General features: G+C 43.1%; 2 protein-coding genes across 8 annotated transcripts in view; both read left to right on the forward strand.

Annotated features, from left to right (window-relative positions):
• The first annotated feature begins 2866 nt into the window (after positions 1-2866).
• On the forward strand, positions 2867-36426 carry LOC140464424 (lipopolysaccharide-induced tumor necrosis factor-alpha factor homolog). 4 transcript variants are annotated; one of them, XR_011954924.1, is made up of 5 exons: positions 2867-3099; positions 30977-31166; positions 31811-31961; positions 33990-34366; positions 36157-36426. XR_011954924.1 is itself a non-coding variant. In XM_072559459.1 (4 exons), the coding sequence occupies exons 2-4, from the start codon at positions 30998-31000 to the stop codon at positions 34096-34098; spliced, it is 429 nt and encodes a 142-aa protein (XP_072415560.1). In that variant the 5' UTR covers positions 2867-3099; positions 30977-30997; the 3' UTR covers positions 34099-36426. The 4 variants fall into 4 exon arrangements, 3 of the variants coding, with proteins under 3 accessions (XP_072415560.1, XP_072415563.1, XP_072415562.1); XM_072559459.1 differs by having other exon boundaries at positions 33990-36426; XM_072559462.1 differs by lacking the exon at positions 2867-3099 and adding an exon at positions 3307-3370 and having other exon boundaries at positions 33990-36426.
• A 34565-nt stretch (positions 36427-70991) lies between these two features.
• LOC140464425 (uncharacterized) overlaps positions 70992-72089 on the forward strand; it is a 409548-nt gene continuing 408450 nt past the window's right edge. For all 4 annotated transcript variants that reach the window (XM_072559463.1, XM_072559465.1, XM_072559466.1 and 1 more), the window contains exons 1-2: positions 70992-71140; positions 71983-72033. In XM_072559463.1, coding sequence (XP_072415564.1) covers positions 71089-71140; positions 71983-72033 — 103 coding nt within the window. In that variant the 5' untranslated portion in view covers positions 70992-71088. The remainder of the gene's footprint in view (positions 71141-71982; positions 72034-72089) is intronic.

Below are 72089 nucleotides of genomic sequence, written 5' to 3' on the forward strand. Positions count from 1 at the left end.
CCAATGGAGCTGCACAGAAGGAGAAGCTCTTGATTGAAGATGTGGTCGCTGGGACAAATTAGATTTGGACCAATAGATTTTTAAAAAAAGTTTGGACAATAGATATCTGATTTTATTGTCATGTGTATTTTACGCCAGGAATAGAGCAAATTACAGTGAAAACCTTTCATTTATCACCAGGATCTGTTTTGAACAGTTATTTTGAATAATTTAAGAATAAGTGAAACAAAAGGATATAGCTTGAAGAGCCAGTCCTGAACCCCTCGTCACTGCTTCACAACCATCTACACCGGACCCAATCAACGTCAACGTCACCAATCCTCAGGCGCCATCTTTAGCCGCTGAGCTAGTTCTCCTCTGCCACAGCCTCGCCACTGGGCCCACCTCATCGATGTTGCCATAACTCCCTTCCATCACCATTTTGCCGCATCAGCACCGCACCCAACCAACAAAGAAGTTGCTGATCCTCAGGCACCGTTTTTTGCAGACATATGACACAGGCGGCTCACCCACTTGGACGCCTTGTCTACTGTAATAGTTTGCGCAATGGCCATCAGGCCAATTTGAGGGGTGGGGGTGGAGAGCAGAGGGTGAATGCAGTTTGTTCTGTCTGAGGATTACAGTGGATCATACTTATTTTGGCACAAACCTAAAGAAAACCCCATACTGAGATTAGGGTTGAACAAGTGGCATTTGCTTAAGATGCCAAAGGCTTGGCCAAGGAGATGTATAAAAAAATCACCTTCAGCAACGTTGATCATACTATGGTTCTGGCTGCAGGCCTAATCCCAGGCCAACACACAGGAGAGTTCATAACCACCTGGCAATAACCTCTTTTACATGGGAACCTCCTGTTGCTGTGAGTATATATTGTTGTTTAGTGTGTAAGTGTAATTTGCATTGACAGTTGAGGGAAAATAAAGTCACCATAGTCCCAGAGGACCATACGTTGCTCTCTCCTTCGAGAGAAAAAGCTGATGGGTGGTGGTTTAACCTGAGGGTCACCCCCACATCTCAGACTCTTAGCAATTTTTATAGATGCACCATAGAAATGCATCACTGTATGGCTTGGCAACTCCTCTTCCCAAAACCGCAGAAACTACAGAGAGTCATGAACACAGCCCCCCCCCGTTCACCAGACAATCCAGCCTCCCATCCATTCACTCAGTCCATACTTCCCACTGCCTCGCAAAAGCAGCCAACGCCAAAGATCCCTCCCTCCCTCCTTCCCCGGCTATGCTCTCTGCCACCCTCTTCCATTGGGCGGAAGATATAAAAGTTTGAATACACATACAAAAAGATTCAAGAAATGTTTCTTCCCCGCTGTCATCAGACTTTTGTATGGACCTCTCCAATGATAATGCCAATGTCTCTCTCTGCACCTTCTCTGCGCTGTAACACTGTATTCTGCACTCTGTTCTGCTACCCTGATGCACTATGTACGCTGCAATCTGCATGTAGAGCACACAAAACAACACTTTTCACTGTACCTCAATATATGCGACAACAATAATTCAAATTCTAACAGAGAGGTTACTAAATAGGTCCTTCACAGTGAGTAAACCTGTGCTATTGATGTTACTCTGCATCATAAACAGCTGTCCATCCAACTGAACTAACCAGCCCCCATGTATATTGTAGTGCGTTCTGAAATAGATAGCATGAGATGAAAAAGTAGAGAAACCCCGCCCCCTTTAATTTACTTCACTCAGCTTTTCCTAGTTTACAACTGGGAGAAAGTGAGGACTGCAGATGCTGGAGATCAGAGCTGAAAATGTGTTGCTGGAAAAGCGCAGCAGGTCAGGCAGCATCCAACGAACAGGAGAATCGACGTTTCGGGCATAAGCCCTTACACCCGAAACGTCGATTCTCCTTCTCCTTTGATGCTGCCTGACCTGCTGCGCTTTTCCAGCAACACATTTTTAAGCTCTAGTTTACATTTAGCTGATTAATATTTCACATTGAAACATACTTATCCTATTCATCTTTCCTTGTCCTCCTCCATATGTTGACTCGGTGGTCTTTAGCATATTCCTGATGTTAGTTTGGAATTTTTTAAATTAGCATGTTTAATCAGGGCATTTTTACAGCTTTCTAAGTACCACGCAATCAACTTCATTTGCCTCCCAAGTGTCACTGACATATCATCTATTTGGCATTTTAAAAGTGTCTGTACCTTGAGGTTATCCTCACTTTTACTCGTTGGAGTCGTACCTTGTACAAATGAAATGGTTGTGGCTGTTGAGGGCAATCATGTCAACTCTAGGTCATCTCCGCAGGAGACTCTCAGGGTAGTGCCCTCAGTCAAAACATCTTCTGCGCTTCCTCAATGACCTTCCTCCAGAATTAGGTCAGAATTAGGGATGAGAGACTTAACAAACAATCCAGGTCTTTTTCAATATATAATTCAGTAACTTCACACTGTAAACTTTTGCAATAAATTCTGTCCCTTAACATCTTATATTCCACAACCCCCTGATGAAGGAGCAGCACTCTGAAAGCTAGTGCTTCCAAATAAACCTGTTGGACTATAACCTGGTGTTGTGTGATTTTTAACTTTGTACACCCCAGTCCAACTCTGGCATACCTGAATCATAACTTTCACAACACATTTCCCATAGCAGGGAGACCAGAACTGAAGGCAGTATTCCAAAAGTGGCTGAAGTCAATATCCTATCCAATCAAGTTGCTGTGAGCACCTTCTTGTCCAATTGACAGCTCATTGGACACAAGTTGGCTAAAAATACTCGACTTTCTAATCAACCTGTGCAGAGACATTGTTACATGCTTTGGGGGGAGTGGGCTTAAATTCAGGCCTCCCGGATAAGTGGCAGGGACATCACCACTGTCTCAAGAACCCTCCAAGACCGGGCTTTTCCAGAGGGAGGCAGAAATGCTCATTAGTGTTGGTGAGGGAAGGAAATGGAGCTGACAACGAGCAAATAATGATCGATCCGCTCTGCAGTGCGACGTCATGTGTTAAAGCCAGTCAAATGATATTAGTTAAGACTAAGAGGCAGAGCTCGTGGTTGGTGTCTTCTTATAGCGATATATACACAGAGCTTTCTGTACAGCGCTCACGGACGGCGTATACTTGAGGTAACAGGGTACCTTGGTATCTCTACAATTCTCTCGTTACTTTATTGGGCTTGCCGAAGTGTGTTAATCGGTTTTTACTTTAAACTGAAAGTGTTAGGTGATAACTGTGTGTTAGAATCTGTTGCTCGATAATAGCTGATGTAGATCTCGTAAACATTCTGGGCTTTCCCTCCTGGTTCTCAAAATTAGGCAGTGTTGTATATGTTTAATACTGGTGGGGGTCGATTTTTGTTTTTGGGGGGGGGGTCGTCTGTATTTTAAGAGTCTTCTGGTAAGTAACTGATTCTTAGCTGATTGTTCACTACGTCGTATTTACTGGGCACCAGGATTTTAAAACTAGTTATTTTAAAGGGATAAAGTAAGTACATCTTTTTTTTTTACATAAGAAATGTTAGGTCACCACCTCTTACTATTTTTAAGGCTAACCACTACAATGATCTGGGAAAATCTAACTTAAGCGATATGACCCTTTTTCGGGAAGAATGTACAGATCTCTCCATTTACAGTTTCCTGTGGCATTGCTAAATAACCGCAGTAACTAACGTTTGAATTTTAAAATTAGCTTAATGAGTAATTTTAGCAAAGTATATTTGAACGAGTTGAAGTAAACATCGGTGTTCAAGTAGCAGGCAGTTTGTTGTGATTGGCGCGTAAACTGTGGGTGGGATTGTAAATAGGATTTTTTTTTAAGACTACAAGTGTAGCTGTTTAGCACTGAAATAGCCAGTGTTTAATTCAAACACTGAACGGGGGGGTCCGGAGTGATTTTGGATCTACAGGAAACTTGCAAGAAAATGGCGTTTTCTTTTTTTAAAAAAAAATCTGAAAAGTCTCGATTCAAAATACTAATTCTGCTTTCATGTCACAGCTGCTGCCAGATCTGCTGAGTTTTTCTAGTATTGGTTTGTTTTAGTACAATTTTTTTTTGCTACTTAACCCCTTTAATGGGTTAACAAGCTTATGTCTGTAGGGATCACTGGAATGGACATGGCCACTTAAGCAAATGGCTTTCATCAATTCTAGTGTCTAGCTGTGAATATGGGTCAATATTTGGAAAACAGTGCTACTTCTCCAGAGCATGGAGGCTTGTGGCTCTTATTGAAGGTAGTATCTGTGGACACTTGATGCATCTATCCACTGGGTAAGCCTTCAGAGCTGTGCATGTGGTATGGTTGGTGCGTGTGAGTGAAATTGTTTCACTTTGAAGTGTATGAAAAGATTGTGAACTGCAACTGTGTAAACTAGGCTCTTACTCAGGAGTTTAAAAATATATTGCTGGAAAAGCGCAGCAGGTCAGGCAGCATCAAAGGAGAATTGACGTTTCGGGCAGAAGCGGCTTCTGAAGAAGGGCTTATGCCCGAAATGTCGATTCTCCTTTTCCTTTGCTGCCTGACCTGCTGCACTTTTCCAGCAACACATCATTTTTTTTAAGCTCTAATCCCCCAGCATCTGCAGTCCTCACTTTTTCTCAGTTTTTCTTACTCAGGAAGTTGACTACTCTCTTCAGGAAACTAGATCTACCTTGACCAGTGTGATGGAGAAAAGTCACTACTTCTGACCAGATTCTGTTGTGAACTTTCTGGTTCATTGTATCTGGCCCTGAAGAGGGGTTACACCTGAAATGTCGACTTGTGCACCTCCTGATGCTGCCTGGCTTACTCTGTTCTTCCAGCCTCCTGACTGACTACTTTAGATTCCAGAATCTACAGTGTTTTTGTCTTTTCATTGTGTAACATAGGGTGAGAGGGGAAAGGTATAAAAGAGACATAAGGGGCAACTTTTTTTACACAGGGTGGTACGTGTATGGAATGAGCTGCTAGGGGAGGTGGTGGAGGCTGGTAAAATTCCAACATGTTAAAGGCCTCTGGATGGGTATATGAATAGGGAGGGTTTAGAAGGATATGGGCCGGGTGCTGGCAGGTGGGACTAGATTGGGTTGGGATATCTGGTCAGCATGGACGGGTTGGACCGAAGGGTCTGTTTCTGTGCTATACGTCTGAATCTAAATTACAGGTTACACCGAGAGGCTTTGGTTCTTTAGTTTCTCAAACAGATGTTGAGTCTTGTACCTTGAGATACTAAACTATTCTGTCCACAACTCTACTTTCTGTGGTTTCTGTTTACATGATCTGTAGTAGGTTTTTATACTGAACTAGTTTGTAGGACTGTAATCTTCAGATAAAGCCTGTCTAGAATGCTAAGTCAGACTTCGTTAACAGATAACAACATTTGGGTGTTTTTGTTCATGTATTGTTTGTGACCGCAGCACTTAGTGGATGATGTTTATGGCACACTCCAGTGTTAACCCTTCCAGACCCAAGAGATGAGAAACAGTGTACTTCAGTTATAGCTCCTGTATTGACCTTGATCACAAGATCAACATAACAAAGTTGAATTGAATAATTCAAGATGTCAAACTCCAGCAACCACTCAACTGTTTGTGCAAGTCTGAGTGCTGCACCTGACACCATGTGACCCATTATAGTGGCAGTCGTGCATGTTGTGTTAGTATCGCAAATTGCCCCAAGGTACTTTTCCAGCTGTGTTCCTCTTAACACTTGACCCTGAGCTAGAGCAGCTGACTAAGCTTGGTTAGAAAGGCAGGTTTTAAGGAGCTGAAGTCATAGTCACCAGTTGTGGAGTTTTTAACACTGGATGTTCTGAATGCCAGGATTGAAGCAGATTAGGGGTGGGGAGGAGAAAGTTGATTTAAGGATGAAATAATTAAAATGAAGATAATGTTCAGTCTGACAAGTAAGTTAGTGAGCACAGATAGTGTTTGACCAGCACTTGGTGTGAGCTCTTATGTGGGCAATAGTATGAAAAATGGTCAGTGCTGTGGTGATTTTAAGGATTTTGCAAATTTGAAACTTTAGAATTGTGCAATCACTTGATCGATGCTAGAAATCTGAATAGTGTGCTGGAGAAAATCTGCATGTCTGGTAGCATTTGTGGAGAAAGCAGAATTAATGTTTGAGTCCAGTGACCTGTCCTATTGGAATTGCATAACTTGCCTAGTTCAATAAATTGGATGAATGTGATTTTAATTGAACTGTGAAACAACAGGCTTAATGACAAATGGCCTAATCCTGATTGTCGGGTTCTGATTTGTTCATTAGTGACCGCAACATGGAAACAGGCCATTTGGCCCAACCAGTCCACACTAACCCTCCAAGTAATCCACCCAGACCCATTCCCTTACCCTATTATCCTATATTTACCCCCTGACTAATGCATCTAACCTACACATCCCTGAACACTGGGCAATTTAGCATGGCCAATTCAGCTACAATTCCTCTTTGGATTGTGGAGGAAACCAAATCATGGTATTTCATGTCCGTCGATACATCAAATGCTTTTAAGAAAGCTGCTACCATTAATTTTATGAATGCAATAAATTTCAGTCAAGTTTTGAGGCAAGGCTGATTTCCAGTTAAAACATGGCTATTCTGCAAATCGATTTCACGCTGCTTAACAAAAAACCTTTAAACTAAAACAATCTATGTGGGGTAGAAAACCATGGTTTTGGGGATGAATTTTCAGGCTGCCCAACTGAATTAAACGGAGGGGATCATAATTACAAAATGCCTCTTTTTTTATTATTGGGAAATCCTGCACTTCTTTTGAAGTGAAGACACTGCTTTGGCACTTGATGGCTCGGTGCCTTTTTTACACACTGAAACAGATCAATACTGTGACCGGTGCATGAAGAGTTGCTACATCACTTGATACAATTATGGCTGATCTCATCTCTGCCTCAGTCTGTTTCTCTAACTCTTCGACCCACTTACTAATTTTAAAAGTCTGTTGATTGCAAGTTTTGTTCAGTGCCCCAGCATCCAGCACGCTCTAGGGTAATGAACTCCATAGATTAATTTTTTTTTTGAGAACTAATTTTTCCTTTGCTTTGAATCTGCCGCCCCTTAGACTAACACTGATATCTTGTTCTGGATTACCCCAGAAGGGGAAAGATATCTGCCCCAAATCTATTGTCATTCCTACTAGCATCTTGCACGTGTGTCTTCACGTTAATCTAATTAACTTTTTTATCTGAACTGCCTTCAATGCAAATGCTCCTCTCCTTTTCTCGTAAGGGGACAAACTGCGCATGTACTCCAGAGAAAAGAAACCAGAGAGCTGGTCATCTCTGGAACTGCATTCAGTGTAATAACTCTTCAGACTTTTTTTTTCCCTGAAGTGCTTGGGGACTCTAGATTATAAAGTAGTTCAGGTTCCCTAGTTCTCTTGAATTGTGATCATTATTTTCAGGCAGGCTTTTTTCTTGAACCTGTTGGGAGCTTTCATCCAATATTAATAGTGCTTGAGGGAAATGTTTGTTTGGTGCTATTACTTCCAATGGGTTGGAGTGGATTCGCATTATTAATACCTCCAGATGGGAAGTCTCTTTTCTGTAGTCTTTACTACAGAGCAAACTATAAATTCAGCTTCAGAAATGTATATCAGTTGTCTGTAATTCCTAGCTCATTGGATAAAATCTGTTGTGCAATATGCCACTGCACAAATTGCAATTGGTTCACTTCAATAGATGGTTAACAGTGGATTAAATTACACTTTTTTTAAAAAAAAAAAAAAATTCCCTTGCTGCAAATATTCAAGTTACCAGCTCATTTAGTTGAACTCTGTATTGCACTCTACCAATGGTCTTTATTAGAATTGATATCTGTATAGAGTCAGATGTACAGCACGGAAACAAATCCTTCGGTCCAACTTGTCCATGCTGACCAGATATCCCAACCCAATCTCGTCCCATTTGCTAGCACTTGGTCTATATCCTTACAAACCCTTCTAAATTGTATACTCCTCATGCCTTTTTAAATGTTGCAATTGTACTCTCCTCCATCACTTCCTGTGGCAGCTCATTCCATACACATACCATCCTCCTGTGGAAAAGGTTGTCCCTTAGGTTTAGGGTGAGAAAAATTTATGCCCTCTAGTTCTGGTGTCATTGTCCTCACTTTGTTTATTTATTCTATTCATGCCCCTCATAAACTTGTAAGCCTCTAGGAGGTCACCCCCTCCAGGGAAAACAGCCCCAGCCTATTCAGCCTCTCCCTATCGCTCAAACCCTCCAACCCTAACAACATCCTTCTAAATCTGTTCTGAACCCTTTCAAATTTCACTACATCCTTCCAATAGGAAGGAGACCAGAATTGCATGCAATGTTCCAATAGTGGCCTAACCAATGTCCTATAACAGCTGACACATGACCTCCCAACTTCTGTACTCCATACTCTGACCAATAAAGGAAAGCATACCAAACACCTTCACTATCCTATCTACCTGTGACTTTACTTTTAAGAAACTATGAACCTGTACTCCAAGGTCTTTATTCAGCAACACTCACTAGAACCTTACCATTAAGTGTAGAAGTCCCTCTAAGATTTGATTTCCCAAAATGCAGCACCCCTCGCTTATCTGAATTAAACTCCATCTGCCACTCCTCAGCCCATTGGCCCATCTGATCAAGATCTTGTAATCGGAGGTAACCTTCTTCACTGTCCACTACACCTTTTTTAATTTTGGTGTCATCTGCAAACTTCCTAACTATACCTCTTAAGCTCACATCCAAATCACTTATTTAAATGAGAAGTAGTGGACCCAACACCGATCCTTGTGGCACTCCACTGGTCACAGGCCTCCAGTCTGAAAAGCTTCTGATTCGGATCCAATTTCACACTAAATCGGTCACTTGGCAGAAAACGAGCTTGGTTTTTTTATCTGCAGGATATCCGTCTCATGGTGGTTTGGGAAATGTTGACCAATACTGTTAGTTTCAAACTTCAGGACCCTTCCAATTATGGAGTGAAAGAAGAGTACATGTATTTGTGCACGGACTTTCATGACCAAGTCGTACCAAAGCTATTCCAGTCAGTGAGCTACTTTTTTTGAGATGCAGTCAGTGTTGTAGGTAATAGTCCATCTTTGCAGCATGAAATGGCCTCTGATGCAGAGGTCCTCTGAGCTCACCCATTTTTTTTAACTTCAATGTAAGGGCAAGTGAAGCTTGCCATGTCATTTTTTTGTATGGGTCAAAGATGTTTTGAGGTTTCTGCTCCCTCTGGAGTAGTTGTTGACATTTTAAACCCCTAAGCAGAAAGTGAGGACTGCAGATACTGGATTAGATTCTAGTGTTGCTGGAAAAGCCGAGCAGGAGAATTGATCTTTTGGGCAAGAGCCTTTCCTCAGGAATGAGGGACAGAATATTGAACCCATCATCTCCCCTTGAAGTGGAGGTGTTGCCACTCCAGCCTGGCAGTGGCTCTGATCACCTTTTTTCAATACCTGCTGATCACCACCTCACTGTCCCCTGCAGGCTATCGGGCATCTGGATTAGTAGCAGCCTTCAATAGCTTACTTAATATTTTCAATTAATTCGAGCAACTTTCTTCCTCTTAGTGTCTCATTTTGTAAATTGAAAGTTCTGAACCTGCTGGAAATGGTGGGGACACTTTTTTTTTGTATTGACTCCAGGGAGTAGGATATTAGGTTTATATTAGTGTGGAAACAGGCCCTTTGGCTCAATAAGTCCACACCAACCTGCCAAAGTGCAACCCACCCAGAACCATTCCCCTACATAGACCCCTTCACATAACATATGGGCAATTTAGCATGGCCAATTCACCTAACCTGCACACTTTTTTTTTTGTTTTGGATTGTGGGAGGAGGAAACCCATGCAGACACAGGGAGAATGTGTGCAAATGCCACACAGTTGCCTGAGGTGGGAATTGAACCCAGGTCTCTGGTGCTGTGAGGCAGCATTGCTAACCACTGCCACTGTGCTGCCCACATGATCCATTGAAAAGAATGGGAAGTATTGTAGTGCATTATACCCAATTATTTGTTATACCTTTGCCTCAGCTCAAACACAAGGGTTCCCTTTCTTAAAATCTCCTCATCTCCAGCTACTTCTGCATATTACTTCTGCCCTTTTGGTTGGTACTGATGCTCTCATCCTGAGCATGATGGACATTTTATCCGTAACACTCTAGTTTTTGTATGTTTGCATACTTTTAATGGTGTAATGCTGTATTGGTGCTACTAGGCAGGCTAATGTTCTGGGACATTGGATTCAAAATATCTCAAACAGGTGGTAAAATTTGAATTAATTGATCTTCTTGAAGTTGAGCTATGTTCCTGGAATGGGCTCTTCTGCCCACAATACTGTACTGAACATGAAACAAAGTTAAACTAATCTCTCTTCTGCTGAGCTATGGTCCATATCCCTACATTCCTTGTTTTGTCATGCGCTTCTCTAAAAGCCCCTTGAATATCCCATCATATCTGCATAATACCATGAGATTTCGATTTTAAAAAAGCTCAGGTTTTTTTTAAGGGAAGGAAATCTTTTTGCTTTGCCTGCCTGATCTGTCCACATGACTCCAGACAGAGCATTCAGGCTTTTGAATGCTCTCAAGCCTAGCAAACTATTCTAGCTGTATCAAACTATGAAGCCTTGGGGGGTGGGGGAGAGCTGAGCATTGACCAAGATACTGGAAACAATAGAAAATCAGTTCTACAAAGTCAACCGTCCCAATGAAAATTCTGCTGTCAGAATATGACCATTCCTGGGCATCTCCTCATCCTATACCTTGGAGAGACCCATGGCAGTGGTGGCTGCACAACATTGACCGGACCCCACTAACTCAGATGTTTGATCAAACATAAATGTGGACATATCTTGCCTGCCTATCAATGCAGTCTCTCAATGACCATATTGGATGGAATGACTACTGCACAATCCTTGAAGATGCAACCCCATCATCACACTTTGAGGATGACAACTTGTGGTACTACCAAGTGCTCGATGTAACTGAACAGATTTCTCAACCTGCTTGGTATCTGTGAGCTATTGTGGGTTGCCACCCCCAATAGCAACATTGTATTCAACCTTCTAACCTGGCACACTCGGCCAATAGGTCAAGCTGAGTGACCAATCTTCATTCAAAGAACACCATAAGTGGGCTTACCAGGAGCAGTGCCAGGCATACTAAGTTGAGTTTTGAATTTTCAGTACAGCATTAAATATGCTAAGCAGCATGTGATAGCGCTCAACAATTCCTGCAGCCAACAGACCTCTGCAGTATGCCACGCACTACATTGTGGTGGTGAGCAGTTCGATAACTGGCTGCATGTAGCTCCTCAAATCCCATGTAGTCCAGCACGGTGTGAACTTTACAACTAAAACTTCTCACCCAGAAGTATTGACTAGATGCTGTCAGGAGGTTCCTGGTATCATGCAAGACCTACAATGGTTCAGGGAGGCAGCAAATGCTTAGCTGCTGATCTTTCTCTTTTTCGGGCCTATTGGCAAACCCAGTTTAAACATAAATCTGGATAGTGCATGCTTGACTTTTGATTACTGATTTGTCGTAAGTCTTTAAAATCTTGGTTTTGTAATCCTAACTGGGTGATATTGCAAAACTCCAAACTACTTGGTTTGTCCCTGCACCCCTGTTTCATTTGAATATGTAGCTGTCGAATGGTGAGCAAACATTAGCCATTGTTTTTCGTTATGAGATTCATGACTGGCCTTGGCAACATGTTAATGTGTTAGAAATTGACATAATGTCTTCTGAGCATGAACAATGGCTTTTTGGCTCTGTTCCAAAGTGCTGGAGAAACTGAGCAGGCCTGGCAGGAAGTTAATATGGAGTCCAGTGACCTTTTTACAGAACTAAAAGCTACTGTGAAAGTAGACAGATTGAACAACCCATTCCAAACAGGAGGGTAATGAGAATTGGAATGAGTTGAGGTAAAACCACTTTACTGCTGCAGAATGTTTCTGCAGACTTGATCATTTGATCAGTGAAAAATGGCAATTCGTGATGGAGGCAAGTTGAGCAAAGACTGAGGTTTTGATTTTCATGTAAATGAGAAACTTGTGATTTGAAGAGAAATTAAGTAAACAAAGGGGAAGGAAGCCTAGTGACTGCTAGGCAACTTTTGAGTGAAAATGAAGGTTTCAGTAAGTAGCTGAAAAAGTGTTAAAAGTGGAGTGTCTGCTCTAAGTAAATCGTTACGACTGTTCTAATCTAGCAAATTATATAATTTGCCATTTGTAATCTTTTTTAAACAAATTTAAAGACCCACCAAGTGTCCCTATCGGACACTACTTCTGGGTGGGGGCCGTACTACTAAAATAGTCTTCTCTACCCTATCTAACCAGAAAGTAAGGTTTCCTTTAATCAAAACAAAAGTAACTCTTTATTTTAAAAATGGCTCCTTTGACTCCACCCCCACTAACACTTTTTTTTGGTGTAGGGACAAAAGGGTTGAATTTAAAAATAAACTTTACTCCAGCTCATTCAAAAGTTTTTAAAAAACTTTTTTTGGGGGAAAAATCAAATCCCCTTTTCTCTGTCCCCATTGAAGGCTCCTGGGAGAGACAGCAAGGGTTTCAAAATCAACAGAAGTTTCTCTACTCTTAGAAATAAAATCTCCCTCCCTTCAACCCCATCAGGTGCACTGGGATGGTATAGGCTTTAAATAAAAAGCTCCCTTTTGGCTCTTACAAAGACTTCACACTCCATTTAAAAGAGAATTTAAAGCGGCCCTATTTCTGAACACAGAACCGAATAAACAAACTTTAAGTCAAACTTAAACAACACAATAAAATTGCCATCTTCCTGATGACCTTTTCCTTACCATTTCCAGAATGGAGTATTCAAAACCTGCATTGAGTGCTGTGGTTTAGTCACTTAATGTTCTTCCTGTTTTCATGACCTCTCATTCAAAAGTCTGAGGATTTGAAAACAGGTTTTTGTTTTTTTGCTTTAGAACTAATAAAGACATTTTTAATTTGTTAGCTTTTTTTTGGCTAATGCTCGTTTGTCTGGCAGTCTACAAGATGTCACTTTTTATTGTAAGCTTTGTTTAACAAAATGTTCAACCCAGGCAATATTTTGAAGGCAGAAGGAAGTTGAAGCAAACTGTAGGAATTAGTCTTAAAACCTAATGCATTAGGTGTGAAATTTAACTAAACCTCTGAATTTTAAAAAAAAAAGTTATTCTTATCTGAACTCCGTGTGCAATTCAAAAATAAGCTGGTGCTTTTGGTACTATTCTTAATCTTTTTTACAAATGCACTCTAGCAAGTAGTTCAGTTAAAGCCCATTCTCAGATTAATTGTTTTCATACAGTACTGTATTCTTAAAGGAAGGAAATCATGTGGTGGTAGAGGTTTACTGGTTTTAAAAAATATAAGGGCCATCTTATATCTGGAAGCATTATGACCAGAGTTACCCCCTCCCTTTTGTGAAGGCAGAGGATATTTTGTTCATTCTAGTCACTTCATGGTCCAACTGAAATGTTCACTAAGGCCTCTTGTATTGATGTGGTATTGTCCTTACCTATGGACTGGAGGTCTAGGTTCAAGTTCCACATCTTTGAGCAGGTTGATCTAGAAAGTATCTCTAGAAGAAGAGTCTGCGTAGCTTCAAAGTGCTTCTGTTTTCCTGGTTCAACATCACAAAACTGGGTTGTAGGACCATACCATAAACTGGATCAGTGACCAAATGATTTAAATGCTTTGGGGCCTTTTTTCAACAACTGATTATCTGCACCTTTGATAAATGCACTGCAGTTGCTGCTTTTTTTTAGTCTTAAAGAATAAAACTAGCACATTGAGATGAGTCATGAAATCACTTTGTGGGTGTGAATGTCCACTGTTGTCCGAAGTCTGTGTGCTCCCTATCTCTAACTAGGTCTTTTCAAGTCATTTGTAACAATTTGTTTTTTCCTCTCTATTTGTATCTGTGCATGCTACGTTCTTTCAACATAGCTTATGTGCCATAATGAAGACTTGGCCATTCTAGAGTTGAGACTGATGTCTCCTGTTAGTCACATGAATGATTTGGATTAGATTCTCCACTGTGTGGAAACAGGCCCTTCGGCCTAACAAGTCCACACTGCTCCTCAATGTGCAAACTCCACGCGGACAGGTGGGAATCGAACCCAAGACCCTAGTGCTGTGAGGCAGCAGGGCTACTGATGAGCCACTGTGCTGTCTAGGCATGGTTAATTCCTGAATTGCACAAATCTCCTTGTACCTCAGTACTGCCTAAACCCTTTGCTCAAACTACTTGAATTGAGCACTTTTTTTTAGCATCAGTGATCTGGCATCCAGAATAGCAGGTTTTCAACATTCCATTGGGATCTGGGTTCAATCCTGGCAACTGTCCATGTGGAGTCTCTCTCTACCTTTTTTTTTTCCCCTTCCCCCTCACTGTTCAGGGATATGTAGGTTGAGTGCATTGGCCAAGGGAAATGTAAAGGGTAGAAGAATGGGTCTGGGTGGGCTAATTTTCAGAGGGTTGGTGTGGACTTGTTGGGCCAAAATGGCCTGTTTCTACACCAGAGGGATTCTATTGTGGTCTTTCTTTTCCATCATGATGATTTTTAAAATTCTGGTGTGGCATGATGGCCACAGGATTTCAATTTTTCCTTGGGAATATTGATCTGACCATTTATATCGACAGTTTGTCTAATCCATTCAATCAAGAGTAACTTTTCGTGGTACAAATTTTTCTGATATGTCATTGGCAAGTTAAAGGTTGGATACCTGCTTGAAATGTGCCCTGACTCATTCTTAAAATAGAATGTCTCATAAATAGATTTTATATTAACCAGTAATTGCCTATCTGGAATTTTGGAAGGCTTGTTGCCATACAGTCAGACATGGGAGGGGCAGTGGGGGAAATGACACTTTTTTTTTTTTCTCTCACTCTCTCATCTTGGCAGTTCTACGATGTAGATATCTACACTTTTTTTAAACTGAACAATCTAGCAATGCATTCTTTTTAAACTTATGATCCTTTTGTGTGGAGGGGGAAGGACGTGGTTACCATCTTGTGACAGCAGCCTGCCACAAAAATGGCCAGTCTTGAAAGATAATGGTGATTCATAGCAGTGATGTCTGTAATCTGACCATTGTATTTCAAAAGATGGTAGAATGAAACTGAGTCCTGAAGCAACACCATCTTCCTGTATCTAGTTTAGTTTCCAGAAGTGAAATAAGGTCTCTTAATTTTTAATGTAACAATTGTGGGAAGTTGGTTTGAATCATGCAGACTAAAGGGTCACTTGACTTGAAATGTCAACTGATTTATCCCTCATGCTGGAGAAACTCAGCAGCAACTTCTGTGTTTGAATCAGGTTTTCTTGGGTGTGCTGTGGAATGGGCAGGGTTGAGTGCAGGATGGAGTAAAGCCCCCTGAGCCTAAACTCCCTTTTATTTCCTCTCTGGCATGTGTTTTTTTTTCTGGTCAGGCTCTAATCTCCCATCCTAAACCTGTTCCTCTTAGTGGTTTAGTGGCAACTGATAGAAGAAATCTTGCCATTCCAGAAGCTGACTTTACACTTTTTCTTTTTTAACAAATGACTTGGGCTAAACTGTGCTGCTCTGTGGCCTAGATGAGGGGATAACCTTGAACTGAGGAAAGGAGTATTCCTTTTTAATCCTTATTCCTCTGATTAGACTTGCAGCCCACAGCTACTACCTGTTTTTTCATGTTTGTATTTAATTGCTTCGAAGTAGTAACTGGTTTCCTCCTGTATTTCTCTTAAGAGACTTCAAAGAAACTTTGAATTGCTTGTCATGTGAAGTTAAAAATCACATACTCCAGGTTTATTTGGAAGCGATTGTGGAGAATAAGATTGTAAGACACAGACTTTATGGCAAAAGTTCTTAGTGTGATGTAGCTGAAATTTTTGTCTATTGAAAAAGACCTAATTGTTTAAGTCTCATCTATTTAGAATGACCGTGTTGGTTTCAGTTATTACGTAAAGCACAAGACTTTTTAAAAAAAACTACATGGGCATATGGTTCAGGATAGGTTTCTGAATCTTGTGCAAGGGACCATGAACTGCCGTCCGTGGAGAAGGTCCATTGGATCCTCCAGTTGCAGGGAACTGGGAAGTGCCTAATCCTCTGTGGAAACAGCCAGGTCAGGTATGCTTATATTGGCTTGCCATCCACCACTTTTTTTCAAAATATACTTTTCATAACTGCTTTAGTGATCAGTTCTGTATAGTCACATGAAGAAATGAACATTGTGTGACTCTATCCAGGCAACAACCTGGAAGGCATCTCTTACTTGTAAAAGATTATAATTGGATGCATTTGAGGAGCCAGGAGGATCCAATAACTGAACAGACCCCCTGTTTTTAACTTTGACAGAAAGACCTTAGATGGTGGTCTTTCCTCACTCTGCTTTGGTGGTAGCTGCCCCCAAGTTTTATTGCATCCCTCAGCATGTAGTCCTGGACCTTGGATTGTGCCAGTCCCCAACAGTCGGTCAGGGTCAACTCCTTGTATTGGTCTGACCGAAACTTGGTCTTCCAAAGAGCCTTTTGCTGAGTTGCACCTCCCCAGGCGTTTGTTTGTCTCTCTACATCTGGGGGAGCAGATTTAGAATATAGTGCTGCTCAAGATAAACCTCCAACCACTCTTCCTCCACACTTCCTTTGCAAAGGCACATTCAGTATTCTTGCTTGTGGGGCCGGGAGGGCCATGGGAATCCAGGGGATGTTCATGAGTTGCTTCTAACCTGTAAACAAAGTGGCCAAAGTAAATGTTTTTCTTTTTGGAAAATGACTGGGAAAGTAGTAATAGGAAGGGGGAAAAAAGGCAATGTTGAATAAATATCCTATAGTTTTCATGGTCAATGCTAACAGCATTCCAAAATAACTTTAAAGGGCCTGAAAGGACAATAGAAATAAAGGCAAGTATTGTTACTAATAGCCTAAAGCTTGAAATCTGGTGGGTTGCATCTGAATATTTGAAGAAAATAGCTGGAGGTTATGGGTATGTATCAGTAATTTTTTTTTCAAGTATCCTTGAATTTGGGCAATGTGCCAGAGGATTAGGAGATCTGCCAATGTAATACATTTTTAAGCTGGGAAGGAGAAAGGTCATCTATTGGGAAACTTGTATTCTAAAGAATACATGAACAGTAATTAAAATGCACAATTTGAATTGAGCAGAATCAGCATGGTTTGATAAAGGGAAATCATGTAGACACTTGTCTATCCTGCTCAATACTTTAAACAAAAGAGAATTGGTAGATGTGATGGAATATGTTTGCACTTCCAGAAGGGCTTAAGGTACTGCATATAAGGCTACTTGACTACCCATGGTGTTGGGGGATAGCATGTGGAAAGAGTTTTTTGGCTAATGTGATAAAGGGCTTTTTTTTTTGGATGGCAATCTGTGACTAATGGTATGCCACAGGAATTTGTGCTGGGGCCACAAGTCATTACAATATAATAATGACATCATGAGGGAAAATGAACATTGTTGCCAAATTTACTAATGATCCCAAAGAGTTAGACAAGTTTGTGAGGACTCTGCAGATGGATTTAGACCAGTTGCATGGGCAAGAACTGGGCAGATGGTTTGCACCTCCTTTTGGTGGGAAGAATAGGTGAATATTTTAATGGAGAAAGCTACGGCATAGGGATTGAAGAATCAGTGTGCACCTCTCCAAGCTAGCATCCAAGTTCAGGGTATTGGGAAGGCAATACAATGTTGGGCTTCATTCCAAAAGAAATGGAGTATTTTTTAACAATAGGGAGTGTTATTAGATAGTACAAAAGCATAAGTGAATCTAATGGCTTTGGAGGCATTTCATACCCAGATCAACTTAGAACTTGATTTGAGGTTGGGTATGAGGGTCTGTACAAGAATCCTGACAGGGTAGATGCAGAGGTTTTTCTCTCGTGGAAGTATCAGTGACCAGAGGCATACTTTATTAATCATGCAGTAAAGTACTGCTAGTATTTATTGCCAACCCCAGAGGGCAGCTAAGTCGTTGTCGCTTCCTCCCCTTCCTGTGGAATTTGTCTACTTAGGGGGTTTGGGGGTCATTGAATATATTCAAAGGCTGAGGGAAGTTGTTCTTCAGTAATTTTGAGGATAATTGGGATAAGACAAGAAGTCAACTCCAGTCCATATTTGTATAGTGGAGCAGACTTGATGGACTGAATAGTCTACTGCTAATGGTCATGTCAAATATGATCCTGATGGATAAATGGTTCTGGAGTCACTTGAATGACACAAAGACTTGAAGTTGGTTTATGCAAGTTAGATCTTTTTTTTTGGAATTGAGATTTGTAGCTCTTGTTCTAGTACTGAAGTTGCTAATCTTGGGTGAAATTACTTATGGCAAGACAACACTACTCCTTTTTAGTCAGGAGTATTTCAACAGTTAAAGATCTCACTAGCAGGTTATAGTCCAAAAAGATTTAATTGGAAGCACTCACTTTTAGAGCGATGTTCCTTCCACAGGTGGTTGTGGAGTACACTATTGTAAGACACCAATTTTATAGCAAAAGGTTTTTATAGTGTAATGTAACTGAAATTTATAAATTGAAAAATACCTTGATTTGTTTCAGGCTCTCGTGTGTTAGAATGACCATGTTAGTTGCACTACTTCAATATGTAAATCAAACTTTTTAAAAAAAAAGTTACATTCTCAGGTTAACTTTAACAATTGGTGTCAGTCCAGATAATGTGGTGGTGTTAGCCGCCCCCCTCCCCGCCCCGTGCTGTTGTCTGTGCCATAATGTTTGGACTGTCTCTAATCTTAAGAGTTAAGAGTCTTGCATGCAGTTTGAGTAAAGTACACCATGTGGTGAATTTGTACTTGCAGCATTGCATAAACTGCATGAATCCATTGTTTGTAATCTTAAAAAAAAAATCTAAACATTATGGCACAGACCAACAACAGAAAACAGGGCTAACACCTTTAACACTATCTGGGCTGATACCAATTGTTAAAATCAACTAGGCAAAATTTGAGGACTGCAGATGCTGGAAAAGCACAACAGGAGAAAGTAGCAAAGTGAACAATAAGTGAATGGGGGGTGGGGATGGAAGATAGTTGAGAGGGAAGGGTGGAGTGGATAGGTGGGAAGGGAGATAGGACAGCCATGAGGATGGTGCTGAGCTGGCAGGTGGGGGAGGGGCAATGAGGAAACTAGTGAAATCCACATTGATGCCATGGGAGAACCAAACAATATTTAAAGTGTGATCTCGCAATGGCTCTGGAGTTGCAGCATACCTTGTAGCTCTTAAACTCAATCCCTTGCTAGCAAAAGCCAATGCACCATATGTCACCTTAACTCTATCAATGTGGGTGGCAACTTTTGGGGGAATCTTTTGGATATGGATTCAAAGATGCCTCTGTTCCTCCATACTATTGCCAAGAATCCTACCTTTACTCCTGTAACATGCAGTCCAATTTGACCTTCCAAAATGAATGACTTCATACTTTTCCAGGTTGAACTCCATCCGGCACTTCTCAACCCAGTTCTGTGTCCTGGCAATGTCTTAGCGCAACCTACAGCGGCCCTCCACATTATCCACAACTCCCCAACATTCATGTCGTAGGCAAACTTACTAATGCACCCTTTCACTTCATCCAAGTAACTTAAATCATTAAAGAGCAAAGGTGCCAGAACCAATCCCTGTGGAACACCACTGTCACCGAGCTCCAGGCTGAATATTTTCCATCTACTACCACCACCCTCTCTTCTATCAGCTAGCCAATTCTATATAAAGCAGTGCTCAAAGCACAGCAGGTCAGGCAGCATCTGAGGACCAGGAAAGGTAATGTATTAGGCAAAAGCCCTTTTTTTTTTTTTTCCCCCTGATGAAGGGCTCTTGCCCAAAAGTCACTTTTTCTGCTCCTTGGATGCTTCCTGATCTGTTGTGCTTTTCCAGCATCACTAATCTTTAATCTCCAACTTCTGCAGTACTCTACTTCTGCCTGGCCAATTCTGTATCCAGACAGCAGGTTTCCTTACTTTCTAAATGAACCTAATGTGGGGAACCTTACAAATGCCTTGCTAAAATCCCCATACACCACATCCACTGCTCAACCACCTTCAAGTTTTATCACATCCTCAAGATTTCAGTAAAGTTTGTGTGGTGTGACCTGCCTCCCCTCAAAGCTGTGCTGACTTCTTATCAAACTATGGCTTGTCAGTAATCCAATCTTAACTTGGAATCCTCCAACAGCTTTTTGCCCACTATAGATGTAAGACCGCTGCCTGACCACCTCTTCCTTGTTGTTGAATAATGGATTAACAATTGCTACCCTCCATCTTCTGGTACTACTCCAGAAGACAGGATGCAAAGATCAATTGCCAAAGGTGCAGCAATCTCTTCCTCCTTCCTGTAGTAATCTAGGGTATCTCCCAGCTAGCCCAAGGGACTTATCCTTTATGTTTGTCAATTTTCAGCGCATCTTTCCGAGAATCAACCTGTTCTAGCATATCAGTCTGTTTTCACACTGTCCTCAAACATCAAAGTCTATTTAGTGAACTATTGAAACCAAGTATTAATTGAAGGACCTCCCTACTTCCTCTGACGCCAGGTGCAAGTTCCTTCCTATCCCTGGATGGCTCTGCCATTCTCTTGTTCCTCCAGTGTGGAATGCCTCCGGGTTTTCCTCATCCTTCCTGCTAAGGCTTGATGTCCCCTTGTAGCTCTGTCTTGGTTACCTTTGTAACTCTCTCTAAAGCCCTGTCTGATCCTTGCCACCTCAACCTTAAGCTTGCTGCTTCCTCTTGACTAGATGGTCCACATCCCTTGTCACCCAAGGTTCTTTCAACCTATCATCCCTTTCTTGCCTCCGTGCTAGACAGGCTTGTCTTACTATCAGCAAATGCTTCCAAAGCAATCTCTGCATTTCCCTGATAATGTCTGTTCTCCATTTAGGTGCCCCAGTTCCTGTGTAATAGCTTTTATAATTCCCCTTTTCTCCCTTTTTTTTTTACTTGTAGTAAAGGTCATGGAGTTTTGATCGCAATCGCCAAAACGCACTCCGATCTGACACCTGGCCTGGTTAATTGCCAAGCACCAAATCCAAAATGGCCTCCCCTGTAGTCAGCCTTTCTATAGTCAGGACCCCTGGACACCCTGACAAAGTCATTAGTTTAACCACTCCACTCAAAATAGATCTTGTACTAAGTTTAAGAACCACAGACTAGCTGTTTCCTGTTACTTTTGCAAGAAGAGGTTTAAAATCAACACATCAAACATACTGACTTTGCTAGGAAGATTTTGGGTTTTTTCTAATCAATGTAGAGTGGGAGCTCTGTCCTGGGTAGACTTCAGTTAGACTAGGAGGACAATGGCCGTTCTACTTAGTATCTCCTCTCTCTTGTCTGATGAAGCTTTAAAATTGAGGCATGGAAGGTTTTGAGTAATATGATGTGAACATTTGAACTCTTTTAAAATTTCACTTTGGATGAAAACTACTTCTTTGCCAAAAAAATGCAACAACATTGACTTATCTCAACTTAGTTTCTTCCTTTGCTTAGTACTTTCTAAGTTTCAGGCAGCTCTTGCAACAGATGAAGTTTGTTAACTGGCCTGATCACCAAGGGAGCAGATGCCTTCGTATTGCTAACTTTTTGAAGAACAAACTGGCTTTGCATTTCACGCCTCTAAGTCACAAGACACCAGTTTTAAATACTTTTTTTTTCTCCCTGCTAAGGATGTTTTATTAACATTTTGGTGCACACAGGCTTGCTTTTCTGCAATGTCAAAGACAGGAGTGCTGATAGAATTCCTTGGACCAGTAGCCTATCTAGATAAGATTCCTAGGGTACCCCTGTATGTTACCACCAGGTTCAAATTTTTTAAACGAGTGGTCTGGAGAAATTGCCAAACACTTTTTTTAGATTTCCAGCAAATATGGTTATGGTAACTGGTCCAGTTGGATTTGTCATCTGTGCCCTGTATGTAGTTGGGCAATGCTCAATTGCTGAGATACCTCAGTAGCTGTAATGAAATGTTTTAGCTGTGTGCTAGAGTGCAAATCTTCTGTATTGTTGCCACTATTTTGGGGGATGCTGTGATCTGTGGTATTTGTGCCTGCAGCCATTTCAATTCCAGTGAACTGGTTGAAGACTGATATCTGGGGATCCCTGGAGGAGGTTGTGATGGATCATCTAAGCACTTCTACCTGAAGACTGCAATTAATTCCGCCTTTGTCGTTGAGTCATTGGACTCTTTGATCATGAATGAGCTATTTGTGCAGTCAGTCGGATGTGTAGCACAGAAACCAGCCCTTCAGTCCAATATAATCTAGTCCCACTTTTTAAATGTTGAAATTGTGTACCCTTGTCTGCAGTGAGTTCTTAATTGACCCTCTGTGGTTGGATGTGGCATGACTGCAGAGCTTGGATCTGATTTTGGTTGGCTGTGGAATCACTTGGCTCTGTTTACTGTTCATGCTTATGGCATGAAAGTAGTCCTGTTTTGTAGCTTCACTGGGTTAAAACTTGTTTTTAAGGCATGCCTGGTGCTGCTTGTGGCAGGCTTTCCTGCACATTAACTAACTGAATCAGTTGTTTTTTTTTAAATCCACCCCCTCCGCTTGATGGTGGATTTTGGATTGTGCTGGAGTACAAATATGCTGATCATCCAGTGAATTCCCTAAATTGAGTTGCTAGTTTTAGTCTGTCTTGTTAAGCACATGACAGGGGCTGGTGTTGGACTGGGTTGGGCAAAGCTTTCTTGAAGAATCCCAAAACCTGCTGGACTATAACCTGGTTTATTTGGAAGTACTAGCTTTTGAGTGCTGCTCCTTCAGAAGTAGGCTCTGCAAGGTACACTTCCAAATAAACCTGTTGGACTCTAACCTGGTGTCATGATTTTAACTTGTTTCAGCATAGTGGTAGAATGCCCTCCATTGTGTTGTGGCACTCGTCTATTTTTTAAATTATTTATTGACTTTGTGCTTTTTAAATTTAAATTAGTCTAGCAGTATAAATCTGAACTTGTAGCAAGCTATTACAAAAAAGATGCATGGTTTCACTTCCTCAAGGTGATTTCAAAATGGGAGTGGGCTGTCTATAGGATATAGCTGTTTCCTGTTTCCCTCTTAAAATTGTCAATCCTATGAATTCTGCAGGTCAGTATCAATGCTTCACAATGTTACAGAAGCTGTAAACAAGTGTCATGTTTAAATGCTCTAGTACTAGTGAAATTGCCTATGTGCTCAACTCACCACTAAATCATTGTAACAAGATTATAAATAGGATTCTTCAGGTTTTTAAAACTTGTATCTTGTACACTTCATCAGATACTCTTAACTTATTTATTGTCCAATATCTGGTTTAAAGGAAAATAGTAAGTAGATGCCTGGCAAACTCTTACTTGTACACTCTAATGGATTGTATGTATTGAAGGAACTAGATATGTAAACATGACCTGCTGCAATATTCCTGACTTGGTGACTGTTTATGGCCTTTTTAGACTATCTCAAATCCTCCACTCCCATCGAGGTGGTGTTCTTAACAACCGCTATGGCCATTCTTGTAGGCAATTTGCATACTATGTCTCTAACTTTTTTCTTTGAAGATTTTTTTTGAAGTGGTGTCTTAATAATGGTATGGGAAGCAAAGTTTTCTGGGGGTGGGCGGAGGGGGCTTCTACTTGGTTCCATCTTTAGGTTAAACATCAAGTATTCCACATCCTTTCCATTTCCCACTTCCCCAGCACGTAAGTGCTGACTGGGGTTATGTCTGGTCACTCCATTGTATATTTTCCTGAAGGTTTGGGGGCTGTGATCAGATGCTTGTATGAATAGGAAGGCTTATGGGGATATGGGACTAGGCCAGATTGGGATGTCTAGTCAGTGCAGACAAGTTGGATTGAAAGGTCTTTTTTTTTTCCTGTGCTGGACACCTGTCGCTCTTTGATGCTGGCACTTAAGAGATGGTTATAGTCCTGTGTACACAACCTACTATATTTGTACATTTGTGTGGAAGGCTAATAGTCTAAAAATCTTATCTTAGAATCTCTAGTGTGTGGAAGCGGGCCCTTTGGTCCAACAAGTCCACACCAACCCTCTGAATATTCCACCCAAGCCCATTCCCCCATATACTTAGCCCTGAATAATGCACCTAACCCAAAATCCCTGAACATTCAGGCAATTTAGCATTGCCAATTCACCTAACCTGCACAGCTTGAATTGTGGGAGGAAACCAGGGCACCCAGAGGAAATCCACACAGACCAGAAAGATGTACACCACTGAAACAGACCCTTTTTTTGTCCAACCTCTTCATGCTGATCAGATATCTTAAATTAATCTAGTCCCACTTATCAGCACTTGGCCCATATCCCCCTCAAATCTTTCCTATTCATATACCCATCCAGATGCCTTTTTTAAATGCTGTAATTATACCAGCCTCCACTTCCCCTGGCAGCTCATTCCATACAGGTACCACCCTCTGCATGGAAAAAGTTGACTCCTTGAGTCCCTTTTTTTTTCAAATAATTTCCCTTCTCACCTTTTGTTAACCTCTCTATAACATGGAGGAGCCAGTGTTTGGACTGGGGTGGATGAAGTTTTCAAAAATCTCTCTATGCCAGGTTATAGTCAAATAGGTTTATTTGGAAGCACTGGTTTTCAGTACTGTTCCTTCAAGTAGCTGTGGAGCAGGATCATGAGACTTCCTCCTAAGGAATTTTTGAGGGAGAGGTGCGCACACTGCAGATGGTGAAAACCTTATCTCTCTGACTGGAAAGGAGTTCTAGGATTTACATTAATGAACCAAAACCTCCAACTTTTTTAAAAAGACGTTAGATTTAACAGCAGTCTAGGTTTGTTCAATATATTATTTCAGTTACATGACATTGTCATCATCTTCTGCTATAAATTCTGTGTCTTATGGTCTTGCTCCACAGTTACCTGATGGAGTAGTGCTCGGAAAGCTAGTGCTTCCAAATAAACCTGTTGGACTAAACCTAGTGTTGTGATTTTAACTTTATGCTCTCTAGTTCTGGACTCACCAGCCTAGGGAAAAGATGGTGTGTGTGTTTTTTTAATCCTATTCAAGCCCCTAACAATTTTATAAGCCTCTAATGTCACCCCTCAGCCTCTGAATTTCTAGGAAAACAGCCCCAGCCTATTCAGCCTCTCCTACAGCTCAAATCTTGTAATCCTTGTAAATCCTTTCTGAACCTCATTTCAAGTTTCACAACATCCTTCTGATAGGGAGACCAGAATTGCACATAATTTTCCAAAACTGGCCTAAATAATGCCCTGTACAGCTATAACATGACCTTCCAACTCCTGTACATAATGCTCTGACTAATAAAAGAAAGCATACCTAATGCTGCCTTCACTATCCTATCTACCTGCGACTCCACTTTCAAGGAGCTATGAACCTGCACTCCAAGGTCTCTTTGTTCAGCAACACTCCCTAGGACCTTACCATTAAGGTGTAGAAGTCCTGCTAAGATTTGCTTTCCCAAAATGCAGCACCTCTCATTTATCTGAATTAAACTCCATCTGCCACTTCTCAGCCCATTGGCCCATCTGGTCCAGATCCTGTTGTAATCTGAGGTAACCCTCTTTGCTGTCCACTACACCTCCAATTTTGGTGTCATCTACAAAACTTACTGTACCTCTTATGCTCACATCTGAATCATTTGGAGAAATGACAAAGTAGTGGATCTAGCACTGATGCACACAGCTCACAGGCCTCCAGTCTGAAAAACCAACCCTCCTCCACACCCTCTACCTTTTTTTTTCAGCTCATTCTGTATCCAAATGGCTAGTTCTCACTACTCAATGTGATCTAATCTTGCTAACCAGTCTCCTTGGAGGAAAATTGTCAAATGCCTTAAAGTCTAAATAGGTCATGTCTACCACTCTGCCCTCGTTAATCTTTTTTAACTTTATTTTTAAAAATCCCCAAGTTCATATTTCCCATGCACAAAGCCATTCTGACTATCCCTAATCAATTCTTGCCTTATGTAAATCCTGTCCCTCAGGATTCTCTCCTCCAACTTGCCCACCACATTAACGAGTCTAAATAATAACTATGTTGAGCTGGGTGACATTGTTTACTAATGTTAATATTTCTAGTGTGGTGTTTTATTTTTGGAATGTCATTGAAGTTCTCTTTTTGGGTTCTAATGCTCCACTCCATTTGAGCCTTTTTTACTATTGAGTAAAGGTCATAGTGCTCTGGAGTAATGTTGAATTACCATGGCACTGCATGCCAGTGCCACTGGCTGGGAAGTTAATGCTAAAGAGGTAGGAATCTGCACCAGGCCAGACTACAATGGCAATATGATTTATCCCTGCCTAGGTCTGACCCTGAGCTATCAGATTACAATCCGTATAGCAACAGTGCAGAAAGGTCACTCTGTACTGATGCTCAGAGCATCTAATGCAGACCCCTTGTCCAATAACCCAAATTTATCATCGCCAATCCAGCTAACCCCTACATCTTTGGACTGAGGGAGGAAGCCAGAGGGGTAGCAAACAGAATGTATGGAGTATCCTGGGGTGGAGCCCAATGAGTCCCTGGTGCTGAGACAGCAGTGCTAACCATGGCTATCCAGTGTTTGGCGTTACCATTAAAGTTGCTTAAAAGGCTGTTTTCAGGATTTGTCTTGCCATCTCTTCAACCACGCTGCTTTGCCTTGCCACCCCAAAGTTGGGGTACAATAATCCCCACAATGGCCATCTGGCCACTATGGGGGTGGTGGGGAAATGCCCAAATATCCTTCCAACCTGAGCAGTCACTCATTCAGCAGAAAATGAAGTTTCATGACTTGTGGCTGAATTCTTCCCACGTTCACATGATTGTGTCCTATGCAGTTGTCATTACCAGGAACTTCTTATTAAAACAGATGTGATATTTCAGCTGACTTGACGCCCTTTAATTTGTTTAACTTGGCTTTCCTAATATTTTAACATGCAGAGACAAATGAGAATGAGCTTTTTTGAATTGGGGGAAGTGGGGTGATGGCCAAGTCAAACAGGAATTACTTTGCTCTATCCTTTTTTTTTTGATTTCACTCAGTCATACAAAAATGTAGTAGTTTGGACAATAGTGAAACAATGGGAGGCCTTCAAAAAGATGGCTTAGCTACAAAATGGGTGCTCTGTCTTGCCCTTTGACCTGTCATTGCTGCCCCCCCCCCAAAAAAAAACTAGAGACAAGGCATTTGAAACTCCATCTTGTTAATGGAAAAAGTGAGGACTGCAGATGCTGGAGATCAGAGCTGAAAATGTGCTGGAAAAGCACAGCAGGTCAGGCAGCGTCCAAGGAGCAGGAGAATTGATGTTCCTTGGATGCTGCCTGACCTGTGCTTTTCCAGCAACACACTTTCAGCCTAAGCTTGTTGATGTTATAACTACCTGTTGCATTATGCCATGCAGCCTGTTTTCTGATACAGCAGCACAGTGGCATGTCTGTTTCTACTTGACCTTTTTTTTGTCTGACTGCCAAGTGGAGGGGACCGCACAGGCAAAGCAGTGTTTTGGAGCATGGGGATTGCCAGGCACTTCATTTCGGTTCTGAGCAGAGTATGGGCTCCATTATGTGTCTCTGCCTAAAGGGTTAGAGTGGAGTGTGACAGTGAGAGTGGATGGCTTCCAGTCACCTGGTGGCTCTAGGTGCAGAGCAGTCCCTCTTGACTTTTTTTTTTGGTGGGTGGGAAAGGGGTATGAAGAGCAATGTTAGAGGCTTTCCTTGGATATTTCAGTAGTTTGCTGCCTCGACCCTGGAATTTCAGCTGAGCAGTAGCAGTCAAGATTTTCAGAAGTGTTGGTGGCAAGTACCCAAATAGATGGGAAGAATGATTGCTCCTTACAGTGAAACATGTCAAGACTGGCCATTCCCAGGGATGTTTTTCCATGGATTTTCAATGCATTCTTCTTTAATATTTTCAGGCTCTCCTTTTTAAACATTGGGAAAAATTCACAATGAGGTCTACAATCTTGCAGGTGGAAGGTCTTCCCTCTAAGTGCTGTTCTACACAACTTCCAGTATTTAGATGTTGGCCTTGGAATGTGCTACACCCTCTGAGCACAATAACAATTGTTTCAGGAAGCCTAAAGCTGTCAATGAGCCATCCAGGTTCATTGTTTCTGTGTAGTGATCTTCCTCTTGCTTCTGCTGTAGATTATCAATAACCTTTTTTCCCCTCTAAACCTGCCCCCAACCCAAAGTCATGAGCTGTAGGTCTTGTTAGCTGGACCAACATTGGTTGCTTTTGTTTAATTGCCCAGAACAGTAGCTCGCTGCTTTGATTCACTGGAATCTGGTGTTGGGAGTTCTTCGTCACATTGAATAGGACGAGACACTTACTTTTTTTTTTGACCACTTTTTAGCAATGTTTTTAACTTTTTGTTTTTGTTAGGCTCCTGCTGTGGATGATTTTGGCTTCTGAGACCACTGCAGATGCTGGAATCTAAAGTAGCCAAGGCAGGAGGCTAGAAGATCACAGCATTAGGTGGAGAAGTCAACACTTCAGGTGTAACACCTCTTCAGGGCCCAGCCAGTTGCCTGTGAGGAAGGGCTCCTGCCTAACTGTGAGAGTGACTGGAGGTTACCTTGCAAGGCTATCTGCAGCCTGTTTACGTATCGAGAGCACTGGTATGAACTGTTCCATGTTTACTTGTCCCTGCACACTGGACTGAAAAGCAGCAGAAATGCTGGCATGAATTGAGATGGTGGCTGAGCCATTAGCAATCCTTTCCAGACTGGCATTCCAGTAATCTGCTGGAGTGGAAAGTGTACTTTAAGTATCTGTGGTCTTGAGGCAGCTGCTGTGAGACACCAAGCATCTGATTTTTAAAAAAAATTGAAGTTCTGCAGCTTTCAGGCACTGGTTGATAGTTTGTGCTGCATTGGAGCCTCTGCGCATGTGGCAAATCTTCATCTGAAAAGGCAGAAAGTTGGGTGGGAGAGGGTCTCTGGCTGCACCATCGAAAGCAAACTCAAGGCAAAAGCTGAATAGCTGCCATAGAATCACCAAGCCAATTGGCAACACTTCCTCCTCCACCTCCTGTCAGCTTTCTACTTTCCAGTGAGAGTAGAATGTTAATGCACATGTTGCAATGTGAGTTTTATGTTCATCACAATGCCAATTTTTGTGGTTAAAGTTTGTGGTTATGGCAGTGGGTGCATCTTAATGTCATTCAGACTGATAAGTGAGCTTTTAATGGGTTGCCTGGCATTTCCACATCTCTGAAGGAATTGCCATCCTTTTTTATTCCCACCCTTTGAAGTCAGTGGGAGAGTATTTGCTTTTTGAGATTTCAACTTGAACTTGTGTAGCACTTTGTGCTAAAGCATCTTGCACCATCTTACAGTTTTGCATCTCCCTGTGAAGGGAAGTATGTTTCTGTTATCAACCTCCTAGGTTTGAGTTCTCTAGTCCCAGTGGGGAAAATACCTCAAACCACCTTCAAAATTTGTATTTGAACCAAAAAATTAGTTTTCTCTCCATTAGTCAAAATACTTCTCTCAAAAGCAATAAAACACTCACTCATTCTGTGGACTTTTTAAGCTGAGGTGACATCACTCTTGTTAAACTTTAAGCATCGATAATGAGGAAAAATGGCTGCACAGCACTGGGGACATATCTGATTAAAGCTGAGGAAATCTGCTTGCGGTTTTTGGTCCAAGCAAGACCATGTAAGTGTGAGGGTTGTTTGTGTGTTTGCTGCCATAGTGATGACATTTACCCACTTGGGTAAACTGAGTGAACGTGGAGGCCTGTTTCATAACATGCAAATGTTAGGCAAATATCTATGAATTTTCTTAAGCTGAAGGAGAAGCCTTCAATTTAAAACCAAAGGTTTTCTGTTTGTTTTGCAAAGGTGAGTTCTGTCCCTGTGCAAACTTTCATAAAAGACATGGGATACACTTCTGGATCAGTAAATGATAAATATTGAGATGGAATGATCTGAAAGTGATGCCTTTATGGACTGGGTCACTGCATTTGGTGTTTTCTTTCTTCCCTCAGCAGTCACTTAATCATGGCATTAGCTGTACAGTATGGAAACACCCTTTTTTTTTTTTTGTTGAATGTGTCCACACTGACCAGATATCCTACATAAATCCAGTCCCATTTGGCCTATATCCCTCAGCCCTTCCTATTAATGTACCCATCCAGATAACATTTAAAAAAAGGTATCGTACCAGCCTCCAATTTGGTAGCTCGCCCAGCAGGTTCTCATTTTATATTTTAAAAAAAAAACTTTGCTCTCACCAATGCCCTGGATCCCTTTTACTTGGGGGGTGGGGAGGGAGAACACAGAGAAAGGCCTTGACTATTCACCAATCAAGCCCCTTTTTTATATGAACCTCGACACAATCACCCCTCAGCCTCTGTTCCAGGGACAATAGCTCAAACCCTCCAACCCTAATAACATCCTTGTGAAACTTTGTAAATGTTTTTTTTTTTTTTTTTGAACCCTTTCAACATCTTTCCTCTTGCAGGGAGACCAGAATTGAATGCCGTATTCCAAAAGTGGCCTAGCCAATGTCCTACACAATTTAAATGTGCTCTCCCCACTTTTATCCAATGCACTGACCAAGCAAAGTCAAGCGTTTCCACACTGTAGGGAATCTAATCTAATCATACCAAACACCACCTTCACTATTCTATCTCCCTGTGACCCTACTTTCGAGGGACTAGGAGCCTATACTCCAAGGTCTTTGTCTACCCAGCTGAACACCGGCACGTCAGCATTTTAGCTGAACAAAGTCAAAAATCACAACACCAGGCTATAGTCCAACAGGTTTATTTGAAACTGCAAGCTTTCAGAGCCCTGCTGCCTCAGGCAGTGAGAATACATATCTGATGCAGAATTAAGTTTTTAAAAAAAAAATCAAAGGGTCATACAGCTTAATAGAAACCTGCATCTCCATTCTCTCCAATCAAAAGACTTAACAGCCATCTAGATTTGTTCATGCATTCTAATCAGCTGGATGACCTTTTTAAATCTTAACCTGTGTCCAATCTAGATAAGATGTGTTATCAATTTAAACTTTGGAAGAGTTGAGGTATTCTTGTGAACTGTTTTTAGGTGATACATATTTCCTCCCCCATGGAGTCTAAAGGTCCTGGTGCACCACCCCCTAACTATGCTGATGTTATGCAACCACCAAGTTACCAAGGGGCTGCTGTAAATCCACCTTATCCAGTTGGACCTGCCATGGGAGCTCCTGGAATGCCAGCTGCTTCATATCCACCACATCCTGCAACTGCTCCTGTTGGTAAGTCTACTGTTATTTCTTTTTTTTTTCCCCCCAAATCACATGGATGAATGCTTAACAGATGAGCTTTATGAATGCAGAATTTAAGTATAGCATCCTTGTTGTTGTGGCCTGCACAACATGTGAGCACTTGAAGAAATTAGTGCCAAAAGGATGGAGTAACCTGGTGTGTTCTTGTGATCAAACGTGTCTGATCTATGGTCAGCATTCTGGATTTATTGGCATTTTTCTACTTGCATAGTGTCTGCTGACTTTCCAAGAAATGGTTAAGTCTTGATCCTGCACTTTAACCCTTCCTGGGTGTTACATTTTTATCTCCGAGCTTGCTGTTGGCAGTTTTTCTATTCATCTGTCTCTACTTGCAATGCTTGACCATGTGTGAAAAATGCACTTTATTTGTTTGGTTGTGCAGGCTAAGCTTGGCTTGAGGTGTTGCCAGTATTTCAGTTTTAGTGATGTGGCTGCAATGTGTTGCAGACCACAACTTCGCCTTTATGGAAGGACTTGTTTCATGAGCACTCAAAAACATTTTGTTCTCTAGTTGATTTTTGCCATTTTGGTCAAATTTGATAATGGTTAACTTATGAAATGCATCCACCATAAGATGTTAATATGCTGCTTTTCTTGCTTATCTTTTTCCCTAGTGGTGCAGACTGTATATGTGCAGCCCAGACAACTTGGTTTCCAGCCAACACAGACTATCTGTTCCTCCTGTAACCAGTCAATAGTGACCCGTGTTGTCTACTCACCAGGTGCACTAACATGGCTAAGTTGTGGAGGTCTCTTCCTTGTTGGGTAGGTTGTCAAGATAACAATTTTCTTCCCTAAAATCTTGTGCAAAGTCCAATCTAAACGTATAGCAGTTATGTACATTTTGTCTGCTTCATCAGCCTCTTTAATAGAGAAAAGGATTTTTTTTGAATGAATACAAAGCTGTTTCTGTGGATACTGACAGTAGCAGTCAGCTGGCAAACACCATCATAGGTCAGTAAACACTGTAGAAAATGGGCTATTGTTCTGACTTAGGCTCACTTGCAGAATTGATAGTGGTGTGCTAATCCAGGTAGGGGGTGGGTGGTGGAAATGAATACTTCTGCCCATGAACTTGACCAAGCAGGAAATAAAGTAAATATTCCTCTCCCCTCTCTTCTTATAGAAAGAAGTGTCAAGGAAATAGTCAGAACTGTGAATAGCTGTAGCCATGGGTCCATTTTTTTTCAAAAAGAATCCTTGAATACAGCCGACTCCGATCAAATTACCAAAGGCTAGTGTTTCTGGCAAATCTCTCAAGGAGCATTAATGCCACACATGACATGATTTGGAGATGCCAGTGTTGGATTGGGGGTGGATGCAGTTAAATCACAACACCGTTATAGTCCAACAGGTTTATTTGGAAGCACTAGCTTTCAGAGCACTGCTCCTTCAGGTGGTTGTGGAGTACACAATTGTAAGACTGACTTTATAGCAAAAGCTTAGTGAGATGTAACTGAAATTCTACACTGAAATACCATGTTTGTTAAGTCTCTCCTGTTAGAATGACCATGTTAGTTTCACTTATGTAAACCACAACATTTTATTTTTAACAAGTTACACTTTCAGTTTAACTAGAGGGGGGAAAAATTGATTTACATATGAAAGAAGTGAAACTAACATGGTCATTCTAACAGATGACTCCAACAATATGGTATTTTTCAATGTACAATTTCAGTTACATCTCTCAACTTTTTTGCTATAAATTCTGTCTTGCAATTGTGTACTCCACAACTATCTTCATGAAGGAGCAGTGCTCTGAAAGCTAGTGCTGCCAACTAAACCTGTTGGACTATAACCTTGTGTTTTGTGAGACGTATATGGCAGGCTTTGATGCTGAGAAAGGTCTCTCCTCAACATTCTCTTAAACCTAGAGGGAGGTGAGGATAAAAGGGCAGCAGTGGTTAGCACTGCTGTTTGTGTGCCAGGGATTGGGGTTTGTTTCCAGTCTTGGGTGACCTTGCAAACTCCAAATGGACACTGTTCTCTTCACATCTGCATGGGTTTCCTCAGTCTGAAGATGTTAAGTGGATTGGCATTGATTAAATTGTCCTGTGGTGTCTAGGAATGTGTAGGCTAGACTGGTTAGCCACGTAAACTCAGGATGGTGGTCTGGGTGAGATACTGTTGGAGGGTTTGTACAGACATGTGCCAAATGTTGCCTGTCTTTCTGCATTCAAAAGACAATTTTGACAAAAGAAGTTGTGGTTAGGTTTGAGTCAAATCTTGGGATAACCCTTCCTTCCTGAATGAGAAGGTAGGTATTTTTCTGAAGAAATTGTCTTATTGATGTAAGCTGTGTAGAGAGTTTGAGACAGGGTTTGAGGATTGACATTTCTAAGTATCTGCCACTTAAAGACCTGATCACTGTAACTGATACTTTCTGAGGAAGCAGCAAGGTGTCTGAGCAGTTGGTTTCAAAAGGCATATAGGTATAGAATAACTGGTCATTACAGTCCAGTTGCAGTCATTACAATAGTGAAAAACATTTCTGGATTGTGTAGAAGACTGAATTTGTAATAAAACTGTATGGGAAGCTAATGTAGAAAAATGGACTTGACATTGTACAGTAAAATCTGACTTTTGTTTGAGGTTAACACATTCCATCTCAATTTAAAACCCAACCACACTCCTCTACATGCACTTTTTTAGATCACATTCTACTGACACAACTGTGCTTTGATCTATCTGAAATGCTATTGTTTTTTAATGTTTCCAGACAAACTAGAGAAATACAACTTTTTATTTTTGTTGTAGATGTGCTCTAACTGCCTGACCTTTTTTATATTACAGGTGTGGACTTGGTTGCTGTTTGATCCCATTTTGTATTGATGGCCTTCAGGATGTGGAACACTACTGTCCAAATTGTGGAGTAAACATTGGTGTCTGTAGACGCCTTTAAATTTCCTTTAGATTCAGCTATCCCTCTGGACATTAACTTTTGGCACTTCCACCCTGAACTGCTCTTCAGACATTAGTCTTCTGTTTTCTAATTATTTGTGAGACATTTTTTTGCAGAGATACAACAGCTACTATCTGGAAAGAAATCTCTCCTATGTTGGAGACCATCTACAGCTGATCTCTAATCCACATAATTGCATCTAAGTAATCTGTGATCCTGACTGTCATGAGCAGCCATTTTAATTACAAGGAGACAATGAAGCCTTCAGGTAGTTTTTGTCACTTGTTTAAAATATCCCTCTTTTTTTTAAATTGGATTTTTGGCAACTAGCATTATCTATAAGCAGGTCTGAGTCAAAGGATTCTGATTACTAGGTAAACTTTTGTTGGTCTGGTAGTTTTGTTGATGGTGGTTTTTTTTACAATTTTTAAAGTAACATTCTAAAACTTAAAACCCAGGCTTGGATTGAACAGCATCACGTATCTCAACATGTCTGGACTGGTGATCTGACATTTGTCTGGGTAGCTGGTTTACTGCAACCACACTCCAGTAGGTTAAAGATTAAATGATTTGAGTTTTTGTACATGTTTGTATAAATAGTCACATGATAGCACTGCCAAAAGGTTTGGAGACACTTTGGGTTGTATTACAAATCTAGAGAATTTGTCACTTTTTTTTAAAACACCAGTCTTTTGTCTTCAGTTTTTAGCATTAAGCCATGCCACTCCCCAGATATGAAAATTCTGTAACTTTGGAAATTCATGGGAAGAATGTGTACCACCAAGAATTAGATGACTAAGCTTTTTGTGATGTAGAGGTGCTGGGGTGGACAAGGTCAGCAGTCACGTGACACCAGTTTATTTGAAATCACCACCAAGCTTTTTGAGGTGTTGCTCTTTATCAAGTGAAGTCACTTCACCAGATGAAGGACCTGTGCTTAGAGCTTGAGATTTCAAACCTGTTGGGCTAAACCTGGTGTCATGTTACTGCTGACTTTTTTTTAATCTGTTGTGAACACCTGAACAAATTGTTGCTAATGCCAATGATTACTCTTGCGTAGTGGGTCATGAGGAAGGCTGATTTTTGCAAGGGATAGGCGAAATGGGTCAGTGATTTGATCATGCAAATTACTCCAGGTCCAACTGGCAAGTAGCAATAGTTGAGTCTAAGACTTGCTGCAGTGGCGGGCTGTTGCTTTTATTATGGAAATCTATTTAAATTTGTAGCAAACATTTGTTCATTATACATAACAGTAGAAGTTGAAGTAGCATTACACTTAATCATTAGCCTGCCAGTTAGAGAAACTATGCTATAAAATAAACCACCTCAGTTGAAGGAACTTTCTGAATAAAAAACTTGCAGGCTAGAAAATGGCAAAGCTAACCAACCTTGAATGTGCACTACTGGTAATGATTTAGAAACTCCCAAATATCACTTTTCAGTACAGCAATTGATTCAAACAAAATCTGTTTTCCTGACCTAATCAAAAACTGCTCATTTTGACTTCTACTCCCTTGGCACACTGCCAAGTCAACTGGCTGTTCATTTTGAAAATAAGTGTTCAATATTTTAGAATGATCCTTCATTGAAAAAATCACTTTTTAAGGTGTAAAAAGCATAGAATCACTAGATAAGTTGCATTCTGTGCAGCAAGGCATGTGAAATGTTTCTTGTCATAAAGTGCTTGTCACTAAGACACAAACTTTAAACAGCGCACTATATAAACTTCAACAGGTCAGCATACTTGTAAACGGCAGGATACCAACAAACTTTCACAAGCTTAATTCCTATGGATACTATTTTTAAAAGAAATTTTCACCTAAGCTTCAATTTTACCTCTGAACATAGCTCTTGATGTTACACCTGAACTGTTCATATAGCTTTTATTGTTAATGAGACTTTGACTCAACAACCACTGAATCTGGATGGAAACCCTAATACAGTAGACTGACTACAGCCTGTCTCTAAATCCTCTGAATTGAATAACCATTTGACTTTTTAAAAATTCTGGTATTACTAAAATGCAATCTATTTTATACTAGAATTTTCTTTTTACAGGTTTGTGTTTGGACATTAGTGCTGGATATGTAGATCTATAAATCTCCAATACTGAAGAATTGGATCTTTATTTGAATGCAACTTGTTCTAATCTGCCAGTTGTCTAAATTAACATTTGAACAAATCCAGGGTAAACTGTTTTTTATTGCAATATATTGTAATTTTTTAAATTTTTCCCTGTTTTTGCTTCTGAATTAAAGATGTCTTGACAGCATTCCTCTGTTCAATGAGATTCTGGTTTTATAAATAAAGTCACCACCAGAAACTGTCTGTCAACAGTAAGCTGTCTCCTTTTTTTAGGAGATAAATACCACAGTCCAATTATCACTTATTTCTACTTCTGCATGTTTGTAACCAATGATATCAGCATCAGTCCTATTTTCCACTGAATTCCAGTTTTTTTGTTTTGAAAGCATGAGTCTCCAATGGTGGCGGAGTCTGCACACTGAACAAAGGATGCTCTGGGTACCCTGTGGGTGAGCTTGCGCACATTTTGTCTTGACGCCCTGAATCCAGCTCCAATACCTTGATCTGTGCAACACGGACATTAGGAAGACAGGAATGCCTTTTCAAGCAATTCCCACCAGTTAAATGAACTCCTGGCTGATCTGTGGCCTAACTCAATATACTGTACTTGCCTTTTGACTCTTTATGGCTTTTAAAGTAAAAATTGTCTGCGTTAAGTAACTAACTGAACAACTGATTTTAACATTTACTCTTTTATGGAAGAAAGTTCCAAACTTCTACCATGCTTTTGTGTGGAATTATGGGCAGCACGGTGGTTAGCACTGCTGTCTCAGTGCTAGAGACCCAGGTTCAATTCCCACCTCTGGCAACTGTCTGTGTGGAGTTTGCACATTCTCCCCGTGTCTGCATGGGTGTCCTCCAGGTGTTCAGGTTTCCTCCCACAATCCAAAGATCTGCAGGTTAGGTGAATTGGCCATACTAAATTGTCCATAGTGTTAGGTGAAGGGGTAAATGTAGGGGAATGGGTCTGGGTGGGTTGCTCTTGAGGGTCGGTGTGGACTTGTTGGGCCGAAGGGCCTGTTTCCACACTAAGTAAGTCATTTAATTGATCCCTAACTTTTTTTTCTTGGACAGTCTGGCCCTAATTTTCAGACTATGCTTGCTAGTTTTAGAATTTTTCAACTATCTTTTTCCTCCTATCTTAAGGGATGACTTTAATTTGAGATATCAACCATCTCTAAAATTTGTATAATCTGAAGTTCTGGTATCATTCTTAAGGCATCACACATTCAGAATGTAGGTTTAAGTACTTAAGTACTCTGCTCTCAGCACTCCATGTGGGATCTAAACAGCAGTTTTTATAACTGCAACTTTTTTATATATTCAGTCCCTTTTTTTTAATTTAATTAAAGACCACCATTCCTGATTTTTTTTTTTCCCCTCTGTGTGCATATGTTCATAGTGTGTGCTTTTTTTTTTTTGGAGAAAGATCGTTGCACCTGAACCCCAGAGTCTTTTTTTTTTGGCATCTTTTTTTTTTGTTTCTCTTGTAGAAAATACCCTGATCTTCCCTTTTTTTTTCTTTCCCCCACCAGTCCAACATGGATAACCTCACTCCCTGCCATAGCTTTGTCTGTTCACTTGTTAATAGCACAAAATTTGATTTTAAAAAGTAGTCATCCATATGTCACTAACTTTGCTATCAGCAAATGTGGATATGAGTTTGTACTGGTTAATTGTTAGGGAGACCCTAACACATCCTCATGGAACACCACTGGTCATATCCTGCCAATTCAGATACCTACCCATTCTCCCTCCTTTTGGTCACTTGCCTCTTGACCATGTTAGTTCCTTACAGGATTTTAGGACTTCCAGGGGGCAATTGCCCAAAAAAAGCATCCATAGACCTTTCCTTGTCCACTACTTTTAGTTGCCTCTTCAAAAAGTTCAAGAGGTTTGTCAGGTATTGACCTACTTGACACTGCATTTGATTCTGACTGTTTGTTTGCATTTCTACCGTGGATGCTCAGGTGTTTTGCTAGCAATCCCATCTACTTGAAGCTTTCTTCCAGTTTGGTTTGGTGGTAGAGGTAATGACTCCACCTCTGTGCCAGAAGGTCCAGGCCCATATTACACCTGCTCCCTGAGGTGTCTTAGTGAATCTGGTTAATGAACTACAGTGTTTGCCTATGGTTTTTTTTTAAAAGAGGTATCCATCCCTCACTAGTTTGGCTAATCTGACCAATAGGTCAAGATTAAGTGTGCTAAAATAGAAATGACTTTGTAACCAGATGCAGACATGTATGATGGGTCAGTCACAAACTAGCTTGAGGAGTTTGGTATCTTAGATGCCATATTGGGGATGAATAAAACAGAATTGAACATAGTTTGAAAGTTGACTTAAGGTATCAACCATTAGTAGTTTGGCGTACCAACCTTTTACACCACTGAGGCTAAACGCCAGCTCGCGGACACCACCTCCTACTGCCCCCTTGACCATGACCCCATCTCCCAGACCATCCATAACCTCATCACCTCCCAGGGATCTCCCATCCACCGCCTCCAACCTCAATCCTGCACCACCCATTTCTACCTGACTGCCCCAGCTGACCCATTGTCTCAGCCTGCTCCTGCCCCACCGAACTCCTCTCCGCCTACCTCGACACAGTCCTGTCCCCCTTAGTCCAAGAACTCCCCACCTTCAGCATTCCGAAAAGACTACTCCCTCTGTGATTCCCTTGTCAGGTCCACACTCTCTCCTCCAACCCAACCTCCACTCCTGGCACCTTCCCCTGTAACTGCAAGAAATACAAAACTTGCGCCCACACCACCTCCAAGACCCCAAGGGATCCTTCATACCCACCATAAATTCACCTGCACCTGCACCTCCACACACAGCATTTTTACTGCACCTGATGTAGCCTCTATATTGGGGAGACAAGCCACCTACTTGCAGAACGCTTCAGAGAACACCTCTGGGACACCCGGCCCAACCACCCCGTAGCTCAACACTTCAACTTCCCCCTCCCATTCCACCAAGGACATGCAGGTCCTTGGACTCCTCCAGCAATACGACCATAGCAATACGACAGTTGGAAGAAGAGCACCTTATCTTCCACCTAGGAATCCTCCAACCACAAGGGATGAACTCAGATTTCTCCAGTTTCCTCATTCCCCTCCTCCCCTCCCTCTTCCCCCCCCCCCCCCCCCAACCTTGTCTCAGTCAAATCCCTCGAACTCAGCACCGCCTTCCTAACCTGCAATCTTCTTCCTGGCCTATCACCCTCACCTTGACCTCCTCCCACCTATTGCATTTCCAACACCTTCACCCCCCCCCCCCCCCCCCCCCCCCCCCCCCAAGTCCCTCCTCCCTACCTTTTATCTTAGCCCGCTGGACACACTTTCCTCATTCCTGAAAAAGGGCTTATGCCCGAAACCTCGATTCTCCTGTTCCTTGGATGCTGCCTGACCTGCTGCGCTTTTCCAGCAACACATTTTCAGCACTTATTTTCTCCTTCCTCCAGAGAGTCTGTGGCAAACTTTTTTTTTGCCTTTCCTGATCTTCTCTTTTACTGGCTACACTTACTCACCCAAAAACAAAATACTGAGTTTGCTGGACATCTGATGTAAGGAGAAAATCTACTGGAAATACTCAGCAAGTCAAGACAAGCACCTGCTTTGGTGTTAATGTTTCAGGCCTGAACAGTCTTTTAACATATCTGTCTGTGAAAGATTGGTCTAGTGCTTGTGGCCTGTGTGCATATGAATACTTACTCCTCTTGAGTTTTGTTTTGACCATCGAGATATACGGCATGGAAACAGACCCTTCAGTCCAACTTGTCCAGATCACCTAAACTAATCTAGTCCGATTTTCAGCATTAAGCCCATATCCCCCTCAACCCTTCCTCTTAATTTACCCATCCAGCTGCCTTTTTAATGTTTTAGATTAGATTCCCTACAGTGTGGAAATAGGCCCTTTGGCCTAACAAGTCTGCACCGACCCTCCAAAGAGTTACCCACCCAAACCCATTTGCCTCTACCTAATGCATCTCACACTATGGGCAATTTAGAATGGCCAATTCACCTGACTTGCATATCTTTGGACTATGGGAGGAAACCCACGCAGACACTGGGAGAATGTGCAAACTGCACGCACCCACTGTCACCTGAGGCTGGAATTGAACCTGGGTCCTTGGTGCTGTGAGACAGCAGTGCTAACCACTGAGCCACTGTGCCTCCATTCTCTCATAACTAGTTCTAATAGCTTATTTGCTTATAACATCACTGAGAAGTTAAGGAATAGGAGTTTTGAGAATGCTTACTTTTGTCCACAATTCCAGTGGGGATTGTGTCGCATGCTTTGTTCTGCACATACACAGATATCAGCACTGGTCCACATGCTGTTCTGCACGTGTGCTGCTAACAGAGCAGCTCGCTGAGAGCGATTCATTGAACAGCTTCCTGTGAAAGGTACCCTACTTCTACATTATCCCTTTATGCCCCTCCATTTTTGTTTCCAAAATAGTGACAAGAATGTTAACAAGAAGTGTCCTGGTGATAAAATTGCAGGTGGTGAATGCAAAATGAAGGCTTTAACACACAGAGAAGCTAGATATTATAAAGTGTTTTTTTTGAGCGTAAGGAGAGGATATGTGATGTAGCTCACCCTAATCGAAATGAGGGATTCTACCTTACCACGATGACCTTCTGATCCTGCATTAATTTTTAAAAATGTACTGTTAAATTTACTTGTTTTGTTGATTAAATATGATTTATACTTTCATTCAGGCTATGTTATACTTTGTGATAGACTTTTGGGTGATTCTTGAGTGATCAAGAGTGATTTTTTTTTGTTTTTGTTTGTTTGCTGATCTGCCCCTCACTCCATAGGCCCTATTATTTAAATTGTGATTTTTCTATTAAGTGAGGTTTTTTTCTGGAATGCAACTGTGGGGGGTGTTATAGGAGAGTCATTTGTAGTTGTACCAGCCTTCTACTTCCTCTGTCTGCTCATTCCACACATGCACCACTCTGCTTGAAAAAGTTACCCCCGTGTACCTTTTAAATCTTCCCCCTCTCACGTTTATGCCTTCTAGTTTTGGATTCCCCCCTACCTGGGAAAAAGACCTTGGCTATTCATTCAATCCATGCCCCTCATGATTTTATAAACCTCTGTGTGGTCATCCTTCAGCCTTTCGCTGAAACTCAAACCCTGCCATCATCCTTTTCCGCACCCTTTCTAGTTTAACAGCATATTTCCTATAGCAGGGTGACCAGAATTGGATGCCATATTCCAATAGTGGTTGAACCAATGAACTTGGAGAAGGCCAGGAGATGGGTTTCCAAATACCACACCCGAGCCAGAATGGAGATTAAACTCTAAGCCACCTACATCCCAGGACTTGAAGTTTCTGTAGTAACCGTTTATTATCCACATCGATAATGGATGCTCCAATCATCTCATCCTGTGGCTGACCGTTATTGGCACAAAGCATTTACAAATTGAGGTTTCCAGGGGCCCACACTTCACTGGCAAATGGGACAGATGTGCCTTTATGTCACACTCTGTACCTGGATGCTAGCTTGCCTAAAGGGCCTGTTGCTTGTTGTACTGTTTTGCAGCATGAATGACTGACTGGCCTGTTGCTATTCAATCTATCTTGCAACTTTATGAACAGTCCTTCCAATGAAAACATTCTGGAATGGGGTGGAAACCCAGAGCTCTTGCCCAAAGATTGTATAGTGCAGTGGCACCACTATCTCCTTACTGTCTCTTTTGCTGTATTTTCATAACATGCAAAGTTTCCCCGAATGTAACCTTTGCTTTAACATCTGAAAATGACGTGTTGCAGTGTGGACACAAGGAGTGTTTATTTACATTTGTAGTCAAATCCTTACTTTTAGATCTTTTGTTCAGCATTTTAACGTACGATATTTTTAATCAACCTGTTCAGACGTATTTGGACACCCCTCTGGAGTAGGGTCAGAGATCGAGACATTACCACTGCACCACGCGAGTCCGTATTAATAATTACACTTAAAGCCTATTGTAACAAACTCCAGCAGTGGGTGACGGTGCAGAGCAGGGAAGCTCGAGAATTTGTGCCACGACCTCCAACACTCTGGGACGCACATATGAAGCAAGCCCACCACCCCGTGGCCGAAGACTTTAACTTCCCCAAACCCCCCACTCCCCCAAGGGCATGCAGGTCCTGGGCCTCCTCTATCGCCAACCCTTATCCCTGTTGCCTGGAAGAAGAACGCCTCATCTTCCACCTTGGGCCCCTTAAATCACATGCGATCAATATGGGTTTCATCAGTTTCCTCATTTCTACTCTTTTCACCCCCCCCCCCCCCCACCTCATCCCAGATCCAACCTTCCAACTTGACACCGCACTCTTGACCCTGTCCATCTCTTTTCCTACCTATCCCCTCTGACCTACCACCTTCGCCCCCACCTTCATTATCTATCACACACTCAACCACCTTGCACCCACCCCACCACCCTCCCATTTATCTCTCAGCTCCCCTGCCCCACAAACCTCATTGCTGATGAAGGACTTATGCCTGAAAAGTTGACTCTCTTGCTCCTCGGATGCTGCCTGACCGGCTGTACTTTTCCAGTGCTGCACTCTCGACTCTGATCTCCAGCATCTGTAGTCCTTGCTTTTTCCAGGACCTCCAGTAGCAGATGGCAGCAGTGAGGAAGGGTGCAGAGCAGGGAAGCTCAAGCAGCTGTGCCAGGACCTCCAACAACAGGTGGCAGCAGTTAGGGAGTGTATCTGGAGCAGTCCCCCAGACCCTGTCTGGGGAGAATAGTACTTGAGGTGGGGGGGGATGAAGAATCAGGCAGGGAATTCTTAAAGCCCAATTTAAAGCACAGGTTTTGTTCCATGTAAGTGCTTTATTGCTTAAGCTTAGTTTTAATTCTTACTTGAAGAAGCATTTGTTGACTGTTTCATTAAGATATTTGGACCTTTGTATTCAATTTTCATTACATGGCAAAATGATTCATGTAAAAGAATTGAATTCCTATATTGAGCACAATTTTGGGAATAAATTCCTTAAATTACTGCAAAATGATTTCCCAGTTTTTTTTTCAGTACATCAACAAAGTGGATTCTTATGAACCTAAAGTTATTTGCATTTAAGGCTGAAAAGCTCAGGTTCAGGTTTTTGGGGTGGCAGGGTAGCTCAGTGGTTAGCACTGCTGCCTCACAGCGCCAGGGCCTGGGTTCAATTCCCACCTCAGGTGACTGCCTGTGTGGAGTTTGCACACTCTCCCTGTGTTTGCGTGGGTTTCCTCCCAGGTGTTCTGGTTTCCTCCCACAGTCCAAAGATGTGCAGGTCAGGCGAATTGGCCATGCTAAATTGCCCATAGTGTTAGGTGTATCATTCAGGGGTGAACACAGGGGAATGGGCCTGGGTGGGTTGCTCTTTGGAGGGTTGGTGTGGACTTGTTGGGCCGAAGGGCCTGTTTCCACACTGTAGGGAATCTAATCTAATCTGGTATTAGGGATGGTATTGAGTAATTGTGGTATATGTTAATGCATTTTGTCTCTCATTTGCGATGCAGGGTTCATGTTTCGGAGTACAGTAGTTCAAGGGCAAGGTTGAGCACCACCTTCTCAGTATAAGTATTGAGCTGTGTGATAGTTGTGAACTTTCTGGTGTTTGCACATGTTCTAAGAAAAAAAAATCCTTGTACTTAAAAGGCTGTAAAGTGGATATGAATTGAGACAATTGATTAAGATTGGTATTTGAATGCACAGGAATAGACAATTGTAGCTATGCCTACTTTGGTAACTAGGAGCAAATCTCAGCCAATACTGTAGGAATGATGGAAAGTGTTTCTGCTGCTTCGGCCACCTAGCTAAGAATGGGCAAGGGCAGCAAGTTCAGGGTGACAAGGGATATCAAGAGTTTGACAAAGGAAAAGAGAAAAGCTGACGTCAGGCATTAAAAATATGAGGCATAAAAGTGCTTTAAAAACAGGGGAGGTCCTTCAGACGTGTAGAGAGTTAATAAGGAAATTAGGAGGGTATATTTTATATATATATGTGTATATATATCCATCCATCCACCAAGGACCCAGCAAGCTCCTCCTTTGCCAGAGATACATTTCATCAGGCCCTAGGATTTTATGCACCTTTATGCCTGTTAAAGCATTTAACACTTCCTTCTTATTCATCTTAATATGTTTAGTCCGCACCCCTCCAAATTGTAATGCCTAGCTACAATAATGCCTTTCCCCTCTATGAATATAAATGAGGAGTATTCATTTAAAACCTTACCCACATCCGCTGGCTCCACGCACAGGTCGTCCCTTTTGGTCTCAGTCTCCGTGAATGAAGGGCTGCAGATAGGGGCTATTAGTGGCTGACGATGTTTTCTACTTGGGAACCCTGCAGCCTTCTTGACTCAATACCAAGTTCAACAATTTTAGGGCCCGAGTACCTTCTTCCATGGACGAACTGAGGACTATAGATGCTGGAGATCAGAATCAACAAGTGGGGCATTGGATAACCACAGCGGGTCAGGCAGCATCCGAGGAGCAGGAGAATCGACATTTCGGGCTTAAGTCCGTCATCAGCCCTTCATTCTCCCAGGCTCATCTCTACCCAATCCTTTATCTGCCCAACTATTCTCTGTCTCTGAGCTCCATCTCCACCAATCGTTTATTCCTTTCCCCTCCACTCATCACATCTTCTTCATTCTTGACAATTTTTCTATTACTTTCTCCCATGTCCTTACCCCAACTCCCACACTTCAGGCCTTGTTATCGCTTGAGCCGCTATCACAAACTACCCATTGTTAGCTGCTACCAGTCCCCATTGGCAGCTATTGATTCCGAGGAGAAAGTGAGGACTGCAGATGCTGGAGATCAGAGCTGAAAATGTGTTGCTGGAAAAGCGCAGCAGGTCAGGCAGCATCCAAGGAACAGGAGAATCGAAGTTTCGGGCATCAGCCCGAAGAAGGGCTGACCTGCTGCGCTTTTCCAGCAACACATTTTCAGCTCAGCTATTGATTCCCCCAGGCTGACTATTACCCATCCCTTTGTCTGTCCAACTGCTTATTTCTCGCTCTGGGTTCCATCTCCACTTATCGTTTAGTCCACCCCATCTTTAACATATATACCAACCATTCCCTAGCTACAACCCATCCAGAAGAAGGATCATTGGACCCAAAATGTTAGCTCTGCTTTCTCTCCACAGGTTCTGCCAGACCTGCTGAGTATCTCCAACAATTTCTGTTTCTGTTTCTGTTCCACTCAACGCATGTCAGGTCTAAAAGTAGTCGTAGATTATATCTCAAGATGCTATTTCCTGAATTAAATGTTCCTCATTGAATGATATATTTCAATGTCTCCCCCAACTTGTGGCCCAGATAAACTATTGCAAGTTTCACAAATAACTTTTGTCATGGATAATTATTTTAAAATCCATAAGAAGCACCATGTGTAAATATTATCAAACATATTTCACTCTTTTTCAAATACTATAACAAGTGTTTTGAACAAAATATTTCTGGGTGACTGTGAGCACCTGCATGGGAACAGTGCTGCTAAGAAGAACGAAAATTCTGTGTGAGGATTGATTTTTCATTTTGTGATCTTTTGAGTGATGGAACTTTTGGAGGAAGTGAGGAACCCTATTTAAAGGGTGGAAGAGAGCATTGGGTGGGCAATTGAGTCACATGTGACTAATTGCTGCAGGTGGAGGGGAATTGATTGGGGGCGTTGGAATTGGCGGAAATTTTTCTGAACATTGTGGAAGTGAGGGGCAGGCTCTGACTGATTCAACGCGAGTGTGTTGCTGGAAAAGGACAGCAGGTCAGGCAGCATCTGAGGAGCAAGAGAATCAACATTTCGGGCATAAGCTCTTCATCATGATTAGAGGCTTATGCCCGAAAGGTCGATTCTTTTGCTCCTCAGATGCTGCCTGACCTACTGTGCTTTTCCAGCACCACACTCTCGACTCTGATCTCCAGCATCTGTGGTCCTCACATTCTTCTCTTTGCCTCAATGCAGAACTGGAATTGGCAAGTAATTTGGAAGACAAATCTTTTCAGGACGTGACTTCCCACAGTCCCTATTAAAGTCGGCTGGTTAAGATGCATGATTCCTGAACCCTGAGGTGGTTATGGAAGACACACTCTTCCCCCAGTGATGTTTGTGGTTGATAAGGCTGATGACTAAAGCCAGTCTCATAAGCCAAGCTCACAAACCCATGCTGGAACTTTGATCACACGACAGGGATTCACATCAAGTGCAGAAAAACTGTTAGCACACAAACCTACTTGTAGGTACCTGTCTCACTGGACTCTCGAGGTTTCTGTCTCACTGGACTCTCGAGGTTTCTGTCTCACTGGACTCTCGAGGTTTCTGTCTCACTGGACTCTCGAGGTACCTGTCTCACTGGACTCTGTAGAGACCTGTCTCACTGGACTCTAGGTACCTGTCTCACTGACCTCTCTAGGTTCCTGTCTCGCTGGACTCTCGAGTTACCTATGTCGCTGGACTCTCTAGGTACCTGTCTCACTGGACTCTCGAGGTTTCTGTCTCACGGACTCTGTAGAGACCTATCTCACTGGACTCTAGGTGCCTGTCTCACTGGCCTCTCTAGGTTCCTGTCTCGCTGACCTCTCTAGGTTCCTGTCTCACTGGACTCTGTAGAGACCTGTCTCGCTGGCCTCTCTAGGTTCCTGTCTTGCTGGACTCTCGAGGTACTTGTTTTACACTTGTAAAATAGATTGTCAACCAATTGATTACCCAGCAACTATGCTTCAAGATTGAGAGGATAATGCTGCCCTCTGTTGGTTGGAAATCAACATAGAAAACAATGTTACCGTCATCTTAAGAACTGAAATAACTGCAGGTGCTGGATTTCAGAAATTAGATTATTTACAGTGTGGAAACGGTCCCTTTGGCCCAATAAGTCCACACCAACCTGCAACCCACCTAGACCCGTTCCCCTACATCTAGCACTACAGGCAATTTAGCATAGCCAATTCACCTGACCTGCACATTTTTGGACTGTGGCAGGAGACCGGAGCAAACCCACACAGACACGGGGAGAACGTGCAAATTCCACACAGAGAGTCGCCTGAGGCAGGAATTGAACCTGGGTCCCTGACGTTGTGAGGTAGCAGTGCTAACCATTATACTACCCATAGCTCAACAGGTCTGACAGGAGAGAAATCAGAGTTAATGTTTCGGGTCCAGTGGCCATTTGTCATGTCTATGGTGTCGAGAAAAAAAGTTGGTTTTTATGCAAAGATGGAGTGAGGGGAGGGGGGAGGGAGAAGGGAGCAAACAATAAATGGAGAATGAACAGTTACTCATGGGGACTATTCATGGCTAACAATCAGTGGGGTGTAATAACAGACCATGTGGTAACATGTGTGGGGGGGCTGGGGTAGGGACTTGGGAGAAGGAGCCTGAAGCCCTAAACATCAACTGCATCTGGAGGACCATCAACTCGATGAAAAACGCTCTTATTGGTCAAAACATATTGATCTTCCAGAGAAATGAGTTGACATTCACCAAATGTTGCAGACTGGCACATTCCAAGGTCAAGGACTACATGCTGAGGGACACAGTAAAGCTTGGAGAAGCTGCTGCCAAGTCTGAGGTCTTTCTGCCAAAGTATAATGTGGATCCATTTTGTTGTCAGACCCACTTGATGCCTCAAAATGAGCAAAAATAGTTTCATGCATAAATAGAGAATGTCTTTGGAGGACTGGACAAGTTTCTAGCTGTAACAGACTGCTCCTTTTTTGAGGTATTTTAGGTGTTGGAGGTGATTTCCTCAAATTCCAGGAGCAGCAATTTCCATTTTATATGCTGTTACATTGGAAAAATAAAGTCAAAACTGTAGCATTTTTAAAAGGGAGAGGAACAGACAAAGGTAGCACATGGTGAGGTCAGTGCAGGAGAGAGAGAGAAACCCACACTGCTAACTGACAGAGCAGTGAACCTGCATAGTTACTGCCTTTGCTGTTGACTTTATATATCACTGGACAGCGGAGTCAGTCTGGGAAAATTACAAACAGTGAAGTTCACAATTGATCTTGGAGGAACCTGTTTTGGAGAGGTCACAGCACAGGAACAGATAAGTGAATATTTTATGTGTGGTCTTGCTGTAAGTCTGCAGTGGTGAGTAGAGTGGGTTCTTTCTTCATGATGTGTTTTATTGAGATATGTCTCTTGATTAAACTTAAAAATATAAGCCATAAGTATTAAGTTAGCCTGGAGCAGTGTTTTGTAGAGAAATAAGATGTTGCTATATTCTGGGTCTGCAGATTGGAAGAACCAAAACTGGCCTTCTTGTTGGGTGTGGGAGTTTAGGGAGAGTTTACAGGTTACTGAGGATTATAGCTGCAATAAATGCCGTTGGTTGTGAATCCTATCAGATCGAATGAATCGGTTGGAGAGACAGAGGCAATGAGGATTTTTTACCTCAAGAGGGTGTGATGGATGGCAGTTATAGGAAGGGAGAAAAGTTGTAGATAGAGTCCTGGGTTGACTCCAGGAAAGATTGGACAAGTAGGCAGGTAGTGCAGAGGTCTTCTGTGGTTGTCCCCATTTCAAACAGGTATGCTGTTTTGGAAAATGTAGGGGTGATGGATTCTCAGGGTAATGTAGCACCAATAGCCAAGTTCCTGGTATCGAGACTGGCTCTAATGCAATGAGGGGTACAGAACATAGAACATAGAAAAGTACAGCACAGAACAGGCCCTATGTTGTGCCGAGGTTTAATCCTAATGTAAAGTATAATAACTTAACCTACGCACCCCTCAACTCACTGTTATCCATGTGCATGTCCAGCAGTCTCTTAAATGTCCCCAATGACTCTGCTTCCACCACGACAGCTGGCAACGCATTCCTATCATTCACAACTCTCTGCGTAAAGAACCTACTTTATTCCTTCCTCCTAATATCTTCAAACTATGACTCCTCATACCAGTCAGTCCTGCCCTGGGGGAAAGTCTCTGGCTGTTGACTCTATCGATTTTTCTCATTATTTTTGTACACCTCGATCAGGTATCCTCTCTTCTTCCTTCTTTCCAGAGTGAAAAATCCGAGCTTATTCAACCTTTCTTCATAAGGCAAGCCCTCCAGTCCAGTCAGCATCCTGGTAAACCTTCTTTGCACCCTCTCCAAAGCCTCTGTATCTTTTCTATAGTAAAGCAACCAGAACTGGACACAATATTCCAAGTGTGGCCTCAGCAGGGACTTGTAGAGCTGCAGCAAAACCTCATGGCTCTTAAACTCGATCCCTCTGTTAATGAAAGCCAAAACACCATGTGCTTTTTTAACAACTTGGGTGGCAACTTTGAGGGACGTATGCACTTGACCATCAAGATCCCTCTGTTCGTCCACTCTGCCAAGAATCCTGTCTTTAATCCTATATTCAAAATTCGAGTTTGACCTTCCAAAATGCATCACTTCACATTTATCCAGGTTGAACTCCATCTGCCATTTCTCAGCCCAGCTCTGCATCCTGTCTATGTCACGCTGCAGCCTGCAGTAGCCCTCTGTACTATCCACGGCACCTCCAACCTTTGTGTCATCTGCAAATGTACTAACCCGCCCCTCAACTTCCTCATCCAAGCCATTTATAAAAATTACAAAGAGCAGAGGCCCAAGAACAGAGCCCTGCGGAACCCCACTCAACACTGACCTCCAAGCAGAATACTTTCCATCTACAACCACTTCTGTCAGCCAGCCAATTCTGAATCGAGTTCCAAGAGTTTGATTGTGATAGGGGACTCTCTAGTCTGAGGTACAGACAGACGTTTCTGTGGCCAGCAGCGAAAAATCAGAATGGTGTTTGGCTTCCCTGGTGCCAGGGTCAAGGATGTATCAGAGAGGGTGCAGAATGTTCTCAAAGGGGAGAGGGACCAGCAGGAGGTCATTGTACACATTGGTACAATGGCATAGGAAGGGAAAAGGATGAGATTCTAAAGGGAAATTACAGAGAGTTGGGCAGGAATTTAAAAAGGAGGTTCTCGAGAGTAGTAATATCTGGATTACTCCCAGTGCTATGAGCTAGTGAAGGCAGGAATAGGAGGATAGAGCAGATGAACGTGTGGCTGAGGAGCTGGTGTTTGGGTGAAGGATTCACTTTTCTGGATCATTGGAATCTCTTCTGGGGTAGAAGTGGCCTGTACAAGAACGAAGGATTGCACCTAAATTGGAAGGGGTCTAATATATTGGCAGGGAAATTTGCTAGAGCTGCTCAGAAGGATTTAAACTAGTAAGGTGTGGGGGTGGGACCCAGGGAGATAGTGAGGAAAGAGATCAATCTGAGACTGGTACAGCTGAGAAAAGAAATGAGTCCAATAGTCAGGGCAGGCAGGGACATAGCAGAGACAAGGTATGACTGATAAATAAATTTCAATGCAAGGGGCCTAACAGGAAAGGCAGATGAACTCAGGGCATGGTTAGGAACATGGGACTGGGATATCATAGCAATTACAGAAACATGGCTCAGGGATGGGCAGGACCAGCAGCTTAATGTTCCAGGATATAAATGCTTCAGGAAGGATAGAAAGGGACGCAAGAGAGGAGGTTTGGGGGGGTGGGGGGGGGGGGGGGGGGGTTGTGTTTTTGATAAGGGATCGCATTACTGCTGTACTGAGGGAGGATATTCCTGGAAATACATCCAGGGAAGTTATTTGGGTGGATCTGAGAAATAAGAAAGAGATGATCACCTTATTGGGATTGTATTATAGACCCCCTAATAGTCAGAGGGAAATTGAGAAACAAATTTGTAGGGAGATCTCAGCTATCTGTAAGAATACTAGGGTGGTTATGGTCGGGGATTTTAACTTTCCAAACATCGACTGGGACTGCCATAGTGTTAAAGGTTTAGATGGAGAGGAATTTGTTAAGTGTGTACAAGAAAATTTTCTGATTCAGTATGTGGATGTACCTACTAGAGAAGGTGCAAAACTTGACCAGCTCTTGGGAAATAAGACAGGGCAGGAGACTGAGGTGTCAGTGGGGGAGCACTTTGGGACCAGCGACCATAATTCTATTCGTTTTAAAATAGTGATGGAAAAGGATAGACCAGATCTAAAAGTTGAAGTTCTAAATTGGAGAAAGGCCAATTTTGACGGTATCAGGCAAGAACTTTCGAAAGCTGATTGGAGGCAGATGTTTGCAGGTAAAGGGATGGCTGGAAAATGGGAAGCCTTCAGAAATGAGATAACGGGAGTCCAGAGAAAGTATATTCCTGTTAGGGTGAAAGGAAAGGCTGGTAGGTATAGGGAATACTGGATGACTAAAGAAATTGAGGTTTTGGTTAAGAAAAAGAAGGAAGCATATGTTAGGTACAGATCGAGTGAATCCTTAGAAGAGTGTAAAGGCAGTAGGATTATACTTAAGAGGGAAATCAGGAGGGCAAAAAGGGGACATGAGATAGTGTTGGCAAATAGAATTAAGGATAAAAGGGTAACTAGGGAGAGAATAGGGCCCCTCAAAGATCAGCAAGGTGGCCTTTGTGTGGAGCCGCAGGAGATGGGGAGATACTAAAGAAATATTTCGCATCAGTGTTTACTGTGGAAAAGGACATAGAAGATATAGACTGTAGGGAAATAGATGGTGACATCGTGCAAAATATCCAGATTACAGAGGAGGAAGTGCTGGATGTCTTGAAATGGTTACAGGTGGATAAATCCCCAGGACCTGATCAGGTGTACCTGAGAACTCTGTAGGAAGCTAGGGAAGTGTTTGCTGGGCCCCTTGCTAAGATATTTGTATCATTGATAGTCACAGATGAGGTGCCAAAAAATTGCAAGTTGGCTAACATGGTGCCACTGTTTAAGAAGGGTGGTAAGGACAAGCCAGGGAACTATAGACCGGTGAGCCTGACGTTGGTGGTGGGCAAGTTGTTGGAAGGAATCCTGAGGGACAGGATGTACATGTACTTGGAAAGTCAAGGACTGTTTGGGATAGTCAACATGGCTTTGTGCGTGGGAAATCATGTCTCACAAACTTGATTGAGTTTTTTGATGAAATAACAAAGAGGATTGATGAAGGCAGAGCAGTAGATGTGATCTATATGGACTTCAGTAAGGCATTCAACAAGGTTCCCCATGGGAGACTGATTAGCAAGGTTAGATCTCACAGAATACAGGGAGAACTAGCCATTTGGATACAGAACTGGCTCAAAGGTAGAAGACAGAGGGTGGTGGTGGAGGGTTGTTTTTCAGACTGGAGGCCTGTGACCAGTGATGTACCAGAAGGATCAGTGCTGGGTCAAATACTTTTCGTCATTTATATAAATGATTTGGATATGAGCATAAGAGGTATAGTTAGTAAGTTTGCAGAAGACACTAAAATTGGAGGCGTAGTGGACAGTGAAGACGGTTACTTCAGATTACAACAGGATCTTGATCAGTTGGGTCAATGGGCTGAGAAGTGGCAGATGGAGTTTAATTCAGATAAATGTGAGGTGCTGCATTTTGGGAAAGCAAATCTTAGCAGGACTTATACACTTAATGGTAAGGTCCTAGGGAGTGTTGCTGAACAAAGAGACCTTGGAGTGCAGGTTCATAGCTCCTTGAAAGTGGAGTCACAGGTAGATAGGATAGTGAAGAAGGCGTTTGGTATGCTTTCCTTTATTGGTCAGAGTATTGAGTACAGAAGTTGGGAGGTCATGTTGTGGTTGAACAGGACATTCGTTAGGCCACTGTTGGAATATTGCGTGCAATTCTGGTCTCCTTCCTATCGGAAGGATGTTGTGAAACTTGAAAGGGTTCAGAAAGGATTTACAAGGATGTTGCTAGGGTTGGAGGATTTGAGCCATAGGGAGAGGCTGAACAGGCCGGGGCTGTTTTCCCTGGAGCATAATCACCTGATGAAGGAGCGTCGCTCCGAAAGCTAGTGTGCTTCCAATTAAACCTGTTGGACTATAACCTGGTGTTGTGTGATTTTTAACTTTACAAAATTATGAGGGGCGTGGATAGTGTAAATAGGCAAAGTCTTTTCCCTGGGGGCGGGAAGTCCAGAACTAGAGGGCACAGGTTTAGCATGTAAGAGGAAAGATATAAAAGAGACCTAAGGGGCAACTTTTGCACAGAGAGGGTGGTACGTGTATGGAATGAGCTGTCAGAGGAAGTGGTGGAGGCTGGTACAATTGCAACATTTAAAAGGCATTTGGATGGGTATATGAATAGGAAGGGTTTGGGGGATATGGGCCGGGTGCTGGCAGATGGGACTAGATTGGGTTGGGATATCTGGTCGGTATGGACGGGTTGGACCGAAGGGTCTGTTTCCATGCTGTACATCTCTATGATTCTATAGAAATGTTCTGAGAAATATCAAAATTCCAAACTTCTGTTTGTTTTTTCCTCTTTGCAAAGAGTATACAGGAAGGATGTAGAACCTTTACATGTACTTATAGATGATTTTTCTGGATAAGGTATATTTTTGAATTTAAAAAAGTATTGTTTTGACAGGAAGTTTCACATCACACAGTTTGTGTATGACCATTTGGCTGCTGTAAGATGAACCTGTCATTTGGTCAATTGATTTTGGTATGAAATTGGAACAAGTTTGCTACTGGTTTAGCCTCCTATTTATCCTGTTCTTAAAATGGCTGGATGTGTACCCATCCGAAAAAAAACTGAAGTGCTGCTGGGAAAATGCATACTTTGAAAGGCTGGGACATTACGATGGATTCACAGATTAAACAAATCGATGTCATCACGTGATTTTTCCCGTCTGCTTTTAAACAGTTCACTACAGACGAGCTTCAGCAACATGGTTTGATCATCCACTACAACATTGAAATAAGTAGTCTGCAGGGGTTTATTTTTGCACAACAGGTTTATCATGTAATCGCTGTAGAGACTCACAGTCCCACTGCATGGCATCGTAGGGTATAATTAACAGACATTCCTGATTAAAGGTTTTTGCCCGAAACATCGATCCTCCTGCTTCTCAGACTCTGCCTGACCTGCTGTGCTTTTCCAGCACCACACTCTGGACTGTAATCTCCAGTATCTCCAGTCCTCACTTTTGCATAAATAACAGACACGACAAACAGCAATCAAATCATTCCTTTGGTTAAAGTGACGTAAGTTTACAGTTTTAACTGAGTCAGTGTATTTCGTAGCTTGATTTCTGAGGTTACAATTACAATTTACTGGAGTACGTTATTCCTCTGTATCCGCTAGGGTTCCATTCCTGAGATTCCCCGTGAATGATGAAATTTGCAAGTCCGGAGATCACTTAGAAATAAATTAAAAGGTTTTGGTGAATTTTGAGAAGATTTGTAGCCTGTGCATGTTTTTTTTTGTTACTTACTTGTTGGCGCGGATAAGTCAATTTGCGATTTTGCAGATACAGAGGATTTACTGTACATGTTATTTGACATCTGTGCTTCATGTGGTTGGACATAAAATAACTGAAAGGTCTAAAGTCAGAGAACACTTAATCTCTTGTAAACACTCATTGTGCTGGCTGCCAGTACGGCTACTTTGTGTAGGACAAAGGGAAATGTTTTAGAACTGAAATGGATAAATACTTTCAGAAAGCACCGATTGCAGAGGGTGAGCTATCAAAACATATCCCAACACTGAAGGAAGAGTGTCAAAGCCTAAAAATAAATTGTAGGAAATACAGAATTGCCAGGCAGCCAAGGAAGGAGATATTAGGAGATATGGCAAACAACTTGGCCAAACATGTAGGTTTTAAGAAGAATCTGAAAAGAAGGGGGATGTGGAATGTTTTGATGAGGAATGTTCAAATGAAAGCACAGCTACCGATGGTGATGAAAGGAAGTAGAATATTTATGTAAAAAATACTTGGAAGAACGCAAACTTCTGAAAGTAGCGGAAAGAAGACAGAGGGTGTGGTTGATGGGAAATGTTCATCCTGGAGTTCTGATACTCATCGTGTACCGCAAAGACCTGTTTTGGGTCTACTGCTAGTTATCATTTTTATAAATGACCTAGATGAGGGTGTAGGAGGATGGGTGAGTAAATTTGCAGATGATTCTAAAGTCAGTGGCGTTGTGGATAGTGCCGAAGGATGTTGTAGGTTACAGAGGGACATAGGTAAGCTGCAGAACTGGGCTGAGAGGTGGCAAATAGAGTTTAATGCAGAAAAATGTGAGATGATTCACTTTGGAAGGAGCAACAGGATTACAGAGATAGAGGGTGGTAAGGTTATGGAGATTTAAAAACATGAGATCGAGCATTTTAAGTTCCGAGACTGGCACTCATTGTAGAACGTTGGCACAGGACTGATGGGTGCATGGGACTTCAGTTGGTTTCAAAAATAGAGGCAGAGTTTTGGGCAAACCCCCACTTGTTGAGGATGGGAAGCTGGGTTGGACATTAGTCCAGTCAGGAGGGGTGAGGGTTTCAACTGAAGACAGGTTGAAGCAAGTGCAGAGATGGATGAAGCTCTGGTGTGGGAGGAGACGGTCCTTGTGAGAAAATGGATCTAAGGTCAAGTTCAGTTCATGGGGAATAGAAAGATGACATTGTGAATAGTCTGGTTCAGCTTCAGAGAGCATTAGAAAAACAGCTAGATTCAATGGTTAGCGATTAGTGTTTATGCTGGCACTAATGTAATTGGATTAATTTGTAGTTCATCAAAAAACGAAATTGGGCTAAGCAATTTTAAAAAAATTCTTTCACATATTACCCAACTGTAATTACTCTTGAAAAGGTGGTGGTGAGCTGCTTTCTTGAATACTGAAGTCTAAGAGGGCTCCTTAAAGAGGGAGTTCCAGGGTTTTGACCCAGTGACATTGAAGCAACGGTATATTTCCAAGTCAGGTAACTTGCAGGGAGTGGCGTTTCCATGTATCTGCTGCCCTCATCCTTCTTGATGGAAGTGGTTGTGGGCGTGGAAGGTCACCTTATGAGTTGCTGCATCTTGTAGATGGTACACACTGTTGCTACTGAGTGTTGGTGGAAGGCAGTAAATGTGAAATGTGGGGGAATGGGTACTGACCAAATGGGCTGCTTTGTCCTCTCGCAACATAAAAGCAGTGAAAGGTAATATTTGGGTAAATCTCTCAAAATTCACAGCTCTACTACATGGCATTGTAGTACAAAACTTGTAGACACTACAAACAGCAAATAAAATCACTCTTTCAGCTAAACAAAAGTGACTTAATTTTACACGCATTGCATCAAGTCAGTGTAGTTAGTAGTTTGATTTCAAAGTTTATAATTTCAGTCTATATGACTGTAGAGTATAGTAATTCCACTGTACCTGCAAGGGTTCATTCCTGAGAACCCCCATGAATGATGAATTCGAAGCACATTTAATAATAGGTTAAGTCTGTCGGTAATGCACATGTGGAACCTGATGTAATGTTGCAGGGTGGGGTGTTGGAGGATAGATGAAGATTAGGAGGAATCCCATGTTCGATTTTTGCGAGACACTGGAGGTAATGGTGTTGAGGGGTGGGTAGGGAGGCTACATTGGGGGAGTCTCTGGTTTCACGTAATAATAAAAGGTGAAGGAAATCCCACTCAGTTGCTAATGGGGGAGAGGGTCTGGAGAACAATGACATGGTCAACCATGTCCAAAAGTGTCAACATAGACCATAGGAAATAGGAGCAGGATAGGTTCTTTGAGCCTGCCTCACCATTCAAACTGATCCTGGCTGATCATCAAACTCTGTCCCCTGTTCCCACATTCTCCCCATACCTTTTGAACATAGAATATTACAGCACATTACAGGCCCTTTGGCCCTCGATGTAGCGCTGACCTGTGAAACCATCTGAAGCCCATCTAACCTACGCTATTGCATTTTCATCTATATACTTAGCTAATGGTCATTTAAATGCCCGTAAAGTTGGCAAGTTTACTACTGTTGCAGGCAAGGCATTCCACGCTGCTATGACTCTCTGAGTAAAGAAACTACCTCTGACATCTGTCCTATATCTATCACCCCTCAATTTAAAGCTATGTCCCCTCGTACTAGCCATCACCATCTGAGGAAAAAAGGTCTCACTGTCCATCCTATCTAACCCTCTGATTATCTTATATGTCTCAATTAAGTCACCTCTCAACCTTCTTGAATGAGAACAGCCTCAATACCCTCAGCCTTTCCTCATAAGACCTTCCCTCCATACCAGGCAACATCTTAGTAAATCTCCTCTAAACCCTTTCCAAAGCTTCCACATCCTTCTTATAATGCGGTGACCAGAACTGTACACGATACTCCAAGTGCTGCCGCACCAGAGTTTTGTACAGCAGCATGACCTCATGGCTCCGAAACTCAATCCCTCTAACAATATAAGCTAACATACCGTATGCTTCTTAACAACGCTATCAACCCGGGTGGCAACTTTCAGGGGTCTATGTACATGGACACCTAGATCTCTCTGCTCATTTACACTACCAAGAATTTTATTCCTGTTGCTCCTTCCAAAGTGAATCACCTCACATTGTTCCACATTAAACTCCATTTTCCACTCTCAGCCCAGCTCTGCAGCTTATCCATGTCCCTCTGTAACCTACAGCATCCTTTGGCACTATCCACAACTCCACTGACCTTAGTGTCATGCACAAATTTACTAACCCATCCTTCTACGCCCTCATCCAGGTCATTTATAAACATGACAAACAGCAGTGGCCCCAAAACAGATCCTTGCGGTACACCACTAGTAACTGAACTCTCGGATGAATATTTCCCATCAACCACCACCCTCTGTCTTCTTTCAGCTGGCCAGTTTCTGATCCAAACCACAAAATCACCCTCAATCCCATGCCTCTGTATTTTCAGCAATAGCTTGCCATGGGGATCCTTATCAAACACCTTACTGAAATCCACATACACCACATCAACCACTTTACCCTCAGCCACATGTTTGGTCACCTCTTCAAAGAACTCAATAACATTTGCGAGGCACAATCATAAAACCGAGTTGACTATCCCTAATCAAATTATTCCATTCCAGATTATTATAAATCCTATCTCTTATAACCTTTTCCAACAATTTATCCACAACCAAAGTAAGGCTCTCTGGGCTGTAATTACCAGGGTTGTCTCTACTCCCCTTCTTGTACAAGGGGACAACATTTGCTATCCCCAGTCCTCTGGTACTATTCTTGTAGACAGTGATGACATAAAGATCAAAGCCAAAAGCTCTGCAATCTCCTCCCTGGCTTCCCAGAGAACCTTAGGACAAATTCCATCCGGCCCAGGGGACTTATCTATTTTCACACTTTCCAGAATTGCTAACACCTCCTCCTTGCGAACCTCAATCCAGTCTAGTTGAGTAGCCTGTATCTCAGTATTCTCATCGACAACATTGTCTTTCACCAGTGTGAATACTAATGAAAAATATTCATTTAGTGCTTCCCCTATCTCCTCAGATTCCATACACAATTTCCCACTACTGTCCTTAATCGGCCCGAATCTTACTCAAGTCATTCTTTTATTCCTGATATACCTATAGAAGGCTTTAGGGTCTTCCTTGATCCTTCCTGCCAAAGACTTCTCATGTCCCCTCCTGGCTCTTCTTAGCTCTCTCTTTAGGTCTTTCCTGGCTAATGTGTAACTCTCAAACGCCCTAACTGAACCTTCACATCTCATCCTGACATAAGCCTTCTTCCTCTTGACAAAAGATTCAACTTCCTTAGTAAACCATGGCTCCTGTGCTCGACCACTTCCTCCCTGCCTGACAGGTACATACTTATCAAGGACATGAAGTAGCTTTTCCTTGAATAAGGAGAAAGTGAGGACTGCAGATGCTGGAGATCAGAGCTGAAAATGTGTTGCTGGAAAAGCGTAGCAGGTCAGGCAGCATCCAAGGAGCCGGAGAATCGACGTTTTGGGCATGAGCCCTTCTTCAGGAAATGGGCTGATTCCTGAAGAAGGGCTCATGCCCGAAATGTTGATTCTCCTGCTCCTTGGATGCTGCCTGACCTGCTGCGCTTTTCCAGCAACACATTTTCAGTTCCTTGAATAAGCTCCACATTTCAATTGGGTTCATTCCCTGCAGCTTCCTTCCCCATCCTATGCATCCTAAATCTTGCCTAATTACATCATAATTGCCTTTCCCACAGCTATATCTCTTCCCCCTGCAGTATAAATCTATCCCTTTCCATCATTAAAGCAAACATAACCAAATTGTGGTCGTTATCACCAAAGTGCTCACCTACCTCCAAATCTAACACCTGGCCAGGTTCATTACCCAGTACCAAATCCAATGTGGCCTCGCCCCCTTTTTGGCCTGTCTACATACTGTGTCAGGAAAACGTCCTGCACACATTGGACAAAAACTGACCCATCTAAAGTACTCAAACTACAATATTTAGAGTCAATATTTGGAAAGTTAAAGTCCACCATAATAACTACCCTGTTACTCTCACTCATATCATCTTTGCTTTCCTTTCCTCTACATCTCTGGAACTCCTCAGAGGCCTGTAGAAAACTCCCAACAGGGTGACCTCTCCATTTCCTGCTTCTAACCTCAGTAGATGAGTCCTCAAATGTCATTTCTGCCTCCATAATACTATCCTTGACCAACAATACCACACCTCCTCCTCTTTTACCATCTTCCCTGTTCTTACTGAAACATCTAAATCCTGGAACCTGCAACAACCATCCCTGTCCCTGCTCTATCCATGTCTCCGAAATGGCCACAACATTGAAGTCCCAGATACCAACCCGTGTTGCAAGATCACCCACCTTATTCCGGATGCTCCTGGTGTTGAAGTGGACACACTTCAAACCACCTTCCTGTTTGCCGGTGCCCTCTTGCGACCTTAAAACCATATTTCTGACCTCACTGCTCTCAACCTCCTGGCCACTGGAGCGACAATTTGGGTTCCCATCCCCCTGCTGAATTAGTTTAAATCTTCTCAAAGAGCATTAGCAAATTGCCCAGCCCAGTATACTGATCCCTTTAGCCCTAAGAATGTATCTAACTCCTCCTTGAAAACATCCAATATTTTAGCCTCGAACGCATTCTGTGGCAGAGGATTCCACAGGCTCCCCACTGTCTGGGTGAAGACATTCCTCCTCACTTCAGTCCCTGTATGGTTAAATAGCCTGCCATCTACAGGAAGCATGGCAAGCGGTATTGTCGCCACCATTGTGCTATCTTTTGGCCTTTTTGTAAACCTTTCTTCAGCATTGTCACAAAGTGGGAAGGTCAAAACTGGAGATCAATTGAATGGAGAGGCTTGAAACCTATCAGTAATGACCATCATAAAAACAGTATAGTACAGTATAGTGTTTCCACTTCAAAACCTTATTATCAGGATCATTAGGAATACTTATATAACTATGTGTTATCGAGTCATTGGAGTTCTACAGCATGGAAACAGACCTTTCAGCCCAACCAATCCATGTTGACCATGTTCCCAAACTTAACTAATCCCACCTGCCTGTGTTTGGCCCATATCCCTCCAAACCTTTCCCATTCATGAACTTATCTGAACATCTTTTTGACGTTATAATCTGTATTTTATCAAGACAATGTATTTGCACCCACCAATTTCTCTGGCAGTTTGTTCCACACACTCTGTGTTTAAAAAAAAAGTAGCCCCTCATATCCTTTTAAAATCTCTTACCTCTCACCTTAAAAGTATGCTGCCTAGATTTGAACTCCCCCCATCCTAGGGAAAAGAGGTCACCCCGCAACCTCCTACGTCCCAGTGAAAAATGTTCCAGTCTTTCCAGGCTATTTTTATATCTCAAACCCTCTACTCCCGGCAACGTTCTGGTAAATCTTTTCTCCGGTTTAATAATATCCTTCCTATAACAGGACGACCAGACCGGGACACAGACCCCCTGCTGTCCTCTCAAGAGTGGAAACAGAGACCAGTCTGGCCCTGGTGCCAGACCCCTGAAGCGGCTCCTAGAGCCTGACAATTTAGCAGAGGTGGCATTGGGGTTGCCAGGGTTACTGCTTCCACCTCCCCCACCTGCACACGGCAGGCAGCCATTTTGGCTCCATAACAGCCTTCCTTATTATGTCCATTTAAAGGAGCCTGCCTACAATATGCCATTCGGTCTCCAGTTTCACACGTCAGTTGAGGTGACGCGTTGCAAGTGGTCCCACATCCCACAGCTACGGGCTCATGGTGGGTGGTTGGGTGGGGGGGAATGGCAGAAGTCCAGACAAACCCCCTGCCCCCCCCCCCCCCAACTCTACCACCGCACTACCAATTCCTGACTGCAAACATATCATAAATTGGCCTTTGAACCCCACACAGGTAACCAAGCTGCGAGGACCACTTTTTAAATTAGAGTTCTAAAAATGTTGGGGAGAAGGACCCCTCCATCTTGAAGAGCCTTTTCCTCGTCATGTCACTGCCAGTTACTCCTTTCGGGCAAGAAGACCTTTGATTTGCTCTTCAGTTTCAAGAGGCTGCCCACCATCTTTAATTACAGAAGAAAGAAAATAATCAATTATTGCTGGAAAAATTCCAGTTAGGGACGAATTCCAGTCACAGAATTTCTCATCTGGGGCAGGATCAGTACCAAACAGACATCCTTTCTGTTTCATGTTGGGTAATGTAGGAACTGTCTCTGGAAATGTTGGTCTTCCACAATTCAGCTTTTGGCCAGTGGGTGGTGCTGTGCCACATAATTGGTCACAAATCCCCGGATCTGGATACAAGTCTAGCCTGTCCAACTTCTCCTCACAAGACAACCCACTTATTTCAAATATTACTTTGGTAGATCTTGCCTGAACTGCTGCTAACACATCCTTCCATAAATAAAGTGACCAATACTGTATATGGTATGTCAGATGTGGTCTCTGTATAACCAAAACACAACCTCCTGAATTCTGCAGTAAGTTCCCCTTGGGAGAAATGATAGCTTTCCTAAGTCCTTGCTGTACCTGTATACTAGCCTTTAGAGAGTCATGCCCTGGCATATAGATCTCTCTATATCTCAGAGCTCTGTACTGTATTGCTATTTAGATTAAAGCTTGGTGTTTTTAAATTCCTCCTGTCAAAATGAACAATCTTACATTTTATGATATACTCCATTTGCTACATCTTTGCCCACTCACTTAGCCTATCTATAGGAGATAAGGTTCCCTACAGTGTGGAAACAGGCCATTTGACCCAACAAGTCCACACCGGCCCTCCAAAGAGTAACCCATCCAGACCCATTCCCCTACATCTAACCCTGACTAATGCACCTAACATGATAGGCAATTTAGGATGGCCAATTCACCTGACCTGCACATCTTTTGGATTGTGGGAGGAAACCGGAGCACCCGGAGGAAACCCACACAGACACTGGGAGAATGTGCAAACTCTACACAGAGTCCTTTGAGGTGGGAATCAAACCTGGGTACCTGGCGCTGTGAGGCAGCAGTGCTAACCACTGAGCCACCATGCTGCCCCCAAAACAGCATTTCTTTTTGTATCCTCCTTATCTCCTCTTCACAATTCACCTATTTGATCATTAGCAAATTTGGCAAGGTTTTCTGCCCTGTCATTTAAATAAATTGTAAATAATTGAGGCCGCAGCACCAGTCTCTGTGACACCCCATTCTTTACATCTTGCCAAATGGATAAAGAATCAACTTATGCCAACTCCCTGTTTCTTGTTAACTACGACATGGATAGAAGGTTGGCTAGTTATTCATTCATGATGTGGTGCATTGCAGACTGGGCCGGTATTTATCACCCATCACTAATTGCCTTTGAGAAGGTGCAGGTTGAAATAATTCCACAGAGACTGGTATCTCATCACCGAGTCACCCATTATTTACATGTAGACAGTCCTTGACACTGATCCAGCTCTCAGAGTGACCAGAACCTCTGACACTCCCTGATTGGACCAGATTAGCAGCCCGAGTCAGGGGGCTCATGTTCTATGAGGTCCACTTGGCTGACCTCGCTACAATCACTATATTCCCCCAACCCAAGTCCGAAGACAGAGGCCGGTTCTTTTTGTTGTAGCTGTTCCTGGGGCATTTTAGTACTGGGTCAGGTTCCTCTGACTCTGCCTCGGATATGGACGGCGTGTAATGCTCAGTAGCTCGCCTCTTGCTCCTGCGGAGACATCTGCCATGTTCATCTCAGATTCCAAGGTATCCTTAACGCTTAATGGAGAGGGAGAAGCCACATGTTCCAGAACATTTGGAAAGGCTGTCGAGGAGTTGGGCATGCTTTGCTCCCACAGCGTTTGCGAGTTTGCAGCTTTCATGTGGACCACGTGCTTGTTCAGGACTGTCACACCGACCTGAATTTTATATGGCACTGATCGGCCTCTTATTCATGCAGGAATCGTGGGAATGGGCCTACACCAAACTTCATCTCCTGAAGGAGGCTGTCATACTTTGCAGAATCTTGTGTCTGTAACTGGTACTCCTGATGCCGTTCACACCCCCTCCTCCTCCAAACACAGTGATAGTTTTATGAATGGTGGTCCAGGGGCATTATGGTGGCTTGTTGGTTAGCACTGCTGCCTCACAGTGCCAGGGACTCTGGTTCAATTCCAGCCCCAGGCGACTGTTTGTGTGGGTTTCTTTCCACAGTCCAAAGAGATGCAGGTTAGGTGGATTGGCTGTGATAAATTGCTCAGAGTGTCTAGGGATGTGCAGGCTATGTATTGTTTTCTTTATTCATTCATGGGATGAGGGTGTTGCTGGCTAGGCAGCATTTATTGCCCGTCCCTAATTTCCCAGAGGGCGGTTGAGAGTCAGCCTCAGTGCTGTGGGTTTGGAGTCACATGTAGGCCGGACCAGGTAAGGATGGCAGTTTCCTTCCCTAAAGGACATCAGTGACCCAGATGGGGTTTTCCAACGACTGACAATGGGTTCACGGTCATCGTTACATTCTTAATTCCAGATTTTTATTGAATTCAAATTCAAATCTGCCACAGCAGATGGTGGAACCCGGGTCCCCAGAATGCAATCTGGGTCTCTGAATTAACAGTGCTGAGGTAATACAACTAGGCCATCATCTCCCCTGTGTGTTAGCCACGGGCTGTGTAGGGTTACAGAGGTAGGGTAAGGGGGTGGGTCTGGGTGGGATGCCCTTCACAGGGGTGATTGATGGGCCGAATGGCCTGCTTCCACACACTGTAAGGATTCTATGAAATGGGACTGGGATAGTTCGGTATCCACTGAAGCTGTAGGCTGTTTCTTTAAAGCTGCCTTCAAAGTTTCTGCCAGACCATTCGTTGATGGATGGTATGGAGCTGTCTTATTTCAGATACCATTTGAGTTTAGGAAATACTCAGATTCCGAGCTGTTAAACAATGGCCTGTTCCTGTGACCAACACTTCCTGGAGTCCGTGTATAGCAGAAGATGTGCACAGATTTTCTACAGTTGTCCCGGTGTTTGGTGAATGAACGCTATGCACATTCAGCCATTTTGAGTGGGCATCCACATTGACTAAGAATGTTGAACCGCGAAAGGACCATCATGGTTAGATGTCAGTTGAGTCCAGGGTTAACCTGGACATTCCCATGAATGTGAAGGAGCGGCTGGCGGTAAGTTTTGTCTCTGTTGGCACTGTGGGCACTGCCCAATATTGTGGCTGTCTCAGCATTCAGGCTTGGCCACCAGACATAACCTCTTACCGACATCGTCATTTTGGCAAGCCCTGGATGACCCTGCTGGAGTTCAGTCAGTATCTGGCAAGATCCTTGCTTAGGACAATCACTTTTTGTTCCCCATAATAATATGCCATCCTCCACTGTGATCTGGTCTCTCCTGGTCCAAAAAGGTTTCACTTCTGGTTGTGATGGGCCTTTGGTTTCCCCGGTCACCACCCGCAGTTTCAGTTTTGCCAGGACCAGATCTTTCTGTGTTCAAATTCTGCTTTTGTCAGCTGTGTCCAGAAAATTTTAAAACGTTACAGACTCTTCAGTAGCGGTACCATCAGTGGTGTACCTGCCAGTGGGAGGTGACTCAATGCACCCGCATTTTCTACTTGGCCTCCTGGACGGTGTTCCATCTTGTGATGAAACGACCTTAGTATTAGAGCCGACCGCTGAACTGGACCTGAATTTATGGGTGGCACTGCCTCGTCCTCCTTAAGCAGACCTAGCAGGGGTCTGTGGTCCATTATTATTACAAATTTACATCCAAAAAAGTATTGGTGAAGCTTCCTGACTCCAAATATGACCACCAAACCTTCCTTTCCTTTCTGGGTGTAATTACGCTCTGCGTTAGCCAAAATCCTGGATGCATTTGCTATGGGGCATTCCTCCCCCTTGGGCCACTTATGAGCTAATACTATCCCAGTGCCATAAGGGATCACATGCCAACAGCAGATCACGTTTGAGATCATAATGTGCCAACACCTTAGAGGATGGTAGCTGTTTCTTCATTTCCCCAAAAGGTGTGGCTTGGCTACACAATCCTTTTTTAAACCTGTTGCGCGATAACCTGGTGTTGTGTGATTTTTAACTTTGTCCACCCCAGTCCAACACTGACACCTCCACGTCATGACCTTTTTTTAAGAGTTGATGCAAAGGTGCTGGGATGGAGGCAAGATTATGTATGAACTTTCTGTAAAATTCATCAGCCCAAGGAAGACCTAATCTCCAGTTTGGATGTGGGTGTAGCCCAGGTAGGTCACTTGGAGTGCCTGGAGCACACATTTTCCCCTTCTAAGGCACGTGCCCACCTGGGAGAAACTTGTAGAGGACTATCTCCAAGTTCTCTACATTTCCCTAATTGCTCTTCCCTACAGTCAGCATGACATCTGGATGAATGGTGACCTGGGGTAGACCTTGTAAAACGTTCTCCATCATCCGCTGAGAAATTGCGGAGGCTGCCAATACCACAAATGGTAATCTCGTATATTGGTTCAAAGCTTTGTGGGCAGTAATTGTAGCATACTTCTGGGAATCCTCATCTAACCACAATTGCAAGTGTACATGGCTCCTGTCAAGTTTCATGAAGCATATCCCCCCCTAACCTGCTCTGCCAGCATCACACATAAATCCTCTATGTGAGAGATTGGGTCTTTCTCCCGCTGTGAGAAGCAACAGGAATGCAGAGTACTGAGCGAATGGTAAGATTCTTGGTAGTGTAGATGAGCATAGAGATCTCGGTGTCCATGTACATAGTTGCCACCCTGATTGATAGGGTTGTTAAGAAGGCATAAGGTGTGTTAGCTTTTATTGGGAGAGGGATTGAGTTTTGGAGCTATGAGGTCATGCTGCAGCTGTACAAAACTCTGGTGCGACCACAGTTGGAGTATTGCGTACAGTTCTGCTCACTGCATTATAGGAAGGATGTGGAAACATTGGAAAGGGTTCAGAGGAGATTTACTAGGATGTTGCCTGGTATGGAGGAAAGGTCTTATGAGAAAAGGCTGAGGGACTTGAGGCTGTTTTCATTAGAGAGAAGAACGTTGAGAGGTGACTTAATTGAGACATTTAAGATAATCAGAGGGTCAGATAGGGTGAATAGTGAGAACCTTTTTCCTCAGATGATGGTGGCTAGCACGGGGGGACATAGCTTTAAATTGAGGGGTGATAGATATAGGACAGATGTTTCTTTACTCAGAGAGTAGTAGAGGCTCTGCCTGCAACAATAGTGGACTCTAAATGGGCATCTGAATGGTCATTGGACAGGCATATGGATGATAATGGACTAATGTAGGCTAGATGGGCTTCAGATTGGTTCCACAGGTCGGTGCAACATTGAAGCCTGAAGGGTCTGTACTGCGCTGTAATGTTCAATGTTCTACATGGTTTACTATTTGTTTAAAATCTCCACAAAGATGAACCGACCCATTGGGCTTCACAATCGATACGACCAGTGCTGCCCATTCCACAAACTGGACTGGGGTTTGACGATTCCTTCACTTTCCAGCCTCCTGATTTCTGCCTCGCTGTTTGTCCGTAAGGCAAATGGCACTGGGACAGGCCTTGTAGAATCATGGAATTGCTTCCTGGTCAATGTGCAAGGTGGCTTTGGCTCCTTTGATAGTCAGTAGACCTTCCTGAAAAACATCCGGGTATTTAATTAGGATTTCACCCAGGCAGTTATTTTCTAATTGAAAAATGTTGAGCCAATTGAGGTGAACTAATTTTGTCCAATCAGTGTGGGGCCTGAGCCTTTTACTACCATCCGTGGGAACTGAACCAGCTGCTTCCCATAAGGGACCAGAAGCGAAGTTGTATCCTTAATCTGTAAAGGGTCCCCAGTATGGGTTGTCAGTCTAGCCGAGGTCTTGCCCATACTTAAGGGCTGGAGTCCACAGTGAACCTTGTTAAAGACTGGTTCTGCGATCACTGAAACAGCCGCGCCGGTGTCGGCCTCCATTGGAACTGAGTGACCATTTAACCAGAAGTTTATTTCGGTTCTGATTTGGACGTTGCTAAGCAATTTATCTGTTCCAAATCAAATGTAGATGGGATTCCCAGGGTATGCACTCTCCTGGATACTGGCCTAATGAGTTTTCTTACTCGGTTTGGGTCTGGTGAAGCGTTTTGGCTACCTTGAGTCCACGTACTGGCAGTAACTACAATGGCTTGATGGCCAGATCCTGAAGAAAGTCTTAATCGTTTGGCCAAAGCTTGGCTTTGTTTTGGGGTTTTTCTGTGGGCTGACCAAGAGTCCGTCTGCTCAGGGTATGTCCTGAGCGAGCCTGCACTCGAGTGGTGTTCCCCAAGCTCAGGCAATCTGGCAAGGACGCCCACTTCAACTGGAATACTGTGCAACCCATGTGCTCCACTTGCTGCATTTTCCAACGATCAAACCACTTGTAGTCCCTGTTGAAGTCCACTTAGGCTTCAGATAGTCGGCCATTTTGCAACGTTGCATCATTAGTCCACCAGTCTCTCAGCCTATCATTAAGGGTGAACCCGAAGTCACAGGACTCTGCCACCCATCTTATTCTAATCAAAAATCCAGATACAGCATCCCCTGTTCTCAAAGTGCCAAGTAAGACTGACAGTGTCTCACAATTTGCGGGGGTTTGGTCGTAATATTCCTTAATTAAATCTGTCAACTCTTGAAAGATTTTGGTATCTGGAGCCTCAGGGAAAGTTAGGTTCCTAATAACCCAAAAATCTGCTGTCAACAGAATTACTTGTTGCTTTTCATCTACTTTACCCGAAAAAGATAATGCATTCTTTCCACGTACTGGGTGCAGATTTTCACAGCAGAATCGAACGAGTCGAGCTTCCCAAATAATGGCATGATGCCAGAAATGCTCATCCCCGCTCAAAGATAACTGTTGAAACCAAATTTCTTCAGGCTTGTGCATCACTGAAATAACTCTACAGAGGCCAGTATTCCATCACCAAGTCATCCTTTATTTACACGTGGAGAGTCGTTGCCACCTATCACCGTCATCCCTTATTCCCAATTCCTCCACCTCCGTTGCATCTGTTCCCAGGATGACCAATTCCATCTTAGAAAATCCCACTTGGCCTCCTTCTTCCAAGATCGCAATCTCCCTTCCCACATGCCCTCCAGTGTATCTCCTCCACTTCCTGCACTTCTGCCCTTGAACCCCACCCCTCCCAACGCAACGAGGACAAACCCCCCACCCCTCCTAACCTTTCATCCCACCAACCTCTGCATACATCGCATCATCCTCCGCCATTTCCACCACGTACAAACAAACCCCACCACCAGCTATATTTTTCCCTCCCCAGTCCTATCAGCGTTCTGGAGAGACCATTCCCTCTGCAACTCCCTCGTCAGGTCTGCACCTCCCACCAGCCCACACCTCACTCCCGGCACTTTTCTCTGCCACCGCAGCAAGTGGAAAATCTGAGCCCACACCTCCTCCCTCACCTTCATCCAAAGGCCCAAAGGATCCTTCCACATCCAACAGAAGTTTACCCGTACCTCCACCAATGTCATCTACTGTATCCATTGCACCCGATGTGGTCTCCTCTCCATTGGGGAGACAGGATGCCAACTTGTGATCGTTTCACAGAACATCTCTGGGACACCTGCACCAACCAACCCCACCGTCTCCTGTGGCTGAACACTTTAACTCCCCCTCCCACTCCGCCAAGGACATGCAGGCCCTGGGTCTCCTCTATCGCCAGAACCTAACCACCTGACACCCGGAGGATGAATGCTTTATCTTCCACCTTGGGACCGTCCAACCCCAGGGCATCAATGTGGATTTCACCAGTTTCCTCATTTCCCCTCCCCCTTATCCCAGTCCCAAGCCTCCAACTCGGCGCCTCCCTCTTGACCGGTCCATCTTCCTTCCCACCTATCCGCTCCACCCTCCTCTCACCAATCAGCTTCACTCCCCCCCACCTTCATCTACCCCATCACATTCCCAGCTACCTCCCCCCAGCCCCCCCCCCCCGCCCCCCCCCACCCATTTATCTCTCAGCCCACTGGCTCACAAACCTCATTCCTGATGAAGGGCCTATGCCCGAAACGTTGATTTTCATGCTCCTCGGATGCTGCCTGACCTGCTGTGCTTTTCCAGCACCACACCCTTGATTCTGGTCTCCAGGCTTCACTTTCTTCTCACCAAAGTGTTGTCCAACCTCAACATAACATCCCAATTCCTGTACTCAAAGTTCTCAGCAATGAAGGCAAGCAATTCCTGTACCAACTGAGATTACTATGAAGGTTTCACCTTCTCAACTTCTCCCTTGCCTGAGGCGTGGTGACCCTCAGATTAACCTCTCCAACAGCCATCTCTCTCCCTCATTAAAGAGTGGGATTATGATCAATTTTACTGCCTGGGACTCAAAGCGTTAAATGACAAGGCAATGTTTAACCGCCTAGAGTTGTATTCCCTGGAGTTTATCTCGTAAAATGATGATTTGTTTAGAGACTTAAGATACAGCGATGAATGGGTAAGCTGGGGGATAGTGAGAAACCAATTTCACAGCTTGAGATCTCAAGGACATGGTTGGGGGGAAATAGACTCAGAAGCAGGCTCTTTCTAGAATGAAACATTTACACCTGTGATGGGCAAGTGGTCTTATCACTGAACTCTTCATCCACAGACCCCGGTAATGTTCTGGGGACCTGGTTCTGGATTAGTGGTGCTGGAAGAGCACAGCAGTTCAGGCAGCATCCAACGAGCAGCGAAATCGACGTTTCGGGCAAGAGCCCTTCATCAGGAATGCTTTATTCCTGATGAAGGGCTCTTGCCCGAAATATCGATTTCGCTGCTCGTTGGATGCTGCCTGAACTGCTGTGCTCTTCCAGCACCACTAACCCAGAATTTGGTTTCCAGCATCTGCAGTCATTGTTTTCACCTTCTGGGGACCTGGGTTCGATTATGATGTTGGTTTTGCATTTGACTTGAATAAAATTCAAATTCAGATATTAGGGATGGGCAACGAATGCTGACCTCGCCTGTTAATGAAATTAAGAAAAAAAAACCACTATGCAGTTTGGAAACCGTTTCTGCAAGAGTTGCTGCAATTGCTAGGTTTTATTTGCTCAGGACTGTGAGGCAAAGGTAGCTGGCTACACTGAGTTAGACCACAGTTTAGCCAGGATCTGATTAATAGGAGATGCTCTGGGGGTCCCTGTGACCTCGTCTTGTTTCTGAGCTCCTGTTTTGTACTATAACCGTACATTCTTGACACAGTTACAATCTACAGAAAGCTGGTGTTAATACTGGCACCAAGAGCTACCCTGAAAGAAGAACAGTCCCTACATATATAAAAATAAACTTTAGTGAAAATGACAGTAATTTAGCAATAAACTACTTAATTTAACCAGAAATCAGATTACAATACTTTTCAGCAACTCATACCATTTAAGGTTTGCTGCTTTTTAAAACATGATTTGATGGGGTTTACGTGTGTGTATGTGTGAGATCTTGCTGTTTTCCTGTCCCTTCTCCTAACCAATGAGAATATTAGCCGAGCTGGCGAGCCCCTGGGATTGGTCGAAAGTTTTCCAGCGGCTGCCCCTTCTCCTCACGCCCGGCTGAAGGAGTGAGGTCTGTCGCTGACTGAACAGCTCCGGTGGCAGCGTGTCCCCAGCCCAGGAACCGGCGCTGCACTGCTCCCAACTATCCCCAGGAGCGTCCCTCTGTGACAGCGATGAGGCTGCGGGCGGTCCTCTGTCTCTGGGCGGCTGTTTGCTGCCTTGGAAGTAAGTCTGTACCCGTTGGAAACTTGTAGGGGAGTGGTATGAGAGGGGAGAGGGAAGAGGGGGGGAAAAAAAAAGTTACCCAGCCTCAGTGCTGTGTGTGTGTCCAAACCGATTCTTTTCAAGTTTCTAATGTTCTTTCCAATGGAACTGCAAGTGCGTGCAAGGGCTGAAAATGAAAAAGAAAAGAGAATCAGTTCACGGGATTGTTGACTGAGTAAAGGCTATCCCTGGCAGTACGTGAAGTTGCGTCTGAGTGTGCAGTGATTTGTCAGATTATTAAATTCCTGATCTACACCGGGGAACCGAGGCATTGTATTTTCTCTCTCTTAATAAAAAACAGCAATTTTAATTGCAATTGTATAGATCCTGCTAGGATCTGGGATTGAAAGGGCATTTGGAAGGGATTTTAGCAAAATTGTCTAGAATGAGTTTTCACTTTTTGGTTGAATAATCTGGAATAAACATGCTGAGGGGGGTGGTCTCTGTCCATGAGCTTTTGGGGGGGGTGAGGTACTGTCTTGTATCCCTGCAAATTGAGTCTCTCCTCTCTCTCTCTCTCTCTCTCTCATTCACAAGGAAGAGGAAGAGAGGGATCTCTTCTTGTGAAGAGGCTATTTTTTTTGCCGGGGGCCGCTGAGCAGACAGGGCAACGCAGGACTGACCCCTCCCGACCCTGTCTCTCTGGGCTTTCAAAACCGGTGACATCTGAATGCAGCTTTTCTGTAACTGCCTTCAGTGATGGTACTCCGTGCTCTGGGCAAAACAAAACAAACCCCTCATTTCGCACACCTTTTTGAGATGCTCCATTGCTTTTTATGTCTGTCTTTTTTTTTACTCTGCAGGAAACCCGGCGGACGCTCGGCCAGGCAAGCCCTGCGTGCCCACTTGCACTGGTAAGCACCGGGTGTATTCACGTGGGGCTAGCCCCGCTCGGAGGTGAAATATTGGT

Source organism: Chiloscyllium punctatum, chromosome 40 (assembly GCF_047496795.1).
Source record: "Chiloscyllium punctatum isolate Juve2018m chromosome 40, sChiPun1.3, whole genome shotgun sequence".
Classification (NCBI taxonomy): domain Eukaryota; kingdom Metazoa; phylum Chordata; class Chondrichthyes; order Orectolobiformes; family Hemiscylliidae; genus Chiloscyllium; species Chiloscyllium punctatum.

Coding starts and splice junctions, on each gene's coding strand:
- LOC140464424 (XM_072559459.1), top strand. CDS start 30,998: ATGGAGTCTAAAGGTCCTGGTGCACCACCCCCTAACTATGCTGATGTT. Junction 31,167..31,810: donor TCCTGCAACTGCTCCTGTTG/GTAAGTCTACTG, acceptor CTTTTTCCCTAG/TGGTGCAGACTGTATATGTG. Junction 31,962..33,989: donor GGAGGTCTCTTCCTTGTTGG/GTAGGTTGTCAA, acceptor TTTATATTACAG/GTGTGGACTTGGTTGCTGTT.